This window comes from Natator depressus, chromosome 23 (assembly GCF_965152275.1).
Source record: "Natator depressus isolate rNatDep1 chromosome 23, rNatDep2.hap1, whole genome shotgun sequence".
NCBI classification, from domain to species: Eukaryota; Metazoa; Chordata; order Testudines; family Cheloniidae; genus Natator; species Natator depressus.
In genome coordinates this window covers 1,606,431-1,667,233 of record NC_134256.1, presented here as the reverse complement: position 1 = coordinate 1,667,233, position 60,803 = coordinate 1,606,431, and the positions used below count along the sequence as shown (strand labels likewise).

At 53.4% G+C, this 60,803-nt stretch overlaps 2 protein-coding genes and 1 pseudogene across 3 annotated transcripts; 2 read left to right on the top strand and 1 right to left on the bottom strand.

Moving 5' to 3' along the window:
• The first annotated feature begins 18,398 nt into the window (after window positions 1-18,398).
• On the top strand, window positions 18,399-29,088 carry LOC141976531 (cytochrome P450 2A13-like). 2 transcript variants are annotated; one of them, XM_074937535.1, is made up of 9 exons: window positions 18,399-18,578; window positions 19,202-19,364; window positions 20,157-20,306; window positions 22,207-22,367; window positions 22,676-22,852; window positions 23,247-23,388; window positions 23,858-24,045; window positions 25,018-25,159; window positions 28,907-29,088. In XM_074937535.1, the coding sequence occupies exons 1-9, from the start codon at window positions 18,399-18,401 to the stop codon at window positions 29,086-29,088; spliced, it is 1,485 nt and encodes a 494-aa protein (XP_074793636.1). The 2 variants fall into 2 exon arrangements, with proteins under 2 accessions (XP_074793636.1, XP_074793637.1); XM_074937536.1 differs by lacking the exon at window positions 19,202-19,364 and adding an exon at window positions 18,880-18,885 and having other exon boundaries at window positions 18,399-18,582.
• A 2,878-nt stretch (window positions 29,089-31,966) lies between these two features.
• Window positions 31,967-40,431, top strand: LOC141976530 (cytochrome P450 2A13-like). Its single transcript, XM_074937534.1, has 9 exons — window positions 31,967-32,146; window positions 32,555-32,717; window positions 34,764-34,913; window positions 35,539-35,699; window positions 36,281-36,457; window positions 36,977-37,118; window positions 37,590-37,777; window positions 38,739-38,880; window positions 40,250-40,431. Exons 1-9 carry the CDS (start codon window positions 31,967-31,969, stop codon window positions 40,429-40,431), a joined length of 1,485 nt encoding a protein of 494 aa, XP_074793635.1.
• Window positions 40,432-57,814: 17,383 nt separating this feature from the next.
• Window positions 57,815-60,803, bottom strand: part of LOC141976662 (cytochrome P450 2F2-like) — a 6,050-nt pseudogene continuing 3,061 nt past the window's right edge.

Genomic DNA, 60,803 nt, shown 5'->3' with positions numbered 1-60,803 from the left:
CTTGTTCCCATCCCTGCTCCAGCCCCTGCTCCAGCTGCTTCATTTCCGTTGCACCTTCTGCTCCCTCTGCCTTCAGACTTCTGGCTTCAACCCCCGGCTCCACCCTCTGGCTTATGACTCCGGATGAGCCTCCGGTTCCAGCACTTGGCTTCTGTCTCCCCACTCCTGATTCCTGGCTTACGACTGCGGCTGACCCCCGGCCGGCGCTGGCCTTTGGCTTCTGTTCCTCCGTTTCGACTGACCCTCGGCGCGGGTCCTGGAGTCTGCCCACCTTGCACCCAGCTCTAACCGGTAGGCCCAACTCTCCCCTTCACCACGTGGCTGGAGCGCCCACAGCCAGCTGAGCAACCGGGGATGGGGAGTGGTGACACAGTAGGGAGCAGGGTGGTGTGATGCCACCGGGAGCGGGGCGTGTTGACCTGGGGATGTGGCAGGGGAATTTCACTGGGGATGGGAGACCTGAGAGCCTGTCACCTGAGCCAGGAATGGGATGGGGAGGTAACACCTCTGCCCAGGGAAACTGGACAAAGGCTGCAGGAGAGAGCCTGCTGGGGAGGGGTTTTGATTTCAGTTTTGTGCTGGGTGGTCGAATGGAGGGAACCCCAAAGCTGGGGTCTAAGCTCCCTGCCCCCCAGAAGGACTTGACTGAGGGGTCCTGGTTGTACCCACAAGCTCTGTTTTGGACTGTGTTCCTGTTGTCCAATAAACCTTCCGTTTTACTGGCTGGCTGAGAGTCACGGTGAATCCCAGGAAGAGGGGTGCAGGGCCTGGACTCCCCCTCACTCCGTGACAGGAGTGAAAGGCCCAACCCTTTACCATGTTGTGAACAGGACCCAATGGAAGATGGAGCCAATAGGGTCCCTCCGGCTGTGTGAAATGGCTAGAGGGGGACTTAGGTTTCCCAATTGCATGGAGGGGTTGGGGGGTGAGAGCTCCCCTTTTGAGTGGAAACCTTTTCACACAGCTAGATCGTCAGGGAGCAACACCCAGGCCTGTGCATTTGTGTGAGGTGGAGATCCCTCATGAGGAGCACCATGAAGCCTCATGAGCCCAATTTCCAACAGCGCCCAGGTCCCACTCAGGCATCCAGTGTGTGGGGTCTGATCTATCCCTTGCCTGCCACTCCAGCAGGCTCTGTGCCCAAGAAGCCTGTCGCTCGTCTTCCTCTCCTCCATGGCAGCATCTCATAACTTCCTCCTACGGCACACGCCACCCAGCTCCTAAGCCCTGCCTTTGCCACCGGGAGCGCTCTGTTCAACTCCCTGTGTCAGCTCTGCCCTGCCAGGCGGCCGCCACCTTTCTCCGCAGCTGCTTTGACGGCTGAAAAGGGCTCAGTCCGCTTTCGGTGGAGCCCGAGGGCTGGTCTACACTTCAAAACCCGTAGCACTACTGTACTGACGGGAGAACTTCTCCCGTTGGCTTAGCTGCTGCTTCTCGTCGGGGTGGACTAATGATGTTGACATGAGACGCTTTCCTGCCAAACTAGCGCTGCCCACCCCGGGAGCTAGGTTGGTGTGACTGTATCACCCAGGGAGGTGGGGTTTTCCTCCTGGCACCTTTTAAAATATACTGTACAATGAAACTTTTTCTTTCACTTTGGTTATCCGGTATTTACAGAAGCCTTTTCCGGCAGCTTGGAGGAATATGCTCCTGGGAAAAATTCTGCTCCACGTTATGTTGGTCTGAATCTGGAGTAATTCCACTGGCCTGGCTGGAACTCTTTGGGTTTACACTGATTTCCTTGAGAGCCGAACTTGACCCATATTTTGGCAAACAGGTGCGGTTCTGGACGGAATATAACCAGCACTCACCTTTTCCATTACGCCTACCAAACCCGGCGGCTGGTGTGCTACCCCACGGCCTAGCACGGTGAGCAGTAATGTCTCCTTCCTTCCCTGCACTGTCTCTAGCCGTCCATTGTCTCATGCTTTATATTTGGCTTGGAAGCCATTTGGGGCAGGCACTGTTCTTTTGTTCTGTCATCTGCCACTGCTGAGAATAGCCGAGATCCATCCTCTTTGGAACCCCCCTTCAGGTAGCTGAAGGCTGCTATCAAATCTCCCCTCATTCTTCTCTTCTGCAGACTAAACAAGCCCAGTTCCCTCAGCCTCTCCTCGTAAGTCTTGTGCCCCAGCCCCCTAACCATTTTTTTTGCCCTCAGATGGACTCTCTACACTTTGTCCACATCCCTTCTGTAGTGGGGGGACCAAAACTGGATGCAATACTCCAGGTGTGGCCTCACCAGTGCCGAATAGAGGGGAATAATCACTTCCCTCGATCTGCTGGCAATGCTCCTACTAATGCAGCCCAATATGCGTTGGCCTTCTTGGCAACAAGGGCACACTGTTGACTCATATCCAGCTTCTCATCCACTGTAATCCCCAGGTCCTTTTCTGCAGAACTGTTGCTTAGCCAGTCGATCCCTAGTCCGTAGCAGTGCATGGGATTCTTCCATCCTAAGTGCAGAACTCTGCACTTGTCCTTGTTGAACCTCATCAGATATCTTTCGGCCCAATCCTCCAATTTGTCTAGGTCACACTGGACCCTATCCCTACCCTCCAGCGTATCTACCTCTCCTCCCAGCTTAGCGTCTTCTGCAAACTTGCTGAGGATGCAATTCATCCCATCATCCAGATCATTAATAAAGATGTTGAACAAAACCAGCCCCAGGGCCAATCCTTGGGGCACTCAGCTTGATACCAGCTGCCAACTAGACATCAAGCCGTTGATCACTACCCATTGAGCCCGACGATCTAGCCAGCTTTCTGTCCACCTGATTCATAGATTCATAGATATTAAGGTCAGAAGGGACCATTATGATCATCTAGTCTGACCTCCTGCACAATGCAGGCCACAGAATCTCACCCACCCACTTCTGCAATAAACCTCTCATGTCTGAGCTATTGAAGTCCTCAAATCATGGTTTAAAGACTTCAAGGAGCAGAGAATCCTCCAGCAAGTGACCCGTGCCCCATGCTGCAGAGGAAGGCAAAAAACCCCCAGGGTCTCTTCCAATCTGTCCTGGAGGAAAATTCCTTCCCGACCCCAAATATGGCGATCAGCTGAACCCTGAGCATGTGGGCAAGATTCACCAGCCAGATACCCAGGAAAGAATTCTCTGTAGTAACTCAGATCCCACCCCCTCTAACATCCCATCAGGCCTATTTACCAAGAATAGTTAACATGCTTTTGGCAATTAATTGATCTTTATCTCATCATACCATCTCATCCATAAACTTACTGAGTTTAATCTTGAAGCGAGATAGGTCCCCGCTGCTTCCCTTGGAAGGCTGTTCCAGAACTTCACTCCTCTGATGGTTAGAAACCTTCATCTAATTTCAAGTCTAAACTTCCTGATGGTCAGTTTATATCCATTTGTTCTTGTGTCCACATGGGTATTGAGTTTAAATAATTCCTCTCCCTCTTCGGTATTTATCCCTCTGATATATTTATAGAGAGCAATCATATCTCCCCTCAACCTTCTTTTGGTTCGGCAAAACAAGCCAAGCTCCCTGAGTCTCCTTTCGTAAGACAGGTTTTCCATTCCTCGGATCATCCTAGTAGCCCTTCTCAGTACCTGTTCCAGTTTGAATTCATCCTTCTTAAACATGGGAGACCAGAACTGCACACAGTATTCCATTCATCCAATCCATACTTCTTTAACTTGCTAGCAAGAAGCCGAGTGAATAATTGACGTCTCGGGTCGGGGACCAAACCGAAAAATCCAGGGGGAAAAAGCTTGGTTTGTTTTGAAACTAAATTTTTTTTTCAATTTCTCACCGGAACAAAACAACAACAAATTGTCTTGGATGGAAAACATCTGAAACAAAAAAAACAACATAAAATTTGGGAAGTTTTTTGTTTATTTCTGAGGGGTGGCTTTCAATCCACAATGAAATTTGTCCGGTGTTTTGTTTCGTTTTCAGGGGCTGGGGTTTGTTTTTTTTTTACCCTTTTTTGGTTTGTTTGAAAGAGTATAGCTGAATTTCAAAACAAACTGTCGTTTTGAAATGAAAAGTCAATGCATTTCATTTCGAAATGACCAAAACAAACTTTTTTGAAACTTTAAAGAAAAAAAATCAGGGCCAAAATTATTTGCTGAATTTGACCCCAATTTGTGACTAGTTTTGGTGCCCTGAAAAATGCACTTTTTGGCAAATTTACTATTGGGTGGAAAATGGCACCTAACTCTAGAGACAACACAGAGCGGGGGGGGGCGGGGCGGAAAAAGGGCACTGGATGTTCTCACCTGGGGCAGGCTGCTTTAATTTTTGGTGCCGTGCTGATTTCTGTTCCGGGTGCCCTGCGGCTGCAGCCCTTATGGGCGGATGCAAGCTGGGCACCTTTCCAGTCTCCAGCCCCCTCCCTCCTTCGGCATCCCCCCTTCCCCCATCCCCTCAGCATCCCCCCTCCCCCTGGGCACCCTGACCCCCATCCCCTCAAGATCCCCCTCCCCGTGAGCACCTTGACCTCCCATCCCCTCAGCATCCTCCCTCCCCCTGGGCACCCTGACCCCCATCCCCTCAGCATCCTCCCTCCCCCTGGGCACCCTGACCCCCATCCCCTCAGGATCCCCCCTCCCCGTGAGCACCCTGACCTCCCATCCCCTCAGCATCCCCCCTCCCCCTGAGCACCCTGACCCCCCATTTCCTCAGCATCTCCCCTCCCCCTGAGCACCCTGACCCCCCATCCCCTCAGCATCTCCCCTCCCCCTGGGCACCCTGACCCCCATCCCCTCAGCATCTCCCCTCCTCCTGACTGTGCGTTGTGTGAAGAAATACTTCCTTTTGTTTGTTTTAAACTTACTGCCTACTCATTTCATTGGGTGACCCCCTGGTTCTTGTGTTAAGTGAAGGGATAAATAACACGTCCTGGTTCGTTTTCTCCTCACCAATCGAGAGTTGATAAGACTCTATCATATCCACTCTTAGTCGTCTCTTTTCCAAGCTGAAAAGGCCCAGTCTTCTCTCCGCATATGGAATCTGTTCCAGACCCCTAATCATTTTTGTTGCTCTTCTCTGTACCTTTTTCAATTCCAGTCTATCCCTTTTGAGATGGTGTCATAAATAGAAAGGGAAGGGTAAACCCCTTTAAAATCCCTCCTGGCCAGAGGAAATCTCCTCTCACCTGTAAAGGGTTAAGAAGCTAAAGGTAACCTCGCTGGCACCTGACCAAAATGACCAATGAGGAGACAAGATACTTTCAAAAGCTGGGAGGAGGGAGAGAAACAAAGGGTTTGTGTTTCTGTCTACATTTTGTCTTTGCCGGAGATAGACCAGGAATGAAGCCTTAGAACTTTTAGTAAGTAATCTAGCTAGGTATGTGTTAGATTATGATTTCTTTAAATGGCTGAGAAAAGAATTGTGCTGAATAGAATAACTATTTCTGTCTGTGTATCTTTTTTGTAACTTAAGGTTTTTGCCTAGAGGGGTTCTCTATGTTTTGAATCTAATTACCCTGTAAGGTATTTACCATCCTGATTTTACAGGGGGGATTTCTTGTTTCTAATTACTTCTATTTTTATTAAAAGTCTTCTTGTAAGAAAACTGAATGCTTTTTCATTGTTCTCAGATCCAGGGGTTTGGGTCTGTGGTCACCTATGCAAATTGGTGAGGCTTTTTATCCAACATTTCCCAGGAAAGGGAGGGTGCAAGTGTTGGGAGGATTGTTCATTGTTCTTAAGATCCAAGGGTCTGGATCTGTAGTCACCTCGGCAAATTGGTGAGGCTTTTTACCAAACCTTGTCCAGGAAGTAGGGTGCAAGGTTTTTGGGAAGTATTTTGGGGGGGGAAAGACGTGTCCAAACAGCTCTTCCCCAGTAACCAGTATTTGTTTGGTGGTGGTAGCGGCCAATCCAAGGACAAAAGGGTGGAATATTTTGTACCTTGGGGAAGTTTTGACCTAAGCTGGTAAAGATAAGCTTAGGAGGTTTTTCATGCAGGTCCCCACATCTGTACCCTAGAGTTCAGAGTGGGGGAGGAACCTTGACATGGTGGCAGAGTGGTGGGATTAACCTGAAATCGTTTTGAGATCCAGTTGAGATTTGTTGAACTAGAAATACAGATTTTAAAAAAGGAGATTTTTTTTTCCTTTGGAAAGGAAGTCCAGAAAGCAGCTTGTTTTTCTCTGCTTTGTGGCCAAGCAGAGACAAAAGGGGATTATCTTTGTGAATTGCAGGTTTTCTTTGCCTGGAGGCAGGGTACTTAACTCCTGCAGGGAAATTCACAGTCTTCCAACCCAGAGTTTTTTTTTTTCCCTAAAAGTAAATTGAAGGGGGGGTGTTCTACCCATTTGCCTGGAGACAAAAGTGGCAGGGTTTTTTTTTTTTGGATTTTGATTTTTTACAAGGAGCACAAGTTTAAAAAGGAAACTTGGTTTTTCTTTGGGCTGGGTAAACAGGTTTCAAAGTAGTTGGAAGTTTTTGCTTTGATTTGGGCCCAGAGCAGAGACAAGGGAATTGTCTTTTTCTGTAGGCTGACAATCACTATCAGAGAATAGGTATTCTATTCCAGCACAGCAAAATTTTACAGCCAAGTTTTGTTTGTTTATTTCTAAACCTCGGGTGTAAAGTTAGTTAAAAACAGAGAGGTTAGGATGACAGAATCCACAGCACAACAAAAGATGGAATTAGCCAGATTTCAGGCTGAGGAAAAACAAAAGGAACATGAAAGACAGATAGAACTCATGCGGCTGGAAAAGGAGGTACAGGAGGCTGCCCACAGGAGGGAAATGGAGGCAAGGAAGCATGTGGAGGAGGAGAAGGAAAAAGAGAGGAAGCATGTGGAGGAGGAGAAGGAAAAAGAGAGGAAGCATGTGGAGGAGGAGAAGGAAAAAGAGAGGAAGCATGCACTGGAGATGGAGAAGGTAAAGGCTCAGCAGAATATACCAACAAACCCTAGCAATCCTTCTCCAGGTACCACTCCCCATCCCAGAAAGTTCCCCACCTACAAGGCAGGTGATGATACTGAGGCCTTCTTAGAAAACTTCGAAAGGGCCTGCCTTGGGTACAGCATCTCTACTGACCAATACATGGTAGAGCTGAGGCCGCAGCTCAGTGGACCCTTAGCTGAGGTGGCAGCTGAAATGCCTAAAGAACACATGAACAAGTATGAACTGTTTAAATCCAAGGCGAGAGTCAGAATGGGGATAACACCCGAGCAGTCTCGTCGGAGGTTCAGAGCCCTAAGGTGGAAACCAGACGTGTCATTTACCCGACATGCCTACCACATTGTGAAACATTGGGATGCCTGGATATCCAGAGCAAGTGTTGAATCTCCAGTAAATTTGCCCTTCCTAATGCAAATGGAACAATTCTTAGAGGGTGTTCCTGAGGAAATAGAAAGATACATCCTAGATGGGAAGCCCAAAACTGTAATCGAGGCAGGAGAGATTGGAGCCAGATGGGTGGAGGTGGCAGAGAAGAAGAAAACTGGTCGCAGTTGGAGCGGAGACCAGAAGGGACAACCCCAGACCACACCCTATTACCGGGGGCCGCCCAAAGCCCCACCTACCTCCCAAAGAACCCTCCAGACCCCTTATCGTCCCACCACCCCGTTCTCCAGCAACCCTCCTCGCCCCAGTGACCCGTCAGCTGGACGATGTTTTAAATGTAACGAGCTGGGGCATGTAAAGGCCAACTGCCCCAAGAACCCCAACAGATTACAGTTCATTGCACCGGAATCGCACCAGAGGTCCACAGGCCCAGATACCTCCCAGATACCCTTGGAGCGGAGGGAAACTGTGAGTGTGGGCGGGAAGAAGGTCACCGCGTGGAGGGACACCGGAGCACAAGTGTCAGCTATCCATGCTTCCTTAGTGGACCTCAATTTAATCAACCCAGAGATCCAAGTGACGATTCAACCCTTCAAGTCCAACTCTTTCGATTTGCCTACAGCCAAGTTGCCTGTCCAGTACAAGGGCTGGTCAGGAATGTGGACTTTTGCAGTCTATGATGATTATCCCATCCCCATGCTGTTGGGGGAAGACTTGGCCAATCATGTGAAGCAGGCCAAGAGGGTGGGAACGGTCACCCGCAGCCAGGCTAAACAAGCCGTGAGGCCTAGCTCTGTTCCGGAAACTTCTATCAGGACCCGGTCAAAGGTGATGGACCCGGACCCCAGGCCAATGTCTGCAACAGCAGTAGTGGATCCAGTCCCAGAGACCCAGACGGAACCAGTCCCAGAACCGGAACCAGCCGAACAACCAACACCAGACCCATTGTCAGCACTGAATCCAGTACTTGCAACCTCAACACCAGAGGGCCCCACCGACCCTGAACTGGCAGCAGCCGATAACCCGACACAAGAGGCTCAGCCGGAGCCTGAACCCCAACATAGTGCACCAGCGGAGAGCGGTTCACAGTCAACAGAAACAGCTCCATCCCCTATATTGCTTCCAGAGGGACCAAGCCTAGGTCCACAATCCAATGAGGAACTGATGTCTCCAGCATCAAGGGAACAGTTCCAGACCGAACAGGAAGCAGATGAAAGCCTCCAGAGAGCTTGGACGGCGGCACGGAGCAACCCACCGCCTCTCAGCTCTTCTAATCGATCCAGGTTTGTTGTAGAAAGAGGACTTTTATACAAGGAAACTCTTTCTGGTGGACACCAGGAAGACTGGCATCCTCAGAGACAGTTGGTAGTTCCAACTAAATACCGGGCCAAGCTCTTGAGCTTAGCCCATGATCACCCTAGTGGCCATGCTGGGGTGAACAGGACCAAAGACCGTTTGGGGGGGTCATTCCACTGGGAGGGGATGGGCAAGGAAGTTTCTACCTATGTCCAGTCTTGTGAGGTGTGCCAAAGAGTGGGAAAGCCCCAAGACCAGGTCAAAGCCCCTCTCCAGCCACTCCCCATCATTGAAGTTCCATTTCAGCGAGTAGCTGTGGATATTCTGGGTCCTTTTCCGAAAAAGACACCCAGAGGAAAGCAGTACATACTGACTTTCATGGATTTTGCCACCCGATGGCCGGAAGCAGTAGCTCTAAGCAACACCAGGGCTAAAAGTGTGTGCCAGGCACTAGCAGACATTTTTGCCAGGGTAGGTTGGCCCTCCGACATCCTCACAGATGCAGGGACTAATTTCCTGGCAGGAACTATGAAAAACCTTTGGGAAGCTCATGGGGTAAATCACTTGGTTGCCACTCCTTACCACCATCAAACAAATGGCATGGTGGAGAAGTTTAATGGAACTTTGGGGGCCATGATACGTAAATTCGTAAATGAGCACTCCAATGATTGGGACCTAGTGTTGCAGCAGTTGCTCTTTGCTTACAGAGCTGTACCACACCCCAGTTTAGGGTTTTCCCCATTTGAACTTGTATATGGCCGTGAGGTTAAGGGGCCATTGCAGTTGGTGAAGCAGCAATGGGAGGGATTTACACCTTCTCCAGGAACTAACATTCTGGACTTTGTAACCAACCTACAAAACACCCTCCGAACCTCTTTAGCCCTTGCTAAAGAAAACTTACAGGATGCTCAAAAAGAGCAAAAAGCCTGGTATGATAAACATGCCAGAGAGCGTTCCTTCAAAGTAGGGGACCAGGTCATGGTCTTAAAGGCGCTCCAGGCCCATAAAATGGAAGCATCGTGGGAAGGGCCATTCACGGTCCAGGAGCGCCTGGGAGCTGTTAATTATCTCATAGCATTCCCCACCTTCAACCGAAAGCCTAAGGTGTACCATATTAATTCTCTAAAGCCCTTTTATTCCAGAGAATTAAAGGTTTGTCAGTTTACAGCCCAGGGAGGAGACGACGCTGAGTGGCCTGAAGGTGTCTACTACGAAGGGAAATGTGCTGGTGGTGTGGAAGAGGTGAACCTCTCCATGACCCTTGGGCGTATGCAGCGACAGCAGATCCAGGAGCTGTGCACTAGCTACGCGCCAACGTTCTCAGCCACCCCAGGACTGACTGAACGGGCATACCACTCCATTGACACAGGTAATGCTCGCCCAATTAGAGTCCAACCTTACCGAGTGTCTCCTCAAGCTAAAACTGCTATAGAACGGGAGATCCAGGATATGTTACAGTTGGGTGTAATCCACCCCTCTGAAAGTGCATGGGCATCTCCAGTGGTTCTAGTTCCCAAACCAGATGGGGAGATACGTTTTTGCGTGGACTACTGTAAGCTAAATGCTGTAACTCGCCCAGACAACTATCCAATGCCACGCACAGATGAACTATTAGAGAAACTGGGACGGGCCCAGTTCATCTCTACCTTGGACTTAACCAAGGGGTACTGGCAGGTACCGCTAGATGAATCTGCCAAGGAAAGGTCAGCCTTCACCACACATCTCGGGCTGTATGAATTTAATGTACTCCCTTTCGGGCTGCGAAATGCACCCGCCACCTTCCAAAGACTTGTAGATGGTCTCCTAGCGGGATTAGGAGAATATGCAGTCGCCTACCTTGACGATGTGGCCATATTTTCGGATTCCTGGGCAGACCACCTGGAACATCTACAAAAAGTCCTTGAGCGCATAAGGGAGGCAGGACTAACTGTTAAGGCTAAGAAGTGTCAAATAGGCCTAAACAGAGTGACTTACCTTGGACACCAGGTGGGTCAAGGAACTATCAGCCCCCTACAGGCCAAAGTGGATGCTATCCAAAAGTGGCCTGTCCCAAAGTCAAAGAAACAGGTTCAATCCTTTTTAGGCTTGGCCGGTTATTACAGACGATTTGTACCGCACTACAGCCAAATCGCCGCCCCACTGACAGACCTAACCAAAAAGAAACAGCCAAATGCTGTGCAGTGGACCGAAAAGTGTCAGAAGGCCTTTAACAAGCTTAAAGCGACACTCATGTCTGACCCTGTACTAAGGGCCCCAGACTTTGACAAACCGTTCCTAGTAACCACAGATGCGTCCGAGCGTGGTGTGGGAGCAGTTTTAATGCAGAAAGGACCTGATCAAGAATTCCACCCTGTAGTGTTTCTCAGCAAAAAACTGTCTGAGAGGGAAAGCAACTGGTCAATCACTGAAAAAGAATGTTACGCCATTGTCTACGCTCTGGAAAAGCTACGCCCATATGTTTGGGGACGGCGTTTCCACCTGCAAACCGACCATGCTGCACTGAAGTGGCTTCACACCGTCAAAGAAACTAACAAAAAACTTCTTCGGTGGAGTTTAGCTCTCCAAGATTTTGATTTCGACATCCAACACATCTCAGGAGCTTCTAACAAAGTGGCTGATGCACTCTCACGTGAAAGTTTCCCAGAATCAACTGGTTAAAATCGTCCTTGAGATGTGGAAAATATTGTTAGTCTTTATGTACTTGGTAGTATATTTAGAGATGCATGTGTCTTATTAACTCTGTTTTCCTAGAGCTCCAGGAAGAAATCCCAGCCAGTGTTTCACCCTAGCTGAGATTTGGGGGGCGTGTCATAAATAGAAAGGGAAGGGTAAACCCCTTTAAAATCCCTCCTGGCCAGAGGAAATCTCCTCTCACCTGTAAAGGGTTAAGAAGCTAAAGGTAACCTCGCTGGCACCTGACCAAAATGACCAATGAGGAGACAAGATACTTTCAAAAGCTGGGAGGAGGGAGAGAAACAAAGGGTTTGTGTTTCTGTCTACATTTTGTCTTTGCCGGAGATAGACCAGGAATGAAGCCTTAGAACTTTTAGTAAGTAATCTAGCTAGGTATGTGTTAGATTATGATTTCTTTAAATGGCTGAGAAAAGAATTGTGCTGAATAGAATAACTATTTCTGTCTGTGTATCTTTTTTGTAACTTAAGGTTTTTGCCTAGAGGGGTTCTCTATGTTTTGAATCTAATTACCCTGTAAGGTATTTACCATCCTGATTTTACAGGGGGGATTTCTTGTTTCTAATTACTTCTATTTTTATTAAAAGTCTTCTTGTAAGAAAACTGAATGCTTTTTCATTGTTCTCAGATCCAGGGGTTTGGGTCTGTGGTCACCTATGCAAATTGGTGAGGCTTTTTATCCAACATTTCCCAGGAAAGGGAGGGTGCAAGTGTTGGGAGGATTGTTCATTGTTCTTAAGATCCAAGGGTCTGGGTCTGTAGTCACCTCGGCAAATTGGTGAGGCTTTTTACCAAACCTTGTCCAGGAAGTAGGGTGCAAGGTTTTTGGGAAGTATTTTGGGGGGGGAAAGACGTGTCCAAACAGCTCTTCCCCAGTAACCAGTATTTGTTTGGTGGTGGTAGCGGCCAATCCAAGGACAAAAGGGTGGAATATTTTGTACCTTGGGGAAGTTTTGACCTAAGCTGGTAAAGATAAGCTTAGGAGGTTTTTCATGCAGGTCCCCACATCTGTACCCTAGAGTTCAGAGTGGGGGAGGAACCTTGACAGATGGCGTGACCAGAACCACTCACCAGTCACTGTCAAAGCCAATTTTAGAAGAACTGAATGAGGCTGTTAAGAATGCTGGAGACACAACTCGGTTTCTGCAAACCAACATGGCTGTGGCATCCTGCTTTCTGTTTAAGCAAGAGACACCACACACTGCAAACTAGAGGCCAATGTTAAGTGCATGGTCACTTGTTCATCCTGAAGTTGGACACTGGTTCCAAACAAGACCGGCAAATGCTCACTGTCTTTCTGCAAAAAACTCAGCTGACTCTCTTGCAACGTGGTGCAACAGTGAAAGACTCAGGAGCTGAAAAAGAGAAGAATTCTCTCCCTATATTCAAACTATGTGCATACATGGCCGACAAATGCACCAGTGCGAATAGGCGTCGAGTATTAAGTCATTGCGTACGTTATCTTGCTGTCCGTGGTCGGCCAGTAGATGCACTCTAGGTGTTCAGGTAAGAGAAGACACATCAGCTGCATCTGTGACATCTTAGAAGAGTTAAATGCTTGTCAGTGGGGCCCCGAAGAGATGGCTGCTTGTGCATTTGATGGAGCTACAAACCTCTCTGAAAGACACAGTGGAGCACAAGCTTTGCTCAGAGAAAAGCGTAACCCTAGTCTCTCCCATACACACTGCAGAGGCCATCGACTCCAGCTAGCTCTAGCACCAGCTGCAGAATCTTCAAAAGACGTTAAAAAAGCCACAAAGTTAATGGCTTTTTTATACTCTTTTTCAGCAAGAGTCCAAAAGGACTGAACATTTTGGAAACAAATAGAAGATACACTGGGACTGAGGGTCAAATGAGTCCAACCTGGGAAAGCCCGCTGGCTTTCTCATGAGTGATTCTTGGCAGTTGTCTTAAAATTACTGCAACCGTTATTACTGGCTTTAGAAAGTATCCACCAAGATAGGACAGATCTAAGCAGTGAGGCTGGTGGACTACGTATGTTACTAAGTTCAGAGAAGACTATCACCTTTCTCCCTCTTGTAAGTCTACTGTTGAAACCACTTGGGTCATTACACAATGTCATCCAGGCATCTGCTACAACAGTAGTCGATCTTTGTCCAGAAATAGAAGCTACCCTTGGATCAATCCGAGAGCTAGCCATTGAAAAAGTGCTGGAGGAAGCAAAGACTTCAGTCCAGAAGCTGACTAATGAAGGTACTTATATTGACTCCATAAGCGAAGAGGACAAGAAGGGTTTGTTAAGCCAGCTGAAAAAGTACAAAGACTTGATTCTTACAAATCTACAATAGAGATTTCTGGAGTCTATTCAACCTCCATGTAGCTTTTACAGATGCCTGTCTGATAAAACACCGACAGGTGAGTGGAGTGAGGCACGACCAGCCATGGGGCTGCCATGTGCTCAGGACAGAATAGAGAATTTGAACACAGAGCGGAATATCATACGATGATCGAATGAAGATTTAACTTCAGCTTCTTTATCATTGCTAGTGGCTCGACCCGATCTTTACGCTCTGTTTCCTGGGATGAAAGTCGGAATTTCATCTCTTGCTCCTCCCAGTCACAACGGCTACAGCTGAGCATATTTTTCCCTCATTGAATAGAATTTTGTGTTCTGAAAGAAGTCGCCTCCAGCCTGGTCAGGAGCATGTCATGAAGGACTGGAAGTACCGGACACACAAGAAGACACCAAAGAGTGCAAAATTACAACAAGAAACCAAGAGGGATGTAGATGTCGTGCTTCATAGTAGGCTTGACTAGCCAGCTTTATTTTTTGTGATGGTTTTAAAACATGAGTTAAATCTAAGAAAATGGTCGTGAAACATTTTTCAGTTTTTACTATGGTGCCACACATCCCACGTTCGCCCTCACGGTCTCAACTCTCGTCAGCCCTCACCCCCCCGCCCCCGAATATTCCAACGCCCCCCCTAATTTCAATTCCTGGGGAAAACACTGGTTGGGCCTTGGAGAAACGAGAGCGATTTACAGCAAAGAGCTGAAATGTGGGTAGTGGAATCCTGGGGCGGGGGGTGCGGGACACAAAACGTGTTTAAAATAAAGGGGAAAAAGGGCTCCTAGATTCAGTATGAATCCAGGATGTTTGAGACGTGTGTTTAAATACAATGGAGCTGACTCAACCCTTTTGAGCTGATTTGATTTCAGCACCTCCTTCTGAAATAGTCGGGTGACTATTGCCTTCACTGAGTCAATAGACCTCAGTCTAGATGTCATTATGTCCACCAAGGTTAATGACATTAGTTATCAGTGATGAGGTTTGCTGGGTGTTGACCCGCAGTAAGGGTTGGGTGGGGGGGGATGGTGAGCTCTGATTAATGTATTAAATGAAATAAACCGCTAGGGTTCAGGCTTCCTAGCAACTCAAAGTCCTTAAAAGTTTAAAAATAAGATAGCTTCAAAACCAATCAAGGGTCAGGCTGCAGGGGTTCACCCATCCTTGTATTAAATCAGAACGTGCCGCACGAATGCTCAGACATTGGCGAGCGATGAGGATTTGTAAGGTGTTTACTGTGGTTGCACCAGCTCTATTTTTATTTAAAAACAAGCCCTGAACTTTGAGCAGGAAAGAAACATGTTTAAAATGAAAAAAACACCCTAAGTCGTTCGTTCCCTGACATCTGCAAGGCCCCCCCAGCCAGAGAGGGAACACGGACACTAAGGAGCGCTGTGAGTGGTGATTTCATCCTGTGAGAAGGCCCTGCAGTGCTCTGCTTTGTCACTGAAAAGAGGGAAATGTCTTTTCACTGAAAGTTAGCCCAAAGCATCCCAGTTGTGCAGACAATTTAATTTTCACCCGCAGATCACAAAAGGGAAGGTTTGGGGAGAGGCTGCGTAAATTCCTCATGTCGCTATTAATGCCGAGTTGTAGTGATCAAATCAGCCTGCTGGCTACAGACTTGGATGTTACGTTGGTTTGAAACAAAGAGTTAGGATGGTATGAAAACCAGAAGGTTTTTTTGGGAGGGGGAGACTGTCTCCTTATAACAGAAACTATCTTGACCAGAATGGCTGCTGCAGGACTGCAAGATGAGCTGGGTTTCTTGCTTTTTGAACTCTTAAAATGTATATTCGATAATGTCACTCTTTGTCCGTGCCCTCCTTACAAATAATGAGAGATGTCTTTATTGCCGTGTGGTCTGTTTAGCCTGGCTATTTCCCCACAGGGGCAGATAAAACCCCACGCTAAGTATCGTGTTGCTTAATATGTTTAAGAAACAACAGCAGCAAGAAAATCCTGGTCTTACCCAGCTTGTACAGGGGGTTGATGTATTGAGGGAATAATATTAACTAAACTGCTGCTTGTTCTTTAACCCAAAGGCCCAAATACACGTGGGGGGAAGAGAGAATAACCCTGTGCCAGCCTCCCTTTACCCTGTGGTGGAAGGGAACTTTCTGCAATTGGCTTTTAAATGTGGGGGGGCTGGGGGTTTAAAAATGGGTCTTTAAAAAGTAATTTTCAAGGTTTAAGTTGTTGTTTGTGATTTAGGGCCTGTCACGGTTCCGCCCCCACTCTGAACTCTGGGGTACAGATGTGGGGACCCACATGAAAGACCCTCTGAGCTTATTCTTACCAGCTTAAGTTAAAACATCCCCAAGGCACAGATTCCTTTCTTGCCTTGGGATCGCTGCCACCACCAAGTGATTTAACCAACACTCAGGGAAAGGACCACTTGTAGTCCTATTCCCCCAAAATATTTCCCCAAGCCCTTCCACCCCCTTTCCTGGGGAGGCTTGAGAAGAATATCCTAACCAACTGGTTACAAAATGATCAGAACCAACCCCCTGGGTCTTGTAACAATGGAAAAATCAGTCCGGTTCTTAAAGAGAAGGATTTTATTTAAAGAGAAAAAGGTAAAAGAATCCCCTCTGTAAACTTGGCCTGGTAGTTAACCTTACAGAGTGGCAGAAAATTCAAAGAGCCCAGGGGAACCCCCTCTCACTTTAGTCTCAAAGTTACAACAAAACAGGGATAAACCTCCCTCTAGCAAAGGGAAAATTCACAAGTTGAGAAAACAAAGATAAACTAATCCACCTTGCCTGGCTGTTACTTACAAGTTTGAAACATGAGAGACTTGTTTAGAAAGATTTGGAGAACGTGGATTCATTTCCAGTCCCTCTTAGTCCCAAGAGCAAACAAACACAGAAACAAAGAACCCAAATAAAGCCTCTCCCCCCCCAGTTTTGCAAGTATCTTTTGTCTCCATTGGTTCCTTTGGTCAGGTGCCAACCAGGTTACTTGAGCTTCTTAATCCCTTACACCAGGGACTGGGTCAGGAGGCTCCTTCCAGTCCAATGTCTTTGGCTGAAACTTTTCCAGCCTCAGGTATCCAATATCCCCCCCCCCCTCCCCGCACCGATATTTAGTCAACTGTGATACCAGTCAGCTCTGTGTTCTTGGGGAATCAGGGCGCAGTATCCAGCCTGTCTGACTCATGAAAGACACCCCCTCCGCCCCCAGCCTCTCCTTAAACCAAAACCCATTAGAGAAAAAACTTGCAGAGAGCAATGAAGGGTGGATGGGAGACACACCTAGACCCCTCCTGACAAGGGTGACAAGATTAAGACATCTCCATTAGCATACTGAACGGAAAACAGAGGCAACTCCCCATGCCTCATCTGAAAGATGGGACAAGGAGACATCTCAATTTGCATACAGAATGGAGAACAGAGAACTGCACTGAACTCTGGGACCAGAAAAGCTGGAAAGCACTGCATCCTGGGGGATCTCTGCACCAGATGTTAATGAACCCATACCTGCACACACCCAGCTCAGCAGTTATCAGACCAATTCTAGTAATAAATCCTTTATTGGTATCCAAAATACTGAAGCAGCCCAGTTGCATTGTGAGCTCCCTGCAAGAAAACACCACCCAGAGCCAAGAGTGATCAGCTCCTATTGTCTAGCCTAAAGAAAACCTTTGAGTCATCTGTTTACCTGTAAACTTATCTAGTGTTCTCCCTTGAACCTTTGTTGTTTCTCTACAAAAACCCCAACCTATGTTCCTGTCACGCATGGACCCAAACTCTGCCTCAGCTGCACTGGGACTTCATCTCCTGACTGATCGTGGTGGGGGCTCTGCCTGTCTCCAGCACTCAGGACCCTGAGCCACCTCCATCAACTGGGAACCCCGACCTGTTCAAGCTCCATGGAGTGGGTGAGATCCCCCTCTCTCTTCTCTTTCTCTGTTTTCTTTTCTACCTCAGGTATTAACCTTTCGTAATGTAACTGTTATGTTGGTTTAGGCTCTCCTTGTGTAGTTATCACTATTATTCAATAAATAACTATTATGGTTAAGCTGGTTGCTTCCCTCTCTCTCTCTCTGAACTTTACTTTTTTGGGTTTTTAGCTTCCCCCATTTACTCTGCAGCAGCGCTCCTTGTACCGAAGCTGAAGATCCCTGTAGTGCCCAAAAATCCTGTGGGTTTGCTCATCAGGTGGGTTACGGCCAGTACAATTGTGACGTGAAAGTGAGGACAGGGACGTGTTAAACCTGCGGCATATAAGGGAGGGGAGCAGCTGAAAGCGGTGCTTGATCTAGCCCATTTTGTACAGGGACATAGAAGGGGGTCAGCTTGAGAGGGCTGATTGACGCGGTCCACTCAGACTTGCTCTGTGTGTGTGTGTGTGTGTGTTCATCTGGTTCTAGGGCTGGAGGAACCCAGCCCGGGGGAACCGAGGTCCTGCAGGGTAGCTCCATTGGGAGGGGACTTGCAGAAGGAAGGAGCAGAGCTCCATAGGAACACACAAGTGACACAAGCAGGACGTTAACAGAATTACAGAACCTCCCCCCCACCGCGTACCCCAAAGGATCGGGCACATCTGGTAACCACTGGAAAAACTTCCCTACTGTAAACTGGGGGTGGCCCGATGGGAGGACAGACAAACAAACTGACCCTGCTCCAGCCTCTGTGCCCCGGGAATCCTGAATCCCTCGTTCTACCAGCTCTACCCCGGGGTTGGAGGGAAGCCAGGCCTCAGTTGCACAAGTGGGTTACGCAAGAGAGGCCCCGATGCCAGGGTCCCTGCTGGCCGGCTATATGACCGCCCGCAGCGCTGGATCACAGGAGAAGGGCAGCGGAGCCGGGGAGGCTCCCAGCCAGCCATGGATCCCCTGGGAGCCATCAGCCTCTTCCTGGTCATCTGCCTCTCCTGCCTCCTGCTCCTCTCCACCTGGCGGCAACTGCAGGGCCGGGGGGAAATGCCCCCGGGGCCCATCCCGCTGCCCCTCCTCGGGAACCTGCTGCAGGTCGACCTCAGCAACATGCGCAAGTCGCTCATGAAGGTAGGTGGGCTTTTCCCGGGACGTCCCCGGGGAGCCCGGGCGGCCTGAGCCCTCAACAGCGCCACAGATAATGTGACCAACCCCTCCAGGATTGGCCCAGAGTCTCCAGGAAATAAAGATTGATCTTTCATTAAAGATTATGCCATGTGATGAAATCTGTAGGAATGCGTCCAACCAAAATTGGGAACCCTACCTCAGAGCCTCCGACCTGCTCAGTCTTTAGGAACTTTTATTAATTCTCGGTGACAAGCTTGACCCCGGGTATCGCTGCGTGGAGAGGGGGACCTGTGCAGGGGAGAAGCGCAGGGTATAGTGGGGGGGGGGCAGAGGTGGGGCATGGAGGAAGGGCAGGCTGTGGGGGGGAGGGGCAAGGGTTAGGGGTGTGAGGAGAGGGGGATCATGGGGTGGGGGGGCGTGGGAAGGGAAAGGTGATGGGATGGGATGGGGTTGTAGAAGGGGAGGGGATGGTGGGTGGATGGGGAGGGGTTGGTGTATAGGAGGGGGGAGAGGTAAAGCCTGGGGCTTGGGGGTGCTCTGTGGGGGGCGAGGAGGGGCAGGGAGCGTCTCTGCATGTCCCCAACGCTCTGTCCCCGCGTCTCATGGCATCTCCGTGTCCTTGGCAGATCAGCGAGCGCTACGGCCCTGTCTACACCCTCCATCTGGGCCCCCGGCGGGTGGTGGTGCTGTGCGGCTACCAGGCGGTGAAGGAGGCCCTGCTGGACCAGGCCGAGGACTTCGGCGGGCGCGGGAAACAAGCCACCTTCGACTGGATCTTCCGTGGCTACGGTCCGCGGGAGGGGAGCCAGCCGGGGGGCGCAGAGAGGGCAGCTCCCGGCCGGGGCAGAGTCACTTTGTCCCGACCTGCTCCGTCGGGGGACGTGCCCAAAACCTGGGGCAGGGCAGAGCGGGGGGCTGGCTGGGCCGTTCCCCGCAATCCCGGAAATAGTTCCTGGCTTTATGCAACCACCGATCGACGCAGGGAGCAGCCTCCCTCCTGTTAGCTCCTGGGAGACGGATCCACCGCTCCGCTCCACCAGGCCGCGCAAGGGAAGCGTCTCAGCTCAGTTGCCCAACTGTAGAGCAGGTCCAAAGGCAATTTTTTAGGGCAAAAGCTCTCCTTTGGGGGGGGGGGGGGAATCAATAATATTCCCTCCCCTTCTCCATTTCATTCGGTGTCGTTTCCATTTGTTTCCAGTGAAAACCACCTGGAAGTTAAGGAACGAGGGGATAAAAAATGAAAAAGTGGAGACCTCAGAGACATGTGAAAGTGCGGGGGGGACGGGGGACGGGGGGAGCAAGGGACACGGGGTTTCCAGGAAATTCTGCACCATCCCCCCCCCCAGGGCGCGAACTGGCTCTTGGTGTTCTATGTTTGTTCAGCATCTAATGCCGTGGGGTCCTGGCCGCCAGCTGCCCCCATGGTACAGCGAATAAAATAAATCCGCAGGCCAACTCGGGGCAGGACCGGCCTGGGGAACGGGTTCTCGTTAGCGCCCCCTCGTGGTTGATTGCATTGTGCCAGCGTTGGCAGCACCCCCCCGGACCCCCTGCACCATGGTCTGCTTCCTTCCCCCCCAGGAGTGGCCTTCAGCAACGGGGAGAGAGCGAAGCAGCTGCGCCGATTCTCCATCACCACGCTGAGGAACTTCGGGGTGGGGAAGCGAGGCATCGAGGAGCGGATCCTGGAGGAGACTCGTTTCCTGCTGGAAGCCTTGCGGGGCACGAAAGGTTGGTCAGTGTCCTGTTCCTCCGGTGCCGGGGCCACGTGAGTCGGGGGCCAGACCCCCAGCTGGTGTGAATCCCCCATAGCTCCATGACAGTCGCCAGACCCCCAGCTGGTGTGAATCCCCCATAGCTCCATGACAGTCGCCAAACCCCCAGCTGGTGTGAACCCCCCATAGCTCCGTGACAGTCAGTGGGGCCAGACCCCCAGCTGCTGTGAACCCCCTATAGCTCCGTTACAGTCAGTGGGGCCAAACCCCCAGCTGCTGTGAATTGTCATCACTCCGTTGACCTTGACACCAGTTTACACCAGCCGAGGTTCTTACCTGTGGACCTTTGTAAAGATGGTCAGTGTCATAACGCCCATTGTGCAGGTGGGGAAACTGAGTCACAGAGCGGGGAAGTGCTCACCCCGCAGGCCAGCGAGGGGGTTCTCGCCTAGGAGGCATGGGCTCAAATCCCTGCTCTGCCCCGATTCACAGGACTCCACTAGAGGGTGTAATACGTAGACTGTGTATTTGAGGTGTCAGGACACGTGTAAAGCTGCCTGCGTGTCTGGCAGGGAAGGGGAACACCCAGGTAAACAGCTGGGCCAGCAAACGAATCTCAGTGCGAGGCAGAAGAAGTGTTTGTGGCTATCGAACGAAGAACTTTGTAACTGCGTGTTTAAGGCTTGCACGTCGGTGGGCTGATCTCTCGTGGACACTCCCGTAAACCGCACGTGGCCTGGGGTTGCTCTGGGATCCGCTGTGTTCTGGGTGACGGGGAAGCGGGTGAGGGGCTGGGCTCATTCTCCCCCACGCCACCTTGCTGCCTCTGCACGGTGCCGTGGGGCTGGGCCTCCAGGTATCCTTCAGCCAGGTGCCGGGGCACCATCGCCCCCCCCCGGCCCCCCCCTCCCCCCCGGCACTCAGTGCATTCTTTGGTGGCTCTCTCCCGGTACAAAAATAAAGGGGTAGGTCCGATGAGAAATCAAGATCCTGAGACTGACAGTCCCCCAGGCCAATGGGGAGAGGCCACTGCTCAAGGTCAGCCTGATTGACAGGGCAGGCCGGCCAATGAGGGAGTCAAGAGCCCAGGGGTCCATCCTCCGTGTGAGCGGGAGCTGTCTGAACCAGAGGAGGGCAGAGCTAAGGGGAAAGGCAGAGCTGGGGAGCTGGAGCAGCCATGCCGAGGGGGAGCCACGGGGCCAGAGCCGGGATAGGAGGTGCCGGCTGAGGAGAGCCAGCGGGGCCCCAGGCAGGGAGATGTCGCCAGACCAGAGATCTTGCAGGCCGGACTCAGAGGGGGGCCGTGACCCAAATTGGGGGGGGGTGTGACGCTGGGGAGAAGAGTCCTGCCACCTGGCGTCTGGGCGGGTCCAAGCCGGTGTCACCACAGCAGAGCCAGGGCCTGGGACAGGAGAGGAAAAGGCGGTGAACTGGTCTCACTTCCCACAGCCGGCCGGTGCGTGAGCTCTTTCCAGGTGTTGAATTCGGTTTGTATTTGGTTTGAACGTAATGCACGGCTCCGTGGGTCGGGGAAGCGGCCGGTGTGGAGCGAGGACCCCGCAGTGGGGACACCCTGGCCCCTCTCCGAAGTGACCACGATCAGGGTCAGGGTGCAGCCCCCCCAGAATCCGGGGCCCAGCCTTGTCGGGGTTACGAGGACTCTGCTGCGTGGGAGGGTGAAAGAAGTGGGAGCGAGGACCCGGATCCTGTGGCCAGCCCATTCCCCCGGGGCAGCACGTGGGCCAGAAAAGTTCCCCACCATAGCAGGACCGTTCCCCCACTGACACGTGTGAAGATGGCAGGTGGCGGGACAGGAGTGACTCGCGGGGCTGTGGGATCCATGGAGGGGAGACGGTCCGTGGCACAGCCCCCCAACTCGCATGTGCCCCACCCAACGCTGGCTGTACCCCCGCTAGGTTTGCCCTTTGACCCCACCTACTTCCTGAGCCGCACGGTCTCCAACGTCATCAGCTCCGTGGTCTTTGGGGACCGGTTCGACTACGAGGACAAGGAGTTCCTCTCCCTGCTCTACATGATCACCGAGAGCTTCCGCTTCACCGCCACGGCCTGGGGGCAGGTACGCTGGGGGGGTGGGGAGGAGAGCGCCCCAGGCCACATCCCACGGCTCCGAGACCTGCCTGCCCCGGGCTGCGGGGAGCGGGGGGGGGCATGCTGGTTAGCTAGGGGAGCGGAGGGGGATGCGAGAACGCTGGGGGGGCAGCGAAGAGGAAAACCTGGGATCTGCAGTGATGGGTGTGAAATAGATAAAGGGGAATGTCGGGAGATGGACAGTGTGAACAGACAGAGGGGTGTGTCCGGGGATGGACAGATCAGCTCTCAACCCACCCCATATTCAGTGGGGTCTTTGCTCTCTGTGCCCCCCAGCTCTACGAGATGTTCTCGGACACCATGCGCTACCTGCCCGGCCCCCAGCGCGAAGCGTTCAAGCAGCTGGCAGGGCTGGAAAAGTTCATCAAGAGGAAGGTGAAGGCGAACCAGGAGACCCTGGACCCCAGCGCTCCTCGGGATTTCATCGATTGCTTCCTGATCAAAATGCAGCAGGTACCGGCAGTAGCCGGAGGGGACGGCTCAGTGGGGTCAGCATCAGGCCTGAGAGACGAAACGGCCTGATTATAACCAGGGGTTCAACTTGTAACGGGGTCGGTTCAGGCCTCAAACCCTCTGGGGCAGAGAAATGGAGCCCCATAGATAGCTAGGAACAACAGGCTTGGGAGAAGGAACCAGGCTGGAACTCAGGAGATCTGGGCTCTGACCCACCGTGTGGCCTTAGTCAAATCACTTTCCCCACCTGTACAATGGGGATGGAGAGCCCTCCTCTGAGACTGTAAGCGCCTAGGAGCAGGGATTGTCTTTTGCTCCATTTTTGTGCTGCGCCCTCAGTCACATCCCCAGAGTTCTCTCAAACGTCCCTTTCTTCCCCTTTGGTCTTTCAAAGGAAAAGCAAAATCCTTCCTCTGAGTTTTCGCTGAAGAACATTGTTCTGACGGCGCTCACTGTGTTCTTCGCTGGGACAGAGACCGTCAGCACCACCCTGCGCTATGGATTCCTCCTGCTGCTGAAACACCCGGAGATCGAAGGTAACTGGAAAGGGGGGACAAAGGAAACACAAAGGGCCAGATCCTCAGCTGGTGTAAATCGGCTGGGCTCTGCTGAGGGCAGCGGCAGTTCCTCCATCTACACCAGCTCCGGATGGGGCCGGACAGCCACAGCTCGGCAGCGAGTTTGACGTGGGAGCAGGGTCCTGTGTGTGTTGCTCCATCGTGATTGAAAGGAAGCCGACGGTCAGGGAACGCCGGGTCAGTGTGGCTATGGCAAACTGAAATGCCCGGGGTTGTATTCTGAGCTCTGTTCACCCGGTGTCAATCCAGAGTCACTCCCTGCCTGCAATGGGGTCAGGGCCGGATCCTGATCTCAGCTCCCATGGGATCAATCCAGAGTCACCCCCTGACTGCAGTGGGGGCAGGGCCAGATTCTGATCTCGGTTCCCCGGGGGTCAATCTGGATTCGCACAGGGCTCCCCTTTGAGCTGTGCTGCCGTCTCTGCAGAGAGGATCCACGAGGAGATCGACCGGGTGATCGGGCGGAACCGCGCCCCGAGCATGGAGGACCGGACCCGGATGCCCTACACCAACGCCGTCATCCATGAGTTCCAGAGGTTCTGTGACGTCATCCCCATGGGCCTGGCACGCCGGGTGACCAGGGACACCCAGTTCCGGGGATACACTATTCCCAAGGTAGGCCCTGGGGCGTCTGTCCCCCGCCCCGCCCCATGGCTGTGTCGGGCTCAGCATTGTCGCTTTCTCTGGATTCCGGCACAGTGCCACAGACTGGGCGGTGGACCGGGCCCGATGCTGCCTCTAGGAAGTCGTGTGATCTAGTGGGCACGGCACCGGAGACCTTATTTCTATTCGCAGCTCGACTACTAGCTCGGCATGTGATCTAGGGTATCGCCCTGTGCCTCAGTTTCCCCCACCTGTTAAATTAACGAATGGTGTTAATGGTTCCCCACCATTTTTCTATTTACACCGAAGCTCTTTGGTAGAGGAAATATCGCTCCCTTTGTCCAGTGCCCAGCACGACGGGGCTCTGATGGCAGCTGGGGAGTCTGGGGCGGTACCGTAATATACCTAATAATAACATTCATAGATGTGGATAAATACTCTGAGCCTGACTTCCAGTGCCATCTTAAAAGACACGCTGTGGGTGTGGAAAGCCAGGAGGTTCACGCTGTGTATAGTGTATGGGCCAGCGCCGCGGCTGGTGTACATGAGCATAGGCACAGCCGCTGAGGACCTGCCCCAGTACTTTCTCATTTACATTTTGTATTCCCATCATGCCGAGGAGCCCCAGTCACGGACCAGGACCCCCCCGCGCTCGGTGCTGTACAAATACCCACAAAAGACACCACCCCACAGAGCTTAAATTTTAAGTATTAATCTGCAGGGGCAGCCTGGTTCAGTGGTGAGAATGGGGAGTCCGGACTCCTGGGTTCCCTTCCCCGTTCCGGGAGGAGCAGAGGGCGTTGGGAGACACGTGCCAAGACGTGAACATCAGATTGTGGCCTGACCAGGCTCCTGCGATTTAATATTTGCGTTTGCTGCAAATTCCTCCCATGGCTAAAAACGACCCTGAATTGTGCCCCAGCATCCAGTGCTGTGGGTTATCGGCGTTTAACCGTTGCTGTTTGTCACCGTCTCTTCCCCCAGGGGACGGAGGTGTACCCGGTGCTGGGATCCGTGCTGTATGACCCCACGCAATTCAGCAGCCCCGACACCTTCGACCCCAGCCATTTCCTGGATGGGAACGGCCAGTTTAAGAAGAGCGACGCCTTCGTGCCCTTCTCAATAGGTACGAATCCCTCCGCAGAGCTCGGTTCCGAGCGTCCCAAGCAGCGAGATCTAGGCCTGGCCCAGCCCCCCAGCTGCTAGACCTCACCCTGCGGACACAGAATTGTGAGGCCAGATCGCTCCTTGGTGTAAATCAGTGTCACTCCCCTGGAGTCAGTGGGGCCAGAGCCCCATCTAGTGGGGCTGTTCACACACACGCAGGGGTCAGTGTGCACTGAAGCACCTTGCTGAACTGGGGCCTTGAGCTCTTTGGGGTAGGGACCATCTCTCCCCGTGAGTCTGTCCAGAGCCTAGCACAACAGAACGTTTTGGCTCGATCGTTTGTGTTAGGGGGCTTATTCCTTCACCCACTTACTTCCCTGGTCCTTCTCGCATGAACAGAGAGCAACAATATCCGAAGTCCAAAGGTGCAAACAATTCGATGTTTATTGGGGTGAACTTCCAGCAAGCATGATTCCAGTTTCCTTCCTTAGTGTCCACCTTCCCAGCTCTGACACCACAGAGCCTTACACCTGTGTCCCTGTTCCCATTCCTGCCCTTAGCCAAACTGGATTCCAGTTTCCCCACTCCCATTCCCTGTTCCCATCTCCCCCTTTAGCAAAACATGATTCCAATTTCCTTACACCCATTCCCTGTTCCCATCTCCGCACCCACCCACCCCCACTCACTTCCTCATTGACTACAGATTATATAGTAAAACCTGAGTTCTGCTCAGCTATACCTTAACCAATCATTTTCCTGAAATTTAACTAACCAATCCTAACATATTGTAACATGATTATGTAACCAATTCTATCCCACCACCTTAATTAGTTTACACCCAGCAAAATTAATTATACAGCAGGCAGAAACAATCACAGAACCAGACAGAGACCATGCAAATAAACAATAGCAAAGTGGGAACTATAATGACAAAACAATACAGAAGTGAGGATTTCACATCCCAGCTATTGATAAGTGAGTTCTTGCCAGACAGGAGGCTATCAAACTAAGTTTCCTTTTACATTTTCTAGGCACTTCCCTTTCTCTGGAGGTGATAGGAATACAATCAGGACAGGATTGTATCCTAACAGCCCAATAGCACCTTCTTTCAATGTGACTAGTTTGGAATGTGAGGATGTGACCGGTCGCTTCCCAGCTTATGGCTGCCTCTGCTGCTTAGCCAAAGGCCTTAGCCTAAGAACAGGGGCCTCAGACTGTCACAGTAAGAGAAGGCCCTTACACCAGCAGACAGTGATTTTGATTCTTTCTTTTATACCTCTAGAACTAGCCAAGTGATAAGAATACATCTAAATTCTTAGAGTACAGGCCTTTACCGACAGGCCTGAATATCTATATCCTAACACTCCACCCCTTTTTTTTTCCTTTTTCTTTTGGGAGCCTCCTGCCCAGGTATCCCTGGAAAAGCATAGGACATATGGCGACACATTTCCTGATAGGGCCAGGCACCAAGGTGGAAGGTGTCGATATTCCATTTGTCCCACTGCCCCGTGTGTAGTCTAGTGCCCTGCACCTTCTCTCGGACGGGCATACCACACCTATTCCAATTAGTGTTCCAGACTTCCCATTAGAGTGGGCCCAAGAAGGTTGAGTCCGGGTTGTCTAGTACACTGTAGGGTTGGGAGGGCTTATTACATTCCTTATAGGTTATCTCCCTATGCAACGTAACACAAGTACAGTTAACAATACAAAATCCACAGCAACACTGAGTCCTGACCACTGCAGTATGGTCCGACATTCGAGACACCCCCAAACCACTGCCTCTCCTCCTTCGATAGGGTCACGATCTGATGTGTCCAGTTGCTGGCAGTTGCAACAAGCTGCCCCTGGAGGTTTTGCTTGCTTTTCTCCATATCATAAGTCCATTGAATGTTCACAGAGAAATGGGATATTGTCCAAACCAACTTGACCACTTGGTATGGAATCAGGCAGTAAGCCCTGGCTTATTCACAGCAATAAGATTCACAGATCCATTTGTGCACCAAAGTCCAGATAGCAGCATGTAGATGTGTGTAGTTTGGTTATGGGCTGGTGTAATTGTGCCCCCAGTAATATGCACATTCCCAGCAAAACACCTTATACACAATACACCCAACTGTCCACCCCTTGCATAGGCTCCTCTATAGTCACAGGAGAGGGGCACATCCAAACATCTTCTATTGATTTACACTATTTTACACACCCCTCCATTGATTCCCAGTGAGCTCTTCCCTTCTCATTAGTTCCATAGGGCTTGTGGGGGCCACCTTAGTTGCCATTCCATTTCCAGGTACCACGGTAGCTATTACACAGATGCAGTTTGCTCCTCACACCAGTGAATCCAAGTCTCCCAATGGCGCGATCGGGCGTGTTCCTGCCCAGGGAGCCATGGGGAACATGGCCCAGGAGTAGACCGGTGACGTTACCTCTGAATGCAGCACTGGTGAGACCGGGACTGGGACACCGTGTCCAGTTCTGGTGTCCACGCCTCACACAAGGTGCTGACAAACTGGAAAGGGTTCAGAGGAGAGCAGCAGGCTGCATTGGAGGTCTGGAAAAGCTGCCGAACAGAAAGACTCCAGGAGCGGAATGGAGAGGAGGTTAAGGGGTGGTTTGATCCCGGTCTATCAGCACCGCCTGGGAGGAGAACTGGGTTCTGACAGCAGCGGGGTCCCTAATCTAGCAAAGGCAGAATGGGAGCCAAAGACCAAAAGCTGAAGCTTGGTGGTAAATTCCAACTAGAATTAAAGTGCAAATTTTTAACACTGGAGGGAATTAGCCCCTGGAACAGCTTCCCAGGAGTCGGGGGGGGGCCGTTCTCCGTAGCTTGGACGCTGCAGATCCAGGCTGGCTGCCTTTCCGGAAGAGACGCTTTAATTAAACACAAGTTGCTGGGCAAACTGCATGAGTAACTGGGTGAAACTGAATGGCGTGTGCTGGGCAGAGGTCAGGCTGGATGATCCCAATAGGCCCTTCTGGCCAGAGAATCTGGGACCCGAGCGTGTTATTTCTCTGTTCTCCTGGGTCCTCACCGTCCATCTGAGCTCAGTATCATTAAACAGAGTGGAAGGGGTAATTCTTCATTGGCACCTTTATCGGCGAAATGCGACCACAATGTCGCTAAATTGTTTGTGTCGGAAAGAAACGAGCCAAAACTCTGAACAAGTCAAAATTTTGCAACACTTTCGAAACCAGACGTTTCCATTTTTCAGTGAGAAACGAGTTAGCGTTTCAAAATTTCCTCTCACTTTTTTTAAGTCAAAAATGTTTCAAACGATGGAAATCGAAACCAAGGGTTGATAAAAATTTCATCTCGGCTCGACTGAAACGTTTCGGTTTGACGCAATTGAAACTTGGATTTAGTCCCAACGAAATGTTTCCGTTGAGTCGAGATGAAATTTTTTCCAACCGTTCGCTGTGACGAAAATATCGAACAATTTCATTTCAGTTCGAACCGAAACAATGTTTTTTCCAGTTTTTCTGAAAAATCCATTATTCGCCCAGCTGCAGTGCTGAGAGCACCCACCAGTTTGAACCAGGCCTGTGAGTGTCTAGCCATCAAAGTCGGGCCTGACGAAAGCCATTAACCCCTCGCAGCTGCTCCCTCTACAAATCTTCAAAGAAACAGTGCCCCATTTCCCCAGCAATCCCCACTGCTCCAGGCTGGGGCAGAGTTTGGACAAGGGGTGAGACCCCCTCCCAGATTCTCACCTGCCCCCGGAACCCTGCTCCGGCCGGGCCATGACGCCTCCTCTGTCTTCTCTCCTAGGGAAACGGTATTGCTTCGGGGAGATGCTGGCTATCATGGAACTCTTCCTCTTCCTCACCAGCATCCTGCAGAACTTCCGCTTCCGCTCCCCCGTCGAGCCCAAAGACATCGACATCTCCCCAAAGCTGATCGGGTTCGCCTCCCTGCCCCGCAGCTACGAGATCTGCCTGGTCCCGCGCTAGTCGCCCTGCGGAAACAGACGGGACTTCTCGGGGCAGCCTGGGAGAGGGAGGGAGAGGGCCAAATCTGGGGATGGAGAAGGAAAGACCTGGCCATGTATCATGTTGAGAACTGCGCCCATCAGGAGAAGGAGCCAAGAGGGTGAATCTCCTGGGGGAATCTGGCTGCTGTTTTCCAGCTGCACAAGGGAATGAGATCTCCCCTAACAAGACACTGTCTCTGAGGGTACATCTACACGACACTCCTAACTCAACCTATAGTAGGCCAACTTACAGCCATGGTCATGTCCACCCTACCCTCACCAGGGGCACTTCCCCCAGCCTAAGAGGGGCAGTGGGTGGGGGGGCTGAGAGCCCAGTCTCTCTGCTCTGCTGGCAGCTCCCTGCCAGGAGCCCAGCTGCCCCTCAGGCTCCCGATGGGCTGTTCCCCTGCTCTGCTCCCCGTTCCCCGTCCCTCCTGGGGCTTCTCGGCCTCCCCCAGCCCACTCCCCGCCGGGAGCCAGGCAGCCTTGTCCATTTCACAGCTCACAAGGCTGCCCGGCTCCCGCAGGGGCCGCTCGGGCTTCTCACCCCGGCTCCCAGCTGGAAGCAGTGTCCAGCCACCCAGCTCTGCAGAGGAGCGGGGTTGGAGGGGAGGGACCTTCTTGTCAATTTCACTGCTCCTGCCATGAACTTGACAAGACAGCTGATGTAAGGGATGCGGTGTCTGTGGCCGTAGGAGGGCACTTACATCTGTGGGACCAGGCTGTAGTGTGGACACTGACATAATGAGACCGACATAAGCTGCCTTATGTCGACCTAACGGTGTGGGGTAGACCAGGGCTCAGTCTCTCACACACACACACACCCACACACACTCTGCGGAAGAGAAAAATGAGGGGGGATTTGATAGCTGCTTTCAACTACTTGAAAGGGGGTTCCAAAGAGGATGGATCTAGACTGTTCTGAGTGGTAGCGGATGACAGAAGAAGTCTCAAGTTGCAGTGGGGGAGGTCTAGGTAGGATATTAGGGAAAACTATTTCATGAGGAGGGTGGTGAAGCACTGGAATGGGTTCCCTAGGGAGGTGGGGGAATCTCCATCCTTAGAAGTTTTCAAGGTCAGGCGTGAAAAAGCCCTGGCTGGGATGATTTAGTTGGGGATTGGTCCTGCTTGGAGCAGGGGGTTGGACTAGATGGTCTCCTGAGGTCCCTTCCAGCCCTGAGATTCTATGATTCTGTGACTCTCTTGTGATTACAATTCCATTCCAAGCATCTTGCAGATTGTGTGAAACTTTGGGGATCTTTCGATTTTGTGAAGACTGTGGGGGGGGGGGCCATTTACAAACAGGTGGAATTTCAGGGCAAACAAATCTGTTGCCAGCCAAATTTCAAAATTCACAGTATCTTTCCAAAGTCCAATTTTGGGGCTTATCAGTTCAGGCTGTTTCGGGAGGGGTGGGGGAAATGAGTTGTGTTGAAGTCCCGCAGCTTTAATGGTGAATTTGGAGGTGAATGTTTGTGCTAGGCCCCCAACTTGACAGCTTCCCTTTTAAACAGAAACCTTTTCCCATAGCTGGACCATCCGATTGGCATATGGCTTCAGATGGGGTGGCGATCATTCACGTGGGGTGACAGGACTTGGGCTTGCTCTCCGCACTGGGATGAATCTGACCATGCCGCTGTCTCTCACTGGAGTGTGCGCCCGTCACTCAGTCCCTGTCAGGGCAACCTCCACTGGTCCTCCTTTGAAATAAACCCTGCAATGCGACTCCCTCTTTTCCCTTTGTGCCCGGTATTCCCAGCCACCGTTGCTGGAGGAATATGCTCCTGGGGAAAATTCTGCTCTCCGTCATGTCTGTGCAAGGCTGAAGTAACTCCATTCACGCTGGTGTAACTCGGGTGGTTTACACTGAGTCACCTGAGGGTTTTTTTCTTTCCGTTTCTCACCAGAACAAAAACCCGACAAATAAATTGTCCCCGACCAAAAACCACCCGAACCAAAATAAAAAAACCAACCTGCCATTTTCAACGTTTTTCGGTTCCTTTCTCAGGTTAGCTTTTGATCCGAAACGCAATTTGTCCAGTTTTCATTGTTTAATTTTTCAGTTGTTTTTTTTTAACCCTTTTTTTGTTTTTTATAAAAATCTAGCTCCATTTCAAAACAAAGTACCCTTTCGAAAGGAAAAGTCGAGGCATTTATCAGTTTTTTTGTGGCTGGAACTATTTGCTGAATGGGATCCAAAGTCGTGACTAGTTTTGGTGCCCTGAAAAAGGCCCTTTGGGGCAAATTTACGATGGGCTGAAAACATTTCGCCCAGCTCTAGAGATGACTCAGGCAGGGCCCATCTTGGGGAATAACTTCACAGTCTATCTTGCCTGTCTGCCCTCTACCTTCTTGGATTGAATTCCACTGGCTTCCCCTACGCCTCCCGCAGCCCAGAGCTCAGCCGCGAAGCAAAGCCCGCGTAGCTCCTGGTGCAGACAAGGCCTCCAAGAGCTGGGCCAGTTTAGCGCAGGAAAATGGAAGGCTCCGGGGGACTGGTTGCTCCTTCCAGCCCAATGTCTTTGTCTGAAGCGTTTCCGGACTCGGGTGTCCAATATCAAACCCCCCGCCCCCATCTGCTCACCGACCGAGCACTGGTGTTTGGTCAAGATGGGGGTGGCCCGACGGGAGACGGACAAACAAACCGACCCTGCTCCAGCCTCTGTGCCCCGGGAATCCTGAATCCCTCGTTCTACCAGCTCTACCCCGGGGTTGGAGGGAAGCCAGGCCTCAGTTGCACAAGTGGGTTACGCAAGAGAGGCCCCGATGCCAGGGTCCCTGCTGGCCGGCTATATGACCGCCCGCAGCGCTGGATCACAGGAGAAGGGCAGCGGAGCCGGGGAGGCTCCCAGCCAGCCATGGATCCCCTGGGAGCCATCAGCCTCTTCCTGGTCATCTGCCTCTCCTGCCTCCTGCTCCTCTCCACCTGGCGGCAACTGCAGGGCCGGGGGGAAATGCCCCCGGGGCCCATCCCGCTGCCCCTCCTCGGGAACCTGCTGCAGGTCGACCTCAGCAACATGCGCAAGTCGCTCATGAAGGTAGGTGGGCTTTTCCCGGGACGTCCCGGGTGGCCTGACCCCACGAGGGGCTCTCCAGCGCCCACCGATGCCCCCTCAGAGCCGCCGACCTGCTCAGCCTGCAGGAGCTTTATTAAGTTCTGTGACGAGCTCGACCCCGGGTATCTCTGGGGCAGGGGCTGGTGTGTTGGGGGAGGGGCACTAGGGCTGGAGGGGGGCAGGATAGGCTTTGCTGTGTGAGAGCAGAGGTGCAAGGATTGGTGTGTCCGGGGAGCGGAGGATCATGGGGTGGGGGTATGGGTGGCAGGGAGGGGAGAGGCGGGGAGTGGGGGACAGGCAGGCGCCTGTGGGGGGCGGGGGGGAGCAGGGCGCGTGTCTGGGTGTCCCCGACGCTCCGTGCCCCTGTCCCACACGGCGTCTCCGTCTCAGCTGAGCGAGCGCTACGGCCCTGTCTACACCCTCCACCTGGGCCCCCGGCGGGTGGTGGTGCTGTGCGGCTACCAGGCGGTGAAGGAGGCCCTGCTGGACCAGGCCGAGGACTTCAGCGGGCGCGGGAAACAAGCCACCTTCGACTGGATCGCCCAGGGCTACGGTCAGTCGCGTGCGCGGGAGGGGAGCCAGCCGGGGGGCGTAGAGGGGGCAGCTCCCGGCCGGGGCAGAGTCGCTCAGTCCCGACCTGCTCCGTCTGGGGACGTGCCCAATAGCTTGGGGCAGAGCGGAGGCAGGGCTGGCTGGGCTGTTCCCAGAAATCCTGGCAGTATCTGGCTTTATGCAATCACCGATCGATGCAGGGAGCAGCCTCCCTCCTGTTAGCTCCTGAGAGACATATCCACCGCTCCGCTCCGCCAGGCTGCGGATAGGGAGCGTCTCAGCTCAGTCGTCAATCCGGGGAGCGGGTCCAAATTCAATGTGGGGAGGGATTCTCATTTCAGGGGGGAGGGGAAACCATTTTAAAAAATCCCCCTCCCCACATTTCATTTGGCCTTTTGCACTTGCTTTCTCTCTCCACCCACCCCCACCCCACAAAGGAAAAAACCTCAGTAAACTTTCAAAACTCAGGGGTGGTCAACTTTTGAGTCCTCACAAGAACAGCCAGACCGGGTCAGACCAAAGGTCCATCCAGCCCAGTGTTCTGTCTTCCGACAGTGGCCAGTGCCAGGTGCCCCAGAGGGAATGAACAGAACAGGGAATCACTAAGTGATCCATCCCCTGTCGCCCATTCCCAGCTCCTGGCAAACAGAGTCTAGGGCCACCATCCCTGCCCATCCTGGCTAATAGCCATTGATGGACCTGTCCTCCATGAACTTATCTAGTTCTTTTTTGAACCCTGTTATAGTCTTGACCTTCACAACATCATCTGGCAAGGAGTTCCACAGGTCGACTGTGCGTTGCGTGAAGAAATACTGCCTTTGGTTTGTTTTAAACCTGCTGCCTGTTCATTGCATTGGGTGACCCCTAGTTCGTGTGTTATGAGGAGGAGTAAACAACACGTCCTTATCTACTTTCTCCACACCCCTCATGATTTTATAGACCTGTATCATATCCTCCCCCCGAGTCATCTCTTTTCCAAGCTGAAAAGTCCCAGTCTTCTTAATCTCTCCTCATGCAGCAGCCGTTCTATACCCCTCATCATTGTTGTTGCCCTTTTCTGAATCTTTTCCAATTCCAATCTATCTTTTTTGAGATGGGGCGACCACATCTGCACGCAGGATTCAAGCTGTGGGCGTCCCATGGATTGATACAGAGGCAACGTGGTATTTTCTGTCCTATTATCTGTCCCTTTCTTCGACTATTCCCAGCATCCTGTTGGCTTTTTTGGCTGCCGCTGCATGTTGAGTGGATGTTTTCAGAGAACTCTCCGCAGTGACTCCAAGATCTCTCTCTGGAGTGGTAACAGCTAATTCAGACCCCATCATTGTATAGGTACAGTTGGGATTATGCTTTCCAGTGTGCATTACTTTGCATTTATCAATGCTGAATTTCATCTGCCATTTTGTTGCCCAGTCCCCCAGTTTTGTGAGATCCTTTTGTAGCTCTTCGCAGCCTGCTTTGGTCTTCACTATCTGGAGTAGTTTTGTATCATCTGCAAATTTTGCCACTTCACGGTTTATCCCTTTTTCTAGATCATTTATGAATATGTTGAATAGGACTGGGCCCAGGGCAGACCCTTGGGGGGCACCACTATTTACCTCTCTCCATTCTAAAAACTGACCATTTATTCCTACCCTTTGTTTCCTATCTTCCAACCAGTTACTGATCCATGAGAGCACCTTCCCTCTTATCCCATAGCAGCTCACTTTGCCTAAGAGTCTTTGGTGAGGGACCTTGTCAAAGGCTTTCTGAAAATCTAAATACACTGTCTCCACTGGATCCCCTTGGTCCACATGCTTGTTGATCCCCCAAAGAATTCTAGTAGATTGGTGAGGCATGATTTCCCTTTACTAAAACCATGTTGACTTTTCCCCAACAAATTATGTTCATCTCTGTGTCTGACGATTTTGTTCAGTTTGCCCGGTACTGAAGTCAGGCTTACTGGCCTGTAATTGCCGGGATCACCTCTGGAGCCCTTTTCAAAAACTGGCGTCACGCTAGCTACCCTCCAGTCATTTGGTTCCTTCTGCTCTTTCATCCGCCCCAGGAGTGGCCTTCAGCAACGGGGAGAGAGCGAAGCAGCTGCGCCGATTCTCCATCACCACGCTGAGGAACTTCGGGGTGGGGAAGCGAGGCATCGAGGAGCGGATCCTGGAGGAGACTCGTTTCCTGCTGGAAGCCTTGCGGGGCACGAAAGGTTGGTCAGCGTCCTGTTCCTCCGGTGCCGGGGCCACCTGAGTCAGGGGGCTCCAGATCCCAGCTGGTGTGAACTGGCCGCAGCTCCACTGGGGTCAATGATGCCGGCCCCCCAGCGGCAGTTAATCAGCCATGTCTCCACCCCACACCAATTAACCTCAGAGCAGGGTTTGTCCATCACTCCCAAAGCGGCTTACAAAGGCGGTTGGGAGCATTATCCCATTAGGCGGGTGGGGAAACTGAGGCACAGGTCATCCCAGCAGGGCTCAAGCAAGGCGTTCAGGAGATCTCTGTTCACTTAGGACAGAGCCCCGGTCCTGCCGAGATGGGGGTCAGGAATAGGGTGAAGATGGTGCAGTGCTGAGATGCCATGGTCCTGGCAACCGGAGTGGGCCACCAATGCCATTGCTGTCTCGGGGGCACTTGTCCGGTGTTCACCTCTAGGCTTCGTGGCCCCTTTGCCCAGGGCGGAGCTTACAGTCATGTGTCCGCATGGCAGGTGGCGGCTGCGAGGTCATGGAGAGGGGGATCCCTGGGGACCACGGGGGCTGTGGCAGCAGATAGGTCCGTGGCACAGCCCCCCGGCTCACCTGTGCCCCACCCAACACTGGCTGAACCCCCGCTAGGTTTGCCCTTTGACCCCACCTACTTCCTGAGCCGCACGGTCTCCAACGTCATCAGCTCCGTGGTCTTCGGGGACCGGTTCGACTACGAGGACAAGGAGTTCCTCTCCCTGCTCTACATGATCACCGAGAGCTTCCGCTTCACCGCCACGGCCTGGGGGCAGGTACGCTGGGGGGGTGGGGATGAGAGTGCCCCAGGCCACATCCCACGGCTCCGAGACCTGCCTGCCCCGGGCTGCGGGGAGCGGGGGGGCGCCGCTTAGCTAGGGGAGCGGAGGGGGATGCGAGAACGCTGGGGGGGCAGCGAAGAGGAAAACCTGGGATCTGCAGGGATGGGTGTGAAATAGATAAAGGGGAATGTCGGGGGATGGACAGTGTGAATGGGGAAAGAGGGGGGGCGTGTATGGGGATGGGTAGATAGATTGAGGAGTGGGGTGGGGATAGAACAGGGGTTCTCAAACTGGGGGTCGGGACCCCTCAGGGGGTTGTGAGGTTATTTCATGGGGGGGCGGGTCGCGAGCTGCCAGCCTCTCTCCCAAACCTCGCTTTGCCCCCAGCATTTATAATGGTGTTAAAGATAGATAGATAGATAGATAGATAGATAGATAGATAGAGGGGGTGGATGGGGATAGATAGATAGATAGGTTGGTGGAATGGGGATGGAGATGGGGATAGATATAGAGAGATAGATCAGCTCTCAACCCACCCCATATTCAGTGGGGTCTTTGCTCTCTGTGCCCCCCAGCTCTACGAGATGTTCTCGGACACCATGCGCTACCTGCCCGGCCCCCAGCGCGAAGCGTTCAAGCAGCTGGCAGGGCTGGAAAAGTTCATCAAGAGGAAGGTGAAGGCGAACCAGGAGACCCTGGACCCCAGCGCTCCTCGGGATTTCATCGATTGCTTCCTGGTCAAAATGCAGCAGGTACCGGCAGTAGCCGGAGGGGATGGCTCAGTGGGGTCAGCATCAGGCCTGAGAGACCAAACGGCCTGATTATAACCAGGGGTTCAACTTGTAACGAGGTCGGTTCAGGCCCCAAGCCCCCTGGGGCAGAGAAATTGAGCCCCATAAATGGCTAGGAACAACGGGCTTTGGTGAAAGCACGGGGCTGGAACTCAGGAAATCGGGGCTCTGTCACTGACCCCCATGTGGCCTTAGTCGAATCACAGCATTGCATTGTGCCTCGGTTTCCCCACCTATACAATGGAGATGGAGAGCCATCCTCTGAGACTGTAAGCTCCTTGGAGCAGGGATTGTCCCTCACTCTATCTCCCGCCCCAATGGGGGCCCTGATTTCAGCTGGGATCCGTGCAGCTCCCCGCGCTCATGGGTGCTGACCTGGCGTCTGTGCAGTGTCAGGGAGTCCCGGCCAGCTTCTGTTCCCAGCCACATCCCCAGAGGTCTCACAAGCATCCTGGCATTTTTTTTCTTGGTCTTTCAAAGGAAAAGCAAAATCCTGCCTCTGAGTTTTCCCTGAAGAACATTGTTCTGACGGCGTTCAATGTCTTCTTCGCTGGGACAGAGACCGTCAGCACCACCCTGCGCTATGGATTCCTCCTGCTGCTGAAACACCCGGAGATCGAAGGTAACTGGAAAGGGGGGACAAAGGAAACACAAAGGGCCGGATCCTCAGCTGGTGTAAATCAGCCAGGCTCTGCTGAGGGCAGCGGCGGTTCCTCCATCTACACCAGCTCCGGATGGGGCCGGACAGTCACAGCTCGGCAGCGAGTTTGACATGGGAGCAGGGTCCTGTGTGTGTCGCTCCATCGTGATTGAAAGGAAGCCGACGGGTCAGGGAACGCCGGGTCAGCGTGGCTATTTCAGATTCCAATTCCAGGGTCTGGATTCAGATCTCGGTTCCCCTGGGGCTGATCCAGAGTCACTCCCTGACTGCAGTGGGAGCAGGGTCAGATCCTGATCTCAGCTCCCATGGGATCAATCCAGAGTCACTCCCTGACTGCAGTGGGGGCAGGGCCAGATTCTGATCTCGGTTCCCCGGGGGTCAATCCGGATTCGCACAGGGCCCCCCCTTTGAGCTGTGCTGCCGTCTCTGCAGAGAGGATCCACGAGGAGATCGACCGGGTGATCGGGCGGAACCGCGCCCCGAGCATGGAGGACCGGACCCGGATGCCCTACACCGACGCCGTCATCCACGAGTTCCAGAGGTTCTGTGACGTCATCCCCATGGGCCTGGCGCGCCGGGTGACCAGGGACACCCAGTTCCGGGGATACACTATTCCCAAGGTAGGCCCCTGGGGCGTCTGTCCCCCGCCCCGCCCCATGGCTGTGTAGGGCTCAGCATTGCCCCAGTCTCTGCTTTCCGCACAGAAGCAAGGTGGTACATCAGGCAGCGTGGTGGTCTGGAGCTCAGGATGCCTGGGTTCTCTGCCAGCCTCTGGGAAGTCGTGTGGTCTAGTGGGCTGGGCACCGGACTGGGGCTTATGAGACCTGGTGTCTGTTCCCAGCTCTGCTACAGGACCTCGGGCGACTCGCTTTCCCTCCCACCCTTTGTCTGGGTCCAATTCCCAGCTCTGCCGCTGACTCATTATGTGACCTTGGACATCGCTCTGTGCCTCAGTTTCCCCCATCTGTTAAATTAACATGCATGCAGTTAAGGAGCTTTTGTTTGTCTATTTACACTGGGAGCTCTTTTGGGGCAGGGAGCGTCTCTCACTATGTCGGTGCAGTACCCGGCACGACAGGGCCCTGATCTCGGTTGGGGTCTGCGCAGCTAGTGCTGACCAATTTCGGTTCATCAGCTGGGGATCTGGCCCTGTGTGTCTTGTACTTACTGTTGGTATTCCCAGAGTGTCTAAGAGCCCCAGTCACGGACCAGACCCCACTGCGCTCGGGGCTGTACATGCGCAGAATGCAAAGACGCTGCCCCACAGAGCTTATAGTCGAAGTATTGGACAACAGCTGTATTCAGGGGCAGCCTGGTTCAGTGGTGAGAACGAGGAATCCAGACTCCTGAGTTCCCTTCCCCACTCTGGGAGGAGCAGCGTGCAGTCCCCAGAGCAGAGGGCATTGGAGACACAAGATATGAACCGTGGATCCTGGCCTCTCCTGGCCACTTGAATTTTGATATTTGCTTGTATTGCAAATTCCTCCCGTGGTTAGAATGACCCTGAATTGTGCCCCAGCGTCCAGTGCTGTGGGTTATCGGCATTTAATCGTTGCTGTTTGTCACCGTCTCTTCCCCCAGGGGACGGAGGTGTACCCAGTGCTGGGATCCGTGCTGTATGACCCCATGCAATTCAGCAGCCCCGACACCTTCGACCCCAGCCATTTCCTGGATGGGAACGGCCAGTTTAAGAAGAGCGACGCCTTCGTGCCCTTCTCAATAGGTACGAATCCCTCCGCAGAGCTCGGTTCCGAGCGTCCCAAGCAGCGAGATCTAGGCCTGGCCCAGCCCCCCGGCTGCTAGACCTCACCCTGCGGACACAGAATTGTGAGGCCAGATCGCTCCTTGGTGTAAATCAGTGTCACTCCCCTGGAGTCAGTGGGGCCAGAGCCCCAGCTAGTGGGGCTGTTCACACACACGCAGGGGTCAGTGTGCACTGAAGCACCTTGCTGAACTGGGGCCTTGAGCTCTTTGGGGTAGGGACCGTCTCTCCCCGTGAGTCCGTCCAGAGCCTAGCACAACAGAACGTTTTGGCTCGATCGTTTGCTCCTCACACCAGTGAATCCAAGTCTCCCAATGGCGCGATCGGGCGTGTTCCTGCCCAGGGAGCCATGGGGAACATGGCCCAGGAGTAGACCGGTGACGTTACCTCTGAATGCAGCACTGGTGAGACCGGGACTGGGACACCGTGTCCAGTTCTGGTGTCCACGCCTCACACAAGGTGCTGACAAACTGGAAAGGGTTCAGAGGAGAGCAGCAGGCTGCATTGGAGGTCTGGAAAAGCTGCCGAACAGAAAGACTCCAGGAGCGGAGTGGAGAGGAGGTTAAGGGGTGGTTTGATCCCGGTCTATCAGCACCGCCTGGGAGGAGAACTGGGTTCTGACAGCAGCGGGGTCCCTAATCTAGCAAAGGCAGAATGGGAGCCAAAGACCAAAAGCTGAAGCTTGGTGGTAAATTCCAACTAGAATTAAAGTGCAAATTTTTAACACTGGGGGGAATTAGCCCCTGGAACAGCTTCCCAGGAGTCGGGGGGGGCCATTCTCCATTGCTTGGATGCTGCAGATCCAGACTGGCTGCCTTTCCGGAAGAGATGCTTTAGCTGAACACAGATTACTGGGCTCAGTAGCGGAAGTAACTGAGTGAGATTCTCCTGCATGTGCTTTGCTGAGGTCAGGCGAGATGATCGCAGTGATCACTTTAGACGGTAATATCTCCATCCCGAGTGTGCTATTTCTCCATCCTCCTGGATCCTCGCAGTCCGTCCCAGGTCAGGCTCACTGAACAGAGCAGGGGGATTTTTCTCCCCTGTTATTTGCCCAGCTGCAGTGCTCAGAGCGTCCGGCCGCTTTCCTGAAGTCAGTGACTGTCTATAGCTAAAGATCTGCCTCATTAACCCCTCCCAGCACAGCAAAGTAATGCGGCCTCCCCTCTTTAGATCTTCAAACGAATGGTGCCCAATTTCCCCAACAATCCCCACTGCTCCAGGCTGGGGCAGAGTTTGGACAAGGGGTGAGACCCCCTCCCAGATTCTCACCTGCCCCCGGAACCCTGCTCCGGCCGGGCCATGACACCTCCTCTGTCTTCTCTCCTAGGGAAACGGTATTGTTTCGGGGAGATGCTGGCTATCATGGAACTCTTCCTCTTCCTCACCAGCATCCTGCAGAACTTCCGCTTCCGCTCCCCCGTCGAGCCCAAAGACATCGACATCTCCCCGAAGCTGATCGGGTTCGCCTCCCTGCCCCGCAGCTACGAGATCTGCCTGGTCCCGCGCTAGCCGCCCCGCGGAAACAGACGGGACTTCTCGGGGCAGCCTGGGGGAGGGAGAAACACAAAGGAACCAGACTTTCATTAGGTGGAGAACTGGCCCTATCCAAAAAAGGAGCCAGTGGGGGATCTGGCTGTGTGAAAGCCCCACTTAGGGTAGAGGATCGCTTGTATTTCCCCGCTGCGCAAGGGAATCACAGCTCCCTGACACCTTTGCTTTGCACACACACACCCACACCCACCCCTCTCCCGCACTTGGCCATGGCTGCTCCAAGAGTCTATTTTCTGATGGGTCAGTCTCTTGCTAGGCCTCGTAGCTAGTCCGTTAGCCAGAGCAGCACGATGCTTAATAATGGCTTGCTGCTCGCACTAGGAGGCAGTCTTTTAAGCCAGCGCACTGCTCTCTTGATGGAGTAAGCCGTGCGCAAACCACACGCATCCGGGAGATGCTGAATAAGCAGCAAAGCCCGGACTGTGCCATGGGAAATCGGTCACAGCAGTCTGGGGTGGAGCTGGGCCGGGCGGCAGGCGGGTTCTCGGAACCTCATGGCTGCAGGGCCCCGTTTCAGGGTTTCATAGGTTTGGTCACTGTTCAGGTAACTCCCGTGCTAACACCCACAGAAGCTGGCTTAGCTGCGCTCTTCGAATTAGCTAATAAATTGGAGTGGGTCAGACTCCACTAATTATGCCGAGCCTTGATTATTGATTGCCAACGAGCCTCTCCCCAGAGCAGGTGGGCGGGGAATGGGCAGTAAACAGCCATCTACAGTCAATTGTCCTGGTCAATGGGAGCCATCAAGATTCCAGACCACCATTAGTGGCCCACACTTTGCATAATTACAATAGGCCCTCAGAGTTATATTTCATATTCCTAGTTTCAGATACAAGAGTGATACATTTACACAAATAGGATGCCCACACTCAGGAGATTATAAGCTTTGTAACGATACCTTCCAAGAGACCTTTTGCATGAAAAGAACAGGAGGACTTGTGGCACCTTAGAGACTACCAAATTTATTTGAGCATAAGCTGAATGCATCCGATGAAGTGGGCTGTAGCCCACGAAAGCTTATGCTCAAATAAATTGATTAGTCTCTAAGGTGCCACAAGTCCTCCTTTTCTTTTTGCGGATACAGACTAACACGGCGGCTACTCTGAAACCTTTTGCATGAAGCATATTCCAGGTACATTATATTCACCCTCATTAGCGTATTTTCATACCATCATATGGAGTGCACCATCACAGTGACAAGTTTCAGAGCAGCCGCCGTGTTAGTCTGCATCCGCAAAAAGAACAGGAGGACTTGTGGCACCTTAGAGACTCTCAAATTTATTTGAGCATAAGCTTTCTTGGGCTACAGCTCACTGCATCACAATGTCGCTCTTCATTGCCTTCTGTCGCGAGGGCTCAGCCCGCATGCATCGCTCTTTCATAGAATCTCAGGGTTGGAAGGGACCTCAGGAGGTATCTAGTCCAACCCCCTGCTCAAAGCAGGGGCAATCTCCAATTTTTGCCCCAGATCCCTAAATGGCCCCCCTCAAGGATTGAACTCACAACCCTGGGTTTAGCATGCCAATGCTCAGACCACTGAGCTATCCCTCCCCCCCAGGTCTCTGTTTAAATTCACCATCTAGAAATGGAGGACTTGTGGCACCTTAGAGACTAACCAATTTATCTGAGCATGAGCTTTCGTGAGCTACAGCTCACTTCATCGGATGCATACTGTGGAAATTGCAGAAGACATTATATACACAGACACCATGAAACAATACCTGGTCACGCAATCAGAGACATGAAGGTCGCTATCTTACAACAAAAAAACTTCAAATCCAGAGTCCAGCGAGAAACTGCTGAATTGGAATTCATTTGCAAATTGGATACTATTAATTTAGGCTTAAATAGAGACTGGGAGTGGCTAAGTCATTATGCAAGGTAGCCTATTTCCCCTTGTTTTTTCCTTCCCCCCCCCCCCCAGACGTTCTGGTTAAACTTGGATTTATGCTGGAAGTGGCCCACCTTGATTGTCATGCACAGTGTGGGGAGAGTGGTCAGTTTGGATGAGCTATTGCCAGCAGGAGAGTGAGTTTGTGTGGGGGGGGGGGTGAGAAAAGCTAGATTTGTGCTGGAAATGGCCCACCTTGATTATCATGCACATTGTAGGGGGAGTGGTCACTTCGGATGAGCTATTACCAGCAGGAGAGTGAGTTTGTGTGTGTATGGGGGTGGGGGGGTGAGAAAACCTGGATTTGTGCTGGAAATGGCTCACTTTGATTTTCATGCAGGTTGTAAGGAGAGTGGTCACTTTGGATAGGCTATTACCAGCAGGAGAGTGAGTTTGTGTGTTTCAGAGTAACAGCCGCGTTAGTCTGTATTCGTAAAAAGAAAAAAGAAAAGGAGTACTTGTGGCACCTTAGAGACTAACCAGTTTATTTGAGCATGAGCTTTCGTGAGCTACAGCTCACTTCATCGGATTTTGGAGGGGGGTGAGGGGGTGAGAGAACCTGGATTTCTGCAGGAAATGGCCCACCTTGATTATCATACACATTGTGAAGACAGTGGTCACCTTTGATGGGCTATTACCAGCAAGAGAGTGAGTTTGTCTGTGGGGGGGCGGAGGGTGAGAAAATCTGGATTTGTGCTGGAAATGGCCCAACTTGATGATCACTTTAGATAAGCTATTACCAGCAGGAGAGTGGGGTGGGAGGAGGTATTGTTTTATGGTCTCTGTGTATATAATGTCTTCTGCAGTTTCCACAGTATGCATCCGATGAAGTGAGCTGAAGCTCACGAAAGCTCATGCTCAAATAAATTGGTTAGTCTCTAAGGTGCCACAAGTCCTCCTTTTCTTTTTGCGAATACAGACTAACACGGCTGTTACTCTGAAACCCATCTAGAAATGGTGACAGCGTGGCCTAGAGGCTAGAGCGCTGTCTTGAGCGTCCAGAGACCTGGGCTTTAATCCTGATTCTGCTACCGACCTGCTCAGTGGCCTTGTGCATGTCTCTCTTCAGACCAGGAGCTCTTTGGGGCAGGGACAGGCTCTCACCCTGTCTCACCCAAGCCCGGCACAAGAGGGCCCTGATCCCGGTCGGGGGCTGTGGTCACTTTCACCAGTGCAAAGGGGGATGTAACACGCTACAGATGGGTCCAGCTTTGCACTCACTTTGTCCCTGGTGCCGAGAGCTGAGGGCCGGGGGGAATATCAGTTCGTTTCAATCTGAAAGTGAACTTGTTTCACCAGAATGAAAAACCAAGGAAAAAACCACCCAAAATGAAAAAAAAAGGAAGAAATGAAATGGGCGGGGGCGGGGTGTCATTTATTTTTTCGAGGTGCCTTTCGATCCAAAATGAACGTTTTCCACTGTTCCACTTTGGGCCGCTTTTACCCTTTTGGTTCGTCAGCTTCCTTTAACCATCTAGAGCTCAGCTGCCAAACAGAATGAAAAGGCAAAACTCTGTTTTGAAAGGCTCAACAGCTGTTTTGTCGGGGGGGGGGGGGGGGAGGCGGGGAGGAGGCAGGAGGGGAGAGGGGAGGGGGTCAATTTTTTTTCCAGACCAAACTAGTTACTGAATTTGACCCAAGTTCAGGGTCAGTTTGGCTTCCCCCAACTCTGCATTTCGGAGGCAAATTCACTATTCGCTGCAAAAATATCCCCCAGCTCTCGAGCCGACCCCAGGCACAAAGCGGGGGAAATCAGCGCCAGAAAGTCTCCCATGGATCCAGTCACAAGCAAGGAACACATGTTGAGCCGGGGCCTCTGACCGTTCCACGGACACGTTAGCAAAGGGTCAAGCAGTTGAGAGGCAACGAACGTTCCCGGAAACCAGCTCCCAGGGACAGGCCACTCTCCCGCCACGTGTCGGCATCAGGCGGCCCCGGCCTTTGGCCAGCTTGGACGGATAGTTGGTGTGATCAACATGAGCGAGTGGAGACCCAGAAAACATGAGGATTTGTGATGCCGAAATCGTGCGCTTTTCGCATGGCCCCAGGCCAGGGGTTTTCAACCTTTTTTCATTTGCAGACCCCTGAAAAATTTCAGCGGGAGGTGGGGACCCCGTCAAATCTCAGACATAGGCCGCGGACCCCCAGGGGGCTGCGGCCCACAGGTTGAAAACCACTGACGTAGGGCAAAAGGTCCGGCATTGCTGCTGCTGTGTCACAATGAAACCCCCTCAAGACCATGGCCTCATTCACACTTACCCCATCCCGGCGGCTGGGGCAGGAGCAAAAAGCTCACCCAGCTTCCACCTTCCTGGGTCTGACCTCGGAGCATTCAGCATCCTCTGCCCCTCCCTGCGCTTCCCCCAGCCAGTCCACTCAGGCGGGGCCCTGGGGAAGCCAGAGGGTCCTGACCCCCAACTCCGCAGTCAGACGGGACTCTCAGCCAGCCAGTAACACAGAAGGTTTTTAGACGACAGGAACATGGTCTAACACAGAGCTTGTAGGCGCAGAGAACAGGACCCCTCAGCTGGGTCCATTTTGGGGGGCAGTGAGCCAGACAACCACGTCTGCCCTTCACTCCATGTCTCCAGCCAGCCCCCAACTGAAACTCTCTCCAGTCCCTCCTCCTCTGGGCTTTGTCCCTTTCCCCGGGCCAGGAGGTCACCTGATCCCTTTGTTCTCCAGCCCTTTAGCTCTCACCTTGCAGGGGGGAAGGGCCAGGCCATCAGTTGCCAGGAAACAGGGTGTCGGCCATTCTCTGTGTCCAGACCCCTGCACACACCTGCCCTCTAGGGCTCTGCAAGGATCATACACCCTTACCCCACCCCCTAGAGACTTAAGAACTGCCTAGGGGAAACTGAGGCACCCCCACAATATTCAGAGGAAACATTAAGAACAGTTCCGCATCGTCACACAGGCCCATTGGCTCAGACTGTGACCTGAATTACCATGTAGGAGCAATTCCAACCCAGGAAGAAAGTGAAAATGTCATAAGAGAATCCTTTGTCTGGTTTGATTGGGAGCTCTTTGAGACAGGGACTGTCTCTCACTTTGGGTCTGGGCAGCACCCGGTGCAACGGGGCCCAGATCTTGGCTGGGGTCTGGGCAGCGTCCGGCCCGACGGGCCCTGATCTCGGTCTGGGGAATGACCCAAGGGCCATTGTCTTTCTTATCTGTGCGCCTTCATCAACCATTAACCCTCATCCCATGTGGCACCACCAGCAGGTGATCCGAAGGGCAGAATTAACCCAGTGTAGTGGGGTCAGTTCTGGGGGCACCAGTTAAACTCCATGTTGAAGGCTTATGTGGGGCATGAGCAGGTCACAAGCCTTAGGTCCCAATTCAGGAAAGCATTTAAGCATGTGCTTGAACCCATCGCTACTCAGGACAGCCCTTGAGCACAGAGAATCAGAGAATCATAGGACAGGCAGGGACCTTGAGCGGTCATCTAGTCCAGTCCCCTCCACTCAAGGCAGGACTCAGGATTATCTAGACCATCCCTGACAGGGGTTTGTCCAACCTGCTCTTAAAAATCCCAATAATGGAGATTCCACAACCTCCCTAGGCAATTTATTCCAGTGCTTAACCACCCTGACAGTCAGGAAGTTTTTCCTAATGTCCAACCTAAGCCGCGCTCGCTGCAATTTAAGTCCATTGCTTCTTGTCCTATCCTCAGAGGTTAATGAGAACAACCTCCCTCCTCCTTGTAACAACCCTTTGTTTTCAAATCCCATGGGGGGCCCGTTCAGCGCTCTGAAATAGGGGTCTTTCCTGGATCAGACCTTTGGAAAACATTCCAGGCGACACGTCTGAGGGCCCCGTCAGCACCTGGCTCCCTGAAGAACCTCCAGTAAGCCCGGGAGGTGAGCGAGACGGGCTGATCTGTTGTTCCCGTCTCACAGCGAGGGGGGGTTGTGCGTGTGGGTGGTGCAGGGCGTGAGTTACGGGAGCACCAGCAGTGTTGCGTTTAAAACCCCGTCTGTGCTTGTTTACCCTGCGGGGCCACATGCATTCCTGGCGCAGCCCCAATTAGCACAGGAACCCCCACAAAGGAGCTAGGGACCAGGAGGGTTTTCCTAGACATCTGCATCTCCCGCCTGCTCATCTTGTCTGCACAGAGGGGAATGCACCGGAGTGGGACCGGCCCAGCCAGCCCTGCTCCACTCCCCACCATAGGGAATTTGCTGCAGCTGAAGGCTAGGAACGGGTCCAAACCGCTCCACAAGGTACAGGGAAAGGGTTTCTCCCCCACAGCTGGCTGGGAGCTCAGCCCAGGCCCTGGTCCCGCCAGGGCCTAGCCTCCCCCTATTCCACCCAGCACAGGCTTGGCGTTAACTTCAGTCCCTGGGCTGTAGCCTCGGGCATAAAGTCAAACACACGCTGGAGCAGGGAGCCACAGAGCCGAGCCAGGCTCTACGGGGCTCTTTATTAACGAGTTCCATAGATAGCGGGTGGGCCGGGACAGTCCCTTTCGTAAGTTCTTTTAAGCCATTTTTTGGGCAAAACTGGGCATTTGTGCTGCTTGCTCTTGCCAAGTGCTGATCAGGGCAGGGCGCGGAGGGACGTGCGGGGTGGGGGGAGAGGGGGCCAGGGGCAATGCTGGTCCTGCGTGAGAGGGAGGGCTCGGGAGAGCCGCTCAGGGGTGGCAGGGGGTCTTGGGCCAGCCCCATGTGGCATCCCGTTTACCCTTTGGAAAAATATCGTCACCCTACCCACAGAGCTTAATTCTCTGAACACACTGCGCTAGAGTGGTGCTGTTCCCGAGAGAGAGAGAGAGAGAGAGAGATGTGTGGGGATGGATGGGGGTGTAGGAGGATGGATGGATGGATGCTGGCTCTGTATGGGGATGGATGGATGATGGGTGTGAATGTGGGTAGATAGCTGGATGTGAATGGGGACAGATGGATGGATGATGGGCGTGAATGGGGGTAGATAGCTGGATGTGAATGGGGACAGATGGATGGATGATGGGTGTGAATGGGGTAGATAGCTGGATGTGAATGCGGACAGATGGATGGATGATGGGTGTGAATGGGGTAGATAGCTGGATGTGAATGGGGACAGATGGATGAATGATGGGTGTGAATGGGGTAGATAGCTGGATGTGAATGGGGAGAGATGGATGGATGATGGGTGTGAATGGGGTAGATAGCTGGATGTGAATGGGGACAGATGGATGGATGATGGGTGTGAATGGGGTAGATAGCTGGATGTGAATGGGGACAGATGGATGGATGATGGGTGTGAATGGGGTAGATAGCTGGATGTGAATGGGGACAGATGGATGGATGATGGGCGTGAATGGGATAGATAGCTGGATGTGAATGGGGACAGATGGATGGATGATGGGTGTGAATGGGGTAGATAGCTGGATGTGAATGCGGACAGATGGATGGATGATGGGCGTGAATGGTGGTAGATAGCTGGATGTGAATGGGGACAGATGGATGGATGATGGGCGTGAATGGGGGTAGATAGCTGGATGTGAATGGGGACAGATGGATGGATGATGGGTGTGAATGGGGTAGATAGCTGGATGTGAATGCGGACAGATGGATGGATGATGGGTGTGAATGGGGTAGATAGCTGGATGTGAATGGGGACAGATGGATGGATGATGGGCGTGAATGGGGTAGATAGCTGGATGTGAATGGGGACAGATGGATGGATGATGGGCGTGAATGGGATAGATAGCTGGATGTGAATGGGGACAGATGGATGGATGATGGGTGTGAATGGGGTAGATAGCTGGATGTGAATGCGGACAGATGGATGGATGATGGGTGTGAATGGGGTAGATAGCTGGATGTGAATGGGGACAGATGGATGAATGATGGGTGTGAATGGGGTAGATAGCTGGATGTGAATGGGGACAGATGGATGGATGATGGGTGTGAATGGGGTAGATAGCTGGATGTGAATGGGGACAGATGGATGGATGATGGGTGTGAATGGGGTAGATAGCTGGATGTGAATGGGGACAGATGGCTGGATGATGGGTGTGAATGGGGTAGATAGCTGGATGTGAATGGGGACAGATGGCTGGATGATGGGTGTGAATGGGGTAGATAGCTGGATGTGAATGGGGACAGATGGATGGATGATGGGTGTGAATGGGGTAGATAGCTGGATGTGAATGGGGACTGATGGGTGTGAATGGGGTAGATAGCTGGATGTGAATGGGGACAGATGGATGGATGATGGGTGTGAATGGGGTAGATAGCTGGATGTGAATGGGGACAGATGGATGAATGATGGGCGTGAATGGGGGTAGATAGCTGGATGTGACTGAGTACAGATGGCTGGATGATGGGTGTGAATGGGGGTAGATAGCTGGATGTGAATGGGGACAGATGGCTGGATGATGGGTGTGAATGGGGGTAGATAGCTGTATGTGAATGGGGACAGATGGCTGGATGATGGGTGTGAATGGGGTAGATAGCTGGATGTGAATGGGGACAGATGGATGGATGATGGGTGTGAATGGGGGTAGATAGATGGTTCTGTATGGGGATGGAAGGATACAATGGATGGATGGATTCTGAGATGCAATCAGATATGTTTACGGCTCAGGTTTGGGGCTCCTCTCCGAGGTACACTGCAGGTCTGGGTTTGGATTCGATGCCATCAAACCCAGCCTCGTTGCTCTGGCCAGCCAACCCCTGAGTGGAGGAGATGCTCCTGCTGTTCAGGGTCTCTCCCTCACCCTGTACCTGCCCCGGCGCTCGCGTCTCCACAGCTGAGTGTGGAGTATGGGCCGGCGTTCCTGGTGTCCGTCGGCTCCACACAGGTGGTGCCATGCAGCTGCGGCGAGGTCATTGCGGCGCTAGTCCGGCAGGGCTGCGTGCGTCGGCAGCAGGGGCTTCCCGCCAGCTGGCCAGGGCAACAGAGGGATCAGTATAACTCCAGCCACTGCAGATCCCGGGGCCAAAGCCTCTGTGAGTGTAAATCAGCCTTGCTCCATTGGTTCAATGGGACACCCGCCAAGGGTCTGCCCCATCCATGGCTTCAGTGGAGCCATGAGCACCAGCTTGGAGGTCTGGCCCCACTCATGCCCATGGAGCTATGGCTGATTGACACCAGCGCAGGGTCTGGCCCCAGTGACTCCAGTGGCGCTCTGGCTGATAAAATGACTGGAGCTAGACCCACAGGGCTCTCTGGACCTGCCATGGGCAAAGAGAACCGAGTGCGGGTGACGTTCAATGGACTTTGCTCATATTTATTCTTAATTAGTGTTCCTTGGTAACATTCTATATTCATTGCTTGCTGTTAACAAAGCTTTACACTCATTTATTCCTAATCCTAACCTGCTACTATTAATTGCTGACGCGTGACGTTACTGGCCTTCATTGTCAATACATTGCTAACTGTTAATAACTGGGTCTATTAAGTGCTAATGACTAATTAATACTTGCTAATTGCTAATAATTAATTACTGATTTTTAACAATCCATAATTATTCATTTCCCATGTGCTTAATTAGTAGTGTGTGCATTTATTAATTGTGAACACAAGCTAATTGCTAATTGTGTATTGATTTTCAACCATCCGTACTGACTCATTTCTCACATGCCTACAATGTGCTTTACTTGTAATTAGCAGTCATTGTTAATCAATACTTGCCAATTGCAGCTCCCTATTTGCTACTCATTGTAGCTCATTTTCATCGGGCGTTACGCTCACTCACAGCTGCCGTCCCGGAGCAGGCCCAGCTGCGCCTGGCTCGCTAAGTACAGCGTGGAGCAGAAGTTTGTTTGGTCCTAGGCAGTCACTCCCGAGCATTAGTACATCTACTCCGAATTACTCCCCATCTCCGCTCTGCTGCCTTTCCAACAGGTTCTGCACCTCGACTCCAAGGAGTTTAAAACCCCAGGTAAATTCAACTCCATGTGTTTCCTGGATGAAAACCACACCTCTGTTTATTAACAATCACCAAACCAGAAGGCACCCACTGCCGATATACTGCTCACCACTCCCAACGAGGCTGACGAACTTTTCCAGGTGGCCAGTCACAATTAGCTCGTCTGGGGACTCCAGCTTCTGCATGGTGTCATTGGCAGGGGGTTGAGGTCTGGCAGCTCGGATCCTGGGCTGGGTCCTGGAGTTGGTTCCAAAGAACTTCTTTTGGGACCCTGGTTTCTATTGTTAAACTTGAGTCCTGCTTTGCTAGACCTTAGCCAAGCGTTTTACTAAAATGTTCCAAAATAATTCTGTGACCAATCCTAACAGATGGCGGAACAATTCTTCAGCCAATCCCACCCCACCCACCTAGTGGCTCTAACCCTTCCAAAAGGAGACAGGAACAATCTCCCCCAATGAGTTCTACAACAGCTAGAAACAGTCACAGAACCAGCCAGAAACCATACAGAGAAACAAGAGGGAAGTGGGGACCGTAAAGGCAAAACAATATAGATTTCACAATCACAGCGGTTCCTTGCCAGACAGGTGCTCCCAACCAAAGTTTTCTGTAAACATCTGAAGATCGGTGTCTTTATCTGGGAGCGGTGGACACCGCGAGGACAGGGTCCTTCTCCATGGCCCCAGATGACGCAGCTTTGATGCAATTTAGATGCGATGTGAGGAGGTGACTTTCTGCTGCTTAGCTCATGGCTGCTGCTGTCCTCATGCGGCTGCTGCTGCTTACTGTGGAAAAAGACTTCAGACCTTACATTATGGCCATGTTACAGAGGGGGAAACTGAGGAAGCAGGCAGTGACGTGCCCAAGGTGACGCAGCAGGTCACCAAGCTGAGGATAGAACCCAGGAGTCCTGGTTCCTAGCCCCCTGCTCTAAATACTAGACCCAGAACCCAGGAATCCCACCTCCCGCTCTAACTACCAGACAATTCTCCCTTTCATAGATAGAACCCCGGAGTCCTGACTCCCAGCTTCCCTCCCCCTCCCTCCTTGCTCTAACACACTAGATTCTGCTGCCCTCCAAGAGCCAGGAATAGAACCCAGGAGTCCTGGCTCCCAGCCCCCCCGCTCTAACCCACTAGACCTCACTCCCCTTGTGACGATGTGACGCAGCAGGGAGGGGGGAGTGTTGACCTGGGAATGTGCCCTGGGGACGGGAGACCTGAGAGCCTGTCACCTGAGCCAGGAGGGGGAGGGGGAGGTGACACCTCTGCCCAGGAATGTGGACGGAGGCTGCAGCAGGGAACCTGCTCGGTGGGTTTAGTTTCAGTTTGGGGCTGGGTGGAGGAACACAGGGAACCCCAGGGCTGGGGTCTAAGCTCCCTGCTCCCCCAGAAGGACTTCACTGAGGGGTCCTGGGTGTACCCACAAGCTCTGTTTTGGACTGTGTTCCTGTTGTCCAATAAACCTTCTGTTTTACTGGCTGGCTGAGAGTCTCAGTGAATCCCAGGAAGAGGGGTGCAGGGCCTGGACTCCCCCACACTCCGTGACAACTGGTGGCAGCGGTGGGATCTACTGCACCCCGTGAACGGCGCTTCCTGCAGTAAGTGACTGGGGAACAGTAAAACGAAGGGGGATTGACGGGGACCAGGCGTGCTGAAGATTCAGAGAGAGACGGTTTCAGGGGGCGGTTAACCCCTGGGAGTGTGTCACCAGAGAGAAGGACTTTTGCAGTAACAGGGTCCCCCGGGGGATTGCAGCGAGCGGTCCCAGGGGCGGAGGAGTCTGCAGCTCGACCCTGGCAAAGAGGTGGTGACCTCAAGAAGGACTGGCACACTAGGGGCTTTTCCTGGAAACCGTGGACAGCTGCCCGGCCTGCGAGTGGCCAGCCGGGAGATGTACGCTAAACGCCTTAAGAGCGACCTGGTGGAGCTGTGCAGGCAGAGGGGGCTGCGCGTCGGGAGGTCCACCAAGGAACAGCTGATTGCCCAGCTGGAGGAGAGGGATCGCTTGGATGACCCGATCCCTGTCCCTGAGGGAAGCCGCCCGGCGGACGCAGCGTGGGCCCTGGGGCCTGACCAGGCTGGGAGGGGTCAGACTGCTGCCCAGGACACCCCGAGACCCTTCCTACCTATGCCTGGGGGAGGGGTTGTGGGAAGCCCAGCGAATACCGAGGGCCCCCTGACCCCAGCAGCCAGCAGGGGATCCTCCCAGCGGAGCTCCCCATCCCTGGAGCGGATGCGGCTGGAATGGGAGAGGGAGAGGAAAATGAGGGAGCTGGAGGATCATGAAAAACAACGTCAACATGAGGAGAAACAACGTCAACATGAGCAGGAGGAGAAGGAGAGGGAGCGTCAGGAGAAGGAGAGGGAACGTCAACATGAGCAGCAGGAGAAGGAGAAACAAAGACAGCATGAACTGGAGCTGGCCAGGCTGAGGAGCAGTGGGGCCCCGGCTGCGGTGAGTGAGGGGGGACCCAAGACTGCAAGGAGCTTTGATAAGTGCTTCCTGGCCCAGCGGAAGGAGGGGGAGGACATAGATAGCTTCCTGACGGCCTTTGAGAATGCCTGCGAGCTGCACAGGGTTGACCCTGCAGACAGGCTCCAGTTCCTCACCCCCTTACTGGACCCCAAAGCCGTGGAGGTCTACAGCCGGATGACAGGGGCAGAGGCAGGGGACTATGAACTGTTCAAACAGGCCCTGCTCCGTGAGTTTGGGCTGACCCCCGAGATGTACCGGAGAAGGTTCCGGAGTCAGCGTAAAACGCCTGAGGTCACCTACCTACAACTGGTCAACAGGATGCAGGGATATGCCCGCAAGTGGACAGCGGGGGCCCGAACTAAAGAGGACCTGCTTGACCTGTTTGTACTGGAGCACCTGTATGAACAGTGCCCTTCCGACCTGAGGGAGGGAGCGCCGAGGGGCACGGCTCAGAGAGGCTGCGGCCTCAGACCTGGCCACGGAGGGGGAACCGGGCCCCATCCCTTCCCCAGCCGCTGAGTTCCAGGCCGAGTTGAGGAAAGATCCCTCCTTGCAGAAGCTCAGGGACCTGGCCGACCTCAGTGAGGGACGGACCATGAGGAGAGGCTGCCAGGAGAGGTTCCTGTGGGAGAAGGGGTTCCTGTACCGAGAATGGGCTCCCCCAGGGGAAGGGGAGTCCTGTGGGATCAGGAGGCAGCTGGTGGTCCCCCAGAAGTACCGCCGCAAGCTCCTGTCCCTGGCCCATGACATCCCCCTCGCAGGGCACCAGGGAATCCGGCGCACCCGGCAGAGGTTGCTACAGAACTTTTACTGGCCCGGGGTCTTTACCACCGTCCGGCAGTATTGCCGATCCTGTGACCCCTGTCAGAGGGTGGGGAAGGCCCGGGACAAGGGGAAAGCGGCGTTGAGACCTTTGCCCATCATAGAGGAGCCTTTCCAGAAGGTGGCCATGGACATCGTGGGGCCTCTCAGCAAGACGACCCGGTCGGGGAAGAAATACATTCTGGTGGTGGTAGATTTCGCCACCCGCTACCCCGAGGCAGTGCCCTTAGCTTCCATTGAAGCAGACACCGTGGCAGATGCGCTCCTGACCATTTTCAGCCGAGTGGGGTTCCCCAGGGAAGTCTTGACAGACCAAGGCTCCAACTTCATGTCGGCCCTGCTCCGGTGCTTGTGGGAGAAATGTGGGGTCCGGCATGACTGGGCCTCAGCGTATCACCCCCAGTCCAACGGGCTGGTGGAGAGGTTTAACGGGACGCTAAAGATGATGCTGAAAACCTTTATGAACCAGCACCCGCAGGATTGGGACAAGTACTTACCTCACCTGCTGTTCGCGTACAGGGAGGTGCCCCAGGAGTCTACCGGAATTTCGCCTTTCGAACTGTTATATGGAAGGAGGGTGAGGGGCCCCCTGGACCTGATGAGAGACGAGTGGGAGGGGAAGGCCACTCCCGATGGAGAGTCAGTGGTGGAGTATGTCCTGACCTTCCGAGAGAGACTGGCTGAACTCATGGGCCTGGCCAGGGAGAATCTGGCCAGAGCCCAGAGGAAGCAGAAGGTCTGGTATGACCGCACGGCGCGGGCCCGTGCCTACGCCACCGGGGATCAGGTGATGGTTCTCATCCCCGTGAGAAAGAACAAACTACAGGCCGCCTGGGAGGGCCCGTTCAAGGTCGTCAAGCAGCTCAATGAGGTAAACTATGTGGTGGAGCTGTCGAACCGGGCCCACCACCGCCGGGTGTACCATGTGAATATGATGAAGCCATATTATGCCAGGGGGAATGTGGTGTTAGCTGTGTGTGGTCAGTGGGAGGAGCAGGGAGATGACCCTTTAGTAGATCTATTCCCTGGGACCAGAGCTGGTTCCCCCCTGGAAACAATCCCCCTCTCGGATCAGCTCACCCCTGCCCAGCAAGCCGAGGTCAGGGGGGTGCTGCATCCGTACCGACAGCTGTTTTCCAACCAGCCTGGATGCACTAATCTGACTGTCCACCGGGTGCAGACAGGGTCGCACCCGCCGATAAGATGCTCCCCCTTCCGAGTCACAGGGAAAACTGCTCAGGACCTGGAAAGAGAGGTCCGGGACATGCTGGCTTTGGGGGTGATCCAGCCATCGGCCAGCCCTTGGGCCTCGCCGGTGGTGCTGGTCCCCAAAAAGGATGGGTCAGTCCGGTTCTGTGTGGACTATCGGAAGCTCAGTGCCATCACTGTATCGGATGCCTACCCCATGCCCAGGCCGGACGAGCTCCTAGACAAGCTGGGAGGAGCTCGGTACCTTACCACCATGGACCTTACAAAGGGCTACTGGCAAGTGCCGCTGGATGCAGATGCCCGGCTGAAATCGGCCTTTATCACCCCTCTGGGGCTCTATGAGTTTCTGACCCTGCCTTTCGGCCTCAAGGGAGCGCCGGCCACCTTCCAGCGCCTGGTGGACCAGCTCCTGAGGGGGATGGAGAGTTTTGCCGTGGCGTATATTGACGACATCTGTGTCTTTAGCCAGACCTGGGAGGACCACGTGTCCCAGGTTAGACAAGTGCTGGACCGACTCCAGGGGGCTGGGCTGACTGTCAAAGCGGAGAAGTGCAAGGTGGGGATGGCTGAAGTATCTTACCTGGGCCATCGGGTGGGGAGCGGCCGCCTAAAGCCAGAACCGGCCAAGGTGGAGGTGATCAGAGACTGGCCCGCTCCCCACACCAAAAAGCAGGTCCAAGCCTTTATTGGGATGGCAGGATACTACCGAAGATTTGTGCCCCACTTTAGCGCCATAGCCACCCCCATCACTGAGCTATGCAAGAAGGGGAAGCCAGACAAGGTGGTCTGGACCAAGCAGTGCCAGGAGGCTTTCTGGGCGCTGAAGGAGGCTCTGGTCAGTGGCCCAGTTCTAGCAAACCCAGACTTTGACAAGCCCTTTGTGGTGTTCACCGACGCCTCCGACACGGGACTGGGGGCGGTGTTAATGCAGGAGGATGAAAAGGGGGAGAGACACCCCATCGTGTACCTGAGCAAGAAGTTGCTACCCCGGGAGCAACACTACGCGGCCATCGAGAAGGAGTGCCTGGCCATGGTGTGGGCCCTCAAGAAACTAGAGCCCTATCTCTTCGGGCGACACTTCACCGTCTACACCGACCACTCTCCCCTGACCTGGCTGCACCAGATGAAAGGAGCCAACGCCAAGCTCCTGAGGTGGAGCCTGCTCCTGCAGGATTACGACATGGACGTGGTCCACGTGAAGGGAAGTGCCAACCTGATAGCAGATGCGCTGTCCCGGAGAGGGGGCCCCGAACTTCCCCAGGTCACTGGTCACAGTGACCCCGCTCAGTTCAGTCTCGAAGGGGGGAGAGATGTGACGATGTGACGCAGCAGGGAGGGGGGAGTGTTGACCTGGGAATGTGCCCTGGGGACGGGAGACCTGAGAGCCTGTCACCTGAGCCAGGAGGGGGAGGGGGAGGTGACACCTCTGCCCAGGAATGTGGACGGAGGCTGCAGCAGGGAACCTGCTGGGTGGGTTTAGTTTCAGTTTGGGGCTGGGTGGAGGAACACAGGGAACCCCAGGGCTGGGGTCTAAGCTCCCTGCTCCCCCAGAAGGACTTCACTGAGGGGTCCTGGGTGTACCCACAAGCTCTGTTTTGGACTGTGTTCCTGTTGTCCAATAAACCTTCTGTTTTACTGGCTGGCTGAGAGTCTCAGTGAATCCCAGGAAGAGGGGTGCAGGGCCTGGACTCCCCCACACTCCGTGACAGCTCACCATGCCCGTTGAAATCCTTAGAGAACACCGGCATCTCCCCGCGCCCTCTGAACTCCTCGGCCTGGTCCACCAGGGCCTCCTTCACCCCCTTGTAGCCCCACAGCACCACCACCCGCCGGGAGCCCAGGTGCACCATGAACACCGGGCCGTACTTATCCCGCATCTGCACAGATGGGGATGGGGGCAAGAGGGTGAGTTTCTGAGCATCCGTCAGCGGAGGGGGGCTTGGCCATGGTGGCCTTGGCTCCATCGCCTTCCCTGCTGGACCGGAGCATGGAACTATGGCTAAACCTCCATATGCTAGAGATACATGGGACCACCCACCCATCTCTCCTGCTACGTGTCCTGCTGGCCATCCATCCCTCCATCCATCCATCCCTCCCTCCCACCCATCTCACCTGCTACGCACCCAGCTGGCCATCCATCCCTCCTTCCCTCCCTCCCTCCATCCATCCATCCCTCCCACCTATCTTTCCTGCTACACACCCTGCTGGCCATCCATCCTTCTCACCATCCCTCCATCCATCCATCCCTCCTACTACACATCCTGCTGGCCATCCATCCCTCCCTCCATCCCTCCATCCATTCATCCCTCCCACCATCTCTCCTGCTACACACCCTGCTGGCCTGTTCCCATGTCTCCTGCAGTTCTGCAGACCCTCCTCTCACACCACACCCCCCTGGGTTTGCCTCAGTCTCCCCCTTCCATCCAGCTCCCAGATCTTTGCCCTACTCCCTCCAGCTTCCAAGGGGTGTTATGATCCAGCTGGCCGGGCTAGAAAGCCCTGGGTTAATATGTCACTGCACCGGGTAATAGATCAATCTAAAGTCCAGTTTATTCAGTGTCTAACCACTGACCCAGGTACCAACCTCCTGGCTCCTGGGCTGATGGAGAGGTAGGTTAAAAGGCTGATCACCGTAGCTGCCTGGAGAAGGAGCCCTAGGGTAAGCCAGTGACAAAATTGTCTTAACGCTTTAGCTTCGGGTGGTTTTTCCTCTGTGACGTTAGCAAAAGCCAGAGCCAAGAACCAATTAGCCCACATGAGGCCTGGTTGTTAGGGACTCAGTCAAAACCCGAAACGAAGTCACTTTCCCAGGCTAGTGGGCGAGGAGACGTGTCATTTCCTCTTGCGCTCATGTTACTGGCTTCCGAAAACCCAGCTGGTCGTTGTACTGACCAATTCGCCCGTTTATGTTCGCCAAACCCCCAACCCTCCAACCTCCAAAGCTATCTTTGCCTTCTTAAATCTAGGCTTAGCAGAATTTTTCTTAGACTTCTAATGGATTATATTGGTGTTTCTTTTTAAGCATTTTTTTAATGTAAATGTTCCCAGTTGCTCAAAATGCGGGGCTTTAAGCATTGTCCCCTAGTTGTATCAATTTAAATTTTCACAGTTGTGGGAAATAAGGGGGTGGGGAGGTCAGAGAGTGGGGGGAAGCAGACAACGATTACTTAATGACAATAGATGATGAGATTCAAAGCTCTAAGGTTTTATAACTAGAGCCCGGCGGATACCTGGGCCCAGCTCACGCTCCGAGACGTTCTCACGCAGCCTCTTGCTGACTTTGCCTAGCTGGGAATTTGGATGTGCAGGTTTTTACATCGGTTTGCATGGGCGGTGAAATGGACGTTTAATGACACGTGCCAATAAAAATCTCACCATGCTGCCCCTTCGTCTCGCTTATGCTGCTAGTCGGGGTTGTTGAGGTTGGTTCCTAGAACTCTGCAAACATCAAATTCAACTTCCTCGTCCTTTCCCGCCCAGAGAACCCCAAGGAAGGAACGTGACACAAGTCAGCAGTTTGCTTAACGAGGGCTTGTTTTCTACCCTGTGTTTCTTCCAGGGGCTCATCGGCAGGGCTCAGAGCTCCTCTGGATGGTCCGGGCTCAGAGCTCAACCCTGGCCGGCTGGCGGGGACTTGAGACTCCTCTGGACTGCGACGGGCTGGCTGGGGTTCGGGGCTGCACTGGCAGGCTGGCCAGCGAGAGTGGGGAGGCAGAAGGGGCAGTGAGGGGTGGGACCTTAGGCAGAAGGGGTGGGGCCTCGGCTGGAAGGGGGGGCAGGGGTCTAGCCTCTCTGAAGTAGGGGTGACTGCACCACACATGGTCCTCGGCTTTATGGGGGGCTTTTGACGCGGGGCGCACTCTAGCGCGGGAGCAGCCTGAGTTCGTAGGGGTGGGGGATGTTCCCTAGCCCGCTCTCCACAGGGCTGGTGTTGAGGGTGCCCAGGTCACCGAGCGGCTCCAAGGTGTAGCACTGCAGGATGGCGGTGAGGAAGAGGAAGACTTCCATGTGTGCCAGGCTCTCACCCACGCACACATGCTTGCCTGGGAGAGGAGACAGGATGGCAAGCAGGGTTAGAGGGAAAGTACTGAGGAGTAAGTACTGATGGACGTGGCGTAGCTGGGCCAGAGCGGCAGGTTCCAGCCCCAGCTCTGAGCGAGACCAGGACACAGTCAGAGCAGGGAAACAGGATGTCTGGGCTCCGGCCCCCCTGCTCTAACCACTGAACCCCACTCTCCTCCCAGAGCCAGGAGAGAACCCAGGAGTCCTGGCTCCCAGCCCCCCTGCTCTAACCACTAGGCCTCACCCACTCTTGAATATGAATACACACCTCTTACCTGCAGAGAACGGCATGAAGGCATTGCTCTTCTGGAAGTGCCCGCTCCCATCCAGGAAATGCCCGGGGTCAAAGACATCCGTGTTTTTGAACCAACTTGTATCCCGGAGGACTGAGCTCAGCAAGGGGATGACGGTGGTGCCCTGGTAACAGAGAAAACCACCTGGGAGATGACGGGACGCAGACAGGGCCAACACATCCTACCCCTTGACGTGGGCGGGGGGGGCACCAGCCGAGCCCAGGGTCGTCTTCCCATCATTTCCATCCCACGGCCCATCCCCTTTTGCTAAGTGGTTGGCCTTCACCCGGCACACATCCGGTGAAGCAGAGCAAGCGCCCGCCTGTGCAGAGGATGGACGCCAGCTGGGGACAGCCAGAGCATCGTGTGGGTCGCCAGCCATGGTAATTGTAGTTTGGTTGTTTCGTGTCCCCATTCTCCCCTATGGGCCAGGCTTTCCAGATGGACTACATCTCCCATGATGCACCATGGCTAGGGACACCCAGGATGCACCAGCTCTCCTCATCCAAGCGGGGACACTGCGGTGCAACATGGGAGATGTAGTCTGACCAGCAAACCTGGCTTATAAAGGAGAAAGGGAGCATAAGGAACCCAAACTACATCTCCCATGGTGCACCATGGCCAAGGACTCCCATGAGGCAGTGCCTCCCCTTGTCCAAGAGGGGATGCTGTGGTGCACCATGGGAGGTGTAGTCTGATCAGGAAGCCTGGCCTGTAGAGGAGAATGGGACATGCGGCACGCAAACTACATCTCCCATGAAGCTTTGCAGCAGCCTTTTGGGATTGAAATGTTTCACTTCTCAGCCCAAAATTTTCAGGTTTCAAATTTTTGCCCCAAAATTGAAATGTTCCCCAGTTTTCATCAAAATTTTCCACACACAAAAAAACCCAGTCCCCCCATCCCCATTTCAATTAGCTCTGCTTTACCTCTGGCCAGAACCTTCCCTACCTCACGCCTGACGTGCCCGCCTCCCATGTCAGAGGTTCGGGGGGAGTGGGCAGCTGGCTGGACTCAGCACATGGCTTGAAGGGACCAAGGCTGCCAATCCAGTGCATCGCACGGTGGGTGACCGAGAAAGCCTGGGTGAAATGGTCTGGCAGAGTCATCCAAAGCCCACGGAGGGTCTTTCCATGGACTTCAATGGACCAGGAGCTGGAGGGGACAGAGTTGGTCCTGAGACAGCAAGAGATCTCAGCGTTCCCCAGCACCTTGGCCCTGCCCTCACCCTGGCACCGGGAGCCCGACCTTGGGGATCACGTATGCTCTGAACTGGACGTCCTGGGTCGTGACGTGCGGGAGGCTCATGGGGATGACGTCAGCGAATCTGTGTACCTCGTGGATCACGGCGTCGGTGTAGGGCATGCAGCTCCGGTCCTCAGTCGCCGGCAGGCGGGACCGCCCAATCACCCGGTCAATCTCCTTGTGAACTTTCTCTGCACCGAGAGAAACAAGACTGAGCCCAAAGGCTGGGGTGGCGGGAATGACGGCCTGAATCCTCCACTCGCACTAGCTCCCACACCGACAAAACCCCAGTGACGTAGAAGATAACAGCCTACTATTGCTACCAGCAAATGGAGTGACTCCAGATTCAAACTGGTGTGAGGGAGAGGGAACCCAACCTGTATTTCTGCAGGCAACATTGCAGGTTCGGATTGGTACCGTTGGGCCAAGTTCCCAGGGGGTGTAATCTGGCATTGCTCCACTGGCCTCCATGGG

Excerpts from the sequence above, each read along its gene's own strand:
- LOC141976530 (XM_074937534.1), top strand. The coding sequence starts at position 31,967 with ATGGATCCCCTGGGAGCCATCAGCCTCTTCCTGGTCATCTGCCTCTCC. Across the intron at positions 34,914-35,538 it reads AGCCTTGCGGGGCACGAAAG|GTTTGCCCTTTGACCCCACC; the intron begins GTTGGTCAGCGT and ends AACCCCCGCTAG. Across the intron at positions 38,881-40,249 it reads CTTCGTGCCCTTCTCAATAG|GGAAACGGTATTGTTTCGGG; the intron begins GTACGAATCCCT and ends CTTCTCTCCTAG.
- LOC141976531 (XM_074937535.1), top strand. The coding sequence starts at position 18,399 with ATGGATCCCCTGGGAGCCATCAGCCTCTTCCTGGTCATCTGCCTCTCC. Across the intron at positions 23,389-23,857 it reads GAAACACCCGGAGATCGAAG|AGAGGATCCACGAGGAGATC; the intron begins GTAACTGGAAAG and ends CCGTCTCTGCAG. Across the intron at positions 25,160-28,906 it reads CTTCGTGCCCTTCTCAATAG|GGAAACGGTATTGCTTCGGG; the intron begins GTACGAATCCCT and ends CTTCTCTCCTAG.